This window comes from Gorilla gorilla, chromosome 14 (assembly GCF_029281585.2).
Source record: "Gorilla gorilla gorilla isolate KB3781 chromosome 14, NHGRI_mGorGor1-v2.1_pri, whole genome shotgun sequence".
NCBI classification, from domain to species: Eukaryota; Metazoa; Chordata; class Mammalia; order Primates; family Hominidae; genus Gorilla; species Gorilla gorilla.
The window spans coordinates 98,515,043-98,587,131 of NC_073238.2; the positions used below are offsets into that span (position 1 = coordinate 98,515,043).

The following is a 72,089-nucleotide window of genomic DNA, read 5'->3' on the forward strand; positions in this document are numbered from 1 at the left end:
GCTGGAGGGCTGGAAAATCAGGCAGTAGTTGATGTTCTGGTCTTGAGGCAGACTTCTTCTTATCAGGAACATCTCTGTTTTTGCTCTTAAGGCCTTTCAAATTTTTAAATAACCCTCACCCATATCATTGAGAGCTATCACCTATACTTAAAGTTAACTTATTAAAGATGTTAACCACAGGTACCTTCATGGCAACATCTAGATTAGTGTTTGATTAAATAGTTGAGAACTAACACTTGTCAATTTGACACATAAAACCAACCAACACAGAGGCCATGTATGTATGTATGTATAAGCAAGCCATAACAGCAAATATTTTAATAGACAAATTTTCTTTATTCTGTTTTTTTGTGATTTTTAGTAAAAAGTAATTTTTAAAGTATTTCTATATTTTTCATGGCATCACTACTATAAAAGGAGAAATTAAGAAATGTGAGCTGAGCTATACGAAATATTGAAATTTAATATTTATAAATATAAGTTAATCATTCTTACGACTAAGATATCTGAATTAAATTTTGTTTTGTACTCAACATATCTAATTGTCTCACTACTTGCTTTATTTGAAATACAATAATTTTGATAAATATTGTATTTCCTAAAGTTTAAAGAATTTATCTAGTAATTGACATATTCCTATAAACAGTTTCAAATTATTTTTCTCTTAATTCATATTTTAACAATTAAATCACTTAGGACTGGTATGTGTTGGCTTTCCTGATCTCTTTTTGCCTTTAAAATACTTCTGACATCTCATTTGTTCTCTATACTGGGATTATAACCAAGAACTATCTTTTGATTATTTTCTAATCAAAATTGACCTTCTTTTTATGTTAGAAAAATATTTTACTATCATTATTATTATTATTTAGATTTCTTTTTTCATTTTACAAATTCAATGATTCAGTCTATTCAAGACCTAAGTAACATTTTGGATGAATAAATATGGGGTTCATTACTTTGTTTCAGGCCATGAGAATGCTATAGCTATAATGCATAGAGGGTTTAATATAGCCACATTATTGTAATCATCTAGATAATCAGGCATTCTCTAAAATTTGCAGCATTCTTATTTTACTGTTTCAGGTCATGAAAACTATTTTTAATTTATAATAATTTTAGAAATATTTTGCATTTTAAATCTTTAGATATTTTGTTTAGGTGACTGTGCCCTTATCTCCCATTACTTTCAGGTAAAGATGCATTCATATTTAAAATTGCCAGTTCAAAATACCATGTATGTTATTTTGTTGGCATTGTAAAAGAAGGAATTTAGATTCATATATATATATATATATATATATATATATATATATATATATATGTACACATTTCAGTTTACCATTCCATAAGTGCCTAAAGAGAGTACCAGGAGACGACCTTGGAATCTTAGGCATCTAGATAGGGAACATGAAAAAGAAAATGAGTTTGAAATTGCAATGGCAAGATTGTGTGCTCTTAGCAATATTCCGAAACACAAAAAAGAAAGACACTTGTGATAAGCAATGAGGCAGATGGAGAAAGATTTCTGCTTTTATATATATCCAGAAATGGCAGCAGTTTATTAATTCTTGCTTGGGCATTTAGATGAGTAAAGAGTACTTTAAAACAATATTTTCTTTTCCTACTTACAAATTGCTGCTTATAATATAATTAAACAAATTTAAAAATCACTCAAATATAACCTAACAAAGGAGTATTTCTTTTAAATCTTACATATAGAGGGCAGAACACTCTAAATTACTTTCTGTTATATTTTAAGCACTCCATAAAGACTTAAATAATAGTTGATTGAGTGTTTTAGATATTGATGATTCATAGAAAACGTCTGCATTCTTCCCCTTAACAATTAAAATAACAGCATTAATCCTAAATTAAAACACGCTTTATTTTGGTTATTTGCCCCTAATATTTGTCCCTCTGTTTTTTTTAATTTTAAATTGCAAATTATATTTTATGATATGAAATATACAATGATGCTATAAAAATATATCAATATCTATTAAATTTCCATCAAGACACTCACTTGAATTTCTGTGGAAATACTATGAGAGTTTTTAAAATAGGATTTATCTACCATTTGGGCAGAGAAAAGATATCTAGGCACACATAAATAATGAGTAGTGAATCACCAGGGAGTTCCCAAGAAATAGAGTCAGCAATTTTTTTGTTTTGTTCTGTTTTTTGAGACAGGGTCTCACTCTGTTACTCAGGCTAGAGTGCAGTGACACAATCACCGGTCACTACAGCCTCAACCTCCCAGGCTCAAACCATCCTCCCACCTCAGACTCCTGAGTAGCTGGGACTATAGTCATATGCCACCACATACAGCTAATTTTTTTTAAGAGATGGGATTTCATTATGTGGCCCAGGATAACATGGAATCAGAAATTTTAATAATGGTTTGTATTTTCTGTTGTCACAGGCATTGCCCTAAATGAATTTGAGTTGTCCCAAGTCAATATGTTTACCTATATAAGAGGATATGTTTGCAATCATAGCTGAGGTCAAGCATTCATTGTACAGCTTCCCTGTAAATTTTTACTGCTTATTACTGCTAAAATCACTAGCTGGAAAGAGGCAAGAAAATAAAATTTTTACAAAAGTCAGGTCAATTGAGGAGCTCCACTGCTAATAGCACCAACTTCAAGCAGATTTGTATATGAGCTTGTCCTGGAGGGAACAGTTTCTAATAAAATCTGACTCTACTTTTAAGTTTTCTACATTAGGCACTTTGAATGGATCCACACAACAAATTGAACACTAGGCAGCTTCACTGTTTTCTGATACGCAGTTTTGAATATTGTATATTATCCCAATTACACATCTAGAAGGATATAAAAACATATTGTGTGCACACTTGGATTAACAATTAATTTAATGGCATATGTTTGTGAATATACTTTTCTTTCATTTAACTTTTATGCCTTAAGAGGAAACAATTCTTTGATAGTGATTTCTATACCACTTTAACATATTACCATAGTTGTTATTTTTTTCTCTTTATTTTTTTTTTTTTGGCCTAAAACAACACACAATTATTATCTAACTTCTGTAGGTCAGAAATAGGGATGAAACTCTGCTGTTTTTTTGCAATGGGTCTCAGAGAGCCAAAATCAGTGTCAGTGAAGCTTTGCTCACCCTTTCTGGAGGCTCTGGGGAATTAACCAGTTTCCAAATTCACTCTGGTTGGTTGGAAGAATTCAGTTTCTGTAACTGAGGTTTTCATTTCTTTGCTGCCTCTCAGATGTGAGGGTTAATCTTCCCTCCTAGAGGTTAGGGGTATTTCTTCTCATGCTTTGAGGTGCCTGCGACACTCTTAGTAATGGCCCTTCTCACCCGTGGTCTCCAGCAACAGCAAGTGGATTCCCTCTCAGACTTTGAATCTCTCCAATTTCCCTTTTGCTGCCTCTTTATGCCATCTTGCTCTTCAACTAGCTGTAGACAATACTCTGCTTGTTTTTTTTTTTTTTTCTTTTTTTGAGATGGAGTCTCACTCTGTTGCCCAGGCTGGGCAGTGGCGTGATCTTGGCTTACTGCAACCTCCGCCCCCCGGGTTCAAGCAATTCTCCTGCCTCAGCCTCCTGAGTGGCTGGGATTACAGGCACCTGCCACTGCACCGGGCTAATTTCTGTATTTTTATTAGAGATGGGGTTTCACCATCTTGGCCAGGCTGGTCTTGAACTCCTGACCTCATGATCCACCAGCCTCGCCTTCCCAAAATTATCTGCTTTTAGAGGCTGATTAGATTAGATTAGATTGGGTGATTAGATCAGTGGCACCTGGATAATTCAGGTCACCTTTCCCTATTTTAAGGTCCATGACATTAATTATATCAGCAAAATTCCTTTTACCACATTGGGTAACATTCACAAATTTTCAGGGCAAGAACGTTGTACCTTTTGAAGGGTCTACTATTCTGTCTACTAGAACTGCTAATCCACAGGAATTGGTTTACTTTTCCTTTACCTTAGCATCTGATTTTTTGGGGTCACATTTTTTGAAATATGAACACAACACTTAATGTTATATAATATAGTTATCGTCAATTGAAGAAATACATTGATTTTTTTCTATCTTAATTATAGAAAAAGTAGCATGATCGATGTATTAATTACTTAAAAAATATTGAATCAGAGGTTTTAAAAGTATCTGATACCTACCCAAAGTTATGTTTCTCATTTTAAGAAAATCAGTAAATTGAATATTAAAATAAGAGACAGATTTTCCAGTCCATTTTTTTTCTGCATTTCCCCCCCAAATCCCCAGAAATATACAGGATCTGAAATTCCATGATATCATGTTCATTTTACATCCCCAGCAATGAGACTTTGTATTGATGCTGGCTGAAATCGATGAATGTGTGACAGAATATTCTTTCCATCCTTAATTAATATTAAATGGGCTTTGCCTTTAAATAGTCAGTTTCTATTTCCCATTCATTTCCTCAAAGAACTTAACATTCTTAGGCAGGAAAAAAACGTGGTAATTTGTACCTTTCAATATGTTCTTTCCCCTCTATGCCTTAAACATTATCTGTAGTTCCATTACATGGTATAAGTATTGCAACAAAAAGTGTCTTGACTGTTCATCACTCCAAGCATATTCTTTAGAAATAATATATTTTCAGTCCTGAAAGTGCTTGCTTACATTTAGTTCATTAAAGTTTATTATTTCCTAAAATGCATGAAGTAAAAAATATATTTCTGTTCATGTTTTAGATTTTCTATTAATTTTACTCTGCTGTTCATTTTTTCCCATTTTCATAAACTAAGTAAACACAGTAAACTCTCCATAGTTTTTAAAGCATGAAATTCTTTCTGACATAAGCAGGAAATTACTTCAGTTTAATGATGAGGCAGAAATCCAACTGATTACAACAGTATCATTTACTGATTTTAACAGTGAGAAATTCTGTGTTGCTATTTTGGGAATTTAATTTCTTTGCAGTCTGTCCCTTCAGCACCCAGGACATTTCTGGAATGATGGATATTCTATGAGGAAGGCAATGTCAAGCCTACAGACATGCCTGAACACACTGTGGAAATTTATGGCCTGCTTTCTTGGTGCTAATGTAACGAGCTGCATCATAGTTAAGGTTCAAGAAGAGAAGCTGTCATTTCAGTATCTTGACATACATCAATTTTAGAAAAATTAACCATTTTCAAACAGATAAAAGCCATGCGTGTATTTTCCTCTATGTTGTTATATATAAATATAAGTGCAATTAGACTAATCATGGAAATGAATTATTTTCTAGGACATTTACACTTAAAATTGATGATAAAATGTTTAGGAAAATCAAGATCTAAGGGAGCATTGACATTTTTTATAACAACTGGATATGGAATTTAAATTTCAATATTTTTATGCAATAAAGTATTAGTAATATCCTAAAGTTTTACATACACACACACACACACACACACACACACACACACATACACACACATCTATTGTCAGACAGAATGAGAAGATTCTGTTTGGAATTATTTTTCTAGAACAGAATAAAGATTTAAGCCAGGAAAACATATTGACAAGTTATTTAGGGTGCTATATTTTTAAAAGAAATATAGCAAAAGTCTTTTCTATGGAGCTCTCTTTGAAAAGTCTCTCTAATGCTATAATACTTACCATGTTTAATGCTTTCTAAAGTTAAACATGTGGTGACAAATAAATGTATTCCTTTATCAGCCCAAGTACAAAACTTTTATGTATGTTTCAAGCCAATTGCCATTTTTTAAATCTCCAGTTAAAAATTTTAATTATCAGTAACGAATGTGGACATGCAATTATATTCCATAGCTGGTATGTTTAAGCAGGTCTAACTCTTTTCACCCCAAGCTAAGTATCTCAGTTGGTACATCACTGTCTTGAGTTTTTTAGTACAAAGTGGGTTTCTGTTAAAAATAACTATAGTTATAACATCAAAAAAAACTTGAGATAAATAGAAATTTTAGTTCGTGATTTTTTCAAGAGTACAAACATAATTCAAATATAATTGCTACTTTAAAATTTCACTCATGTTAGAGTATAAGCAATCACAAGTACAGAAAACAACAGTTATTTGTTGAACATATAGTGAAGACTTTGATGAACAGGATACCTTTCATGTAGTGGGCCACATGAAGAAGTTCACATTAACATGAAATTTTGACTTTGCATATAGATGCATATTTTTTCACAGCTTTTGAAGTCTACAGGGATTCCATCACTTTCTTCCCAGAATGTTCTCCATGAGATAATTGTGTGCCATTTTGAGATGGGAGAGTTCCCTGAACCCCTTTGCTTTTTTGCAACAGGGATGTGGATGGCTTACTCCACCATCATGCTCAAACACTTTGCAGGAGGGACAGCACACAGATGAGTGAGTGCCGGGGCCAGGGCAAGTGCTTTTGGGCTCTGGCCCCATGGTAGTGTCTAGGGGTGTGTTAGAACTAATGCTCTTTCAGCAATAGCCATATGCAAATGACTTAAGTGTTAACCAGCTCAGTGGTGAGCTGGGTGAAAGCGTTTTACACCCTGCCCTCTTGGTACCCTGGTCCTTGTCTGACATCCAGGAAGAATCAAATCACATGGACTTGAGGGATGATAAATGTGGAGGTTTTATTGAGTGATGAAGGTGGCTCTCAGTTGGATGAGGAGCTGGAAAGGGGATGAAGTGGGAAGATAATCGTCCCCTGAAGCCAAACCATCTCCAGTTGGCTCCTCTCCAAAGTCATGCCATCTGAAATTAAGCCAAGTCTATCCACAGTCTCTGACACTCAGTTGCCTCTTCCCTACTCGACATTCAGCCTCTTGGCCCTCTGCCAGCTGAGGTCTGGGGTTTATATGGGCACAGGATAGAGGGGCAGGGCAGGCCAAAAGCAATATTTGGGTGGGAAAACAGGGATGTGAAATTCTCATTTAGGGCCGTGGGCCCCAGCTTGAGAGCAGAGACCTCACCAGGGACCCTGCACTCTTCTACCCCACATTTCCTGGCCTCTTGTCTGTATCAATTTCAATTAAAATCTAATTTAGTTTCCTTCTACTTTCAAAAGCCACTTTAAAGTATAAGTACAATTTCTTATGTTACTAAGGGAAATCACTATGTGGATGAATACAGTTACATTCACTTAACATTCTAAATGTCCAATACATCTAATCTCCTCAGCCCCTCAGGTTTAAAATATATATATATATATACAGTTTTCAATGATGAAATTGAACAATTCACTTTGCAGATTAGGTTTTGTTTTAATCTTGTTGACTGCAACACCTTCCTGCTGGTCACTGTTATTACGTTGTCTATTTATCCCTGTTCTTCACTTCTCTGTATGCCAAACAGAAGCCTAAAGGAAAGGTCTTTTATGAGTTAACTCTCCTCTGGTAACAGAATATATCAAAAGAAAAACTGGAATCAAGGAGAAAACATTACAAAGATATTGACCATTCATCACCTTAATTGAAAATACTCCTTTCTAATAAGAAATTGAAAGCTTAGTCTCCCAACAAATTATTTTCAAAAATGCGGCCAATTTTTCAGTGACCTAATCAAAATCTTATGTAGTAAACCTTTCTGCATTGAGCCTATATATATGTGCTATCTATCCTAGACAAAGTTATGAAGAAGGCAAAAGTCATTTAATGTTAGTCTCCCAGGTTCTGCTCTTTAAAATTTAGATTCACCAAATATTTGGATTATCATGTATAGAGAGACATACGAACTCTCTAAACACAATATAGTTAACCTGTGCCCTGGTCACTTAAGCCAATGACTTGAAATTGATTGTTTCAAAAATTCTCTATTATCAGAATTTCTGCCTTAGAACATTGTATGGAAAAGCTCCCTTAGTGACTTAGCTATTATTTTTACTACCTTCTGAAAAATACCGCAGAACTCTGAAAGCTAGATGTTGGCTTTTTGTCAACTTTTAAAAATTCCATTTACAAAACTATGGTAAAGGAAAATATTTTAGCAGCATGTGACACAGTATGCTTTGCTACACATGACATTTTACTTGAAGATGCAAAGTTCCATGCATATCCTACTAAGTAACAAAAGGACCTAGGTCAATTATATATTGCCTTGATTGGTTAAATTTTAGGTAACCAGCTACAGATTTGTTTTAATATTCTCTAGCTTATTTTAGACATCTTATTTGGGGAAATACATGTAAAATAAATAAGTACGTAGACTTTCCTTTAGGATTTATTTTTTATGTTGGAAAATTAGTAAATAAAAATCTCTAAATTAAATATTTTTCAAGTGGTAAAAGGTCATTTGCTGCCTAATTGGATTTTCTCAAATATGTATATGTATACATATATTTAACATATATATGTATACAGAATTTTGAACAAATTTACTATAGAACATTTGAACCTATTTCCTACTGAAGTATTCTAGATTATGAGAAATTCTGTAGATAATTTCAAGAACATCATTTAGAATGAAATACAATGAACATTCTCTCATATGAGTGTTCTTAATCTAAGTGTCAGAATGTTATATTACTAATAGAATGTCTAACTTAAGTTTAACTTTTAATATTAAAGAAAGAAATCATAAACTTAAAATGTATCAAGACATTGGTCTTCTAATGGATAATGAAGACTATTAGTAGAATAGTTTAGGTCATAAATTTTACTTTCTCTAAACTCTAAAGACAATGGAGACATTAGTGACAATTTGCTTAAATTAACCTGGTCTTGCTTGCTTTGTTTTGTTCAAGTGAAACATACCATTTTACTGTAAAATATTTGGGTTAATTTGGTTACTTTTTAAAATTGAGCAATGCTCAACTGCCACTAAAATAAAAAATGTTTTTTGGTATGCCACTATAATCAGAAGTAATCACAGTAAAATACCATACTGAGACACACAATTTCCTCCCAAATTTGACAGGAACTTTAAAACTAAGATGAGAGAAGAAACTTTGATGAATAAAGTGCTTCAGATATCTCGCTGATAGAGCATATTTCAGAAAAGCAGACCAGGAAAGTTTGTTGTGCTTAACCTTGATGGGTCAAGGACATCATGGAACCAGACTGCTTGGATTCAAGTTCCAGCTCCATCACAGGCTTACATCAGAGCTTTAGGAAGTTGCTTAACATTTCTGTAGTTCAATTTTCTCATCAGCGAAATATAGATAAATAATAGAAATATCTGCCCCATAATCTCATTGTAGGGATTAAATGACAATAAACAGTGGTTAGAACGGTGTCTGACTAGAAGATAAAGTTCTGTAAATTGTTATATGCTTAATCTTCCCAAACATCATTTCCTAGATATGACTAAAACTCAAGTCAATTTATTTTATTTTCAGCAAATACAACTAAATATGACTCACTCAGATATCCTTACAGAAATTTCATAATGGCTCTTACCATTATTTCCATAAGATTCTGCTACTAACAATGAAATTCTTATTGAAATTGAGGAACTAGGAGAACACAAGAGGAGAAATCGGCTATTACATGTACTTAGGATCCTTTAGGCAATGAAAATTAATTAATAATAATTCTTATTAACTATAAAAACTGAAAATAATTTTTCAGCTTTAAATGTAATAATGCTAAAACTAATGGTAAAATTTATTAAAGGACATGTGTACTATACTGATAAATATAGTTTTAAAGTGGACTTTTATACATGCTTAACTTTATTTCATATTTTATTTTATCTTTTTATTCTCTTAGTCTGGAACTCTGAATTAAAAGCCTGAATTAAAGTCAAGTGTTAATAATATCAAATAACATAAAACCAACAAAAAGTTAATGCCCTATATAAATGAATATTACTGATAAGGTTGCTAAATTGAGATACCTGTGTAATAATAAAATTTTGCAATTATATTGTCCTTTCATTGTCTCATGTGTTTTACAAATTACTTAAGTGTCTACGTGGGTGTTACATTATGTCTCACTACAATGGGTTTTCCCTTAAGCAAAACAACAGTTCTGCAACAGGACAGTGACCTCATACATAGTTAAATGTAGCAAATTAAAGTTCTTTCCTTCTTTTGAAAATTTCTGGCGAACTTACATGCATAAAATACCACTATGAAAATAATATTAGACAAAAAAGAAAATAATATTACACACACACACACACACACACACACACACGCCATCTCAAAAGTCTCCTGGTTTATGTAATTGATAAAGTTAAGAAGCTGTACTTTTCAAAATCTTTTAAGTGGGATCGCTGATCACAGATAATTTGTTGTTTGTCATTACATCTGTTCAATCAATTTAGTTTGGAGGGACTCCTCTAATACTTACTGATGGTCTGCTCTAACAGTTTCTATGAATTTTTCAGGTACTGCAGGGACTTGAGTTCACCAGCAAGTCTCTGCTCTCCTTAGCATGTGCTGTCAAGAGCCACTGTCAGATTATAAGGGTGACTGTAATTAAGTTGTCAACATGTATCTGTAACTCTGGCATTTTCCTAACCTTTCAACATATACATGATGCCATAATCTGGTTTAAAATTCATTGTTTTTATGTAGAATTAGTCGTGTACTGCTATGTCTTCTGAAGTGTAATCATATCCCTGACTTCAAAAAGTTTACCATTTTTCGGGGGGGGAAGCGAAATATTTTCCTTTGATTCCTCTTTTACCTTATATTTCCAGCCCTGTAATCTACTCAAATCTACTTATATAGACTATTTTATTTTATTGTATGCAGTGTTACAATTATTATTAAAGCTCCCCAAATAATGCTATGAATAAACCAGCATTCTCATACCCTGCTGATAGAATATAGTAAATATTCTATGGCAAGTTTTTAGAAATCTTTATCAACATTATAAAATTATAAATGCCATTCTCTTGGACCCAGCAATTTCATGTCTAAATAAATTTATATAGACATACCCACACACACAAACACACACATATATATATACACATACATACACACATGTATATATATTTTCTCACATGAAAAATGCATAAAATTGTTCACTGTATTATTTTCTTATAAAAATGTAGAAAAGATTAAGAATTTTTAAATAAATTACCCTGTGTGTGTGTGTAAATGGATATTTGCTTAAATATGTGTAGTTCTACAAAGGATACACAAGAAACTATTACGTTGTTTGCCTTCTGGGATGTGAATTGGCTACCAAATAGGCAGGAATGGAGGTTTTCTAAACCTTTTGAAATTCAAATTATAGGAATGGTTTGCCTTAAAAACAATAGGGGAAGGGGTCTTGAAAATTAAATTCTTAACCTTCCTCTTAGTGTCACTACTAATTTTCTCATTCAATTAATACTTGTTTAGCCCTTAACAGATACAGCGGCAAATCAAACACTAATACATTTGCTTAAAATGCAGCACTAAGGCCCCAAATTTATATGCATCACATCTTTATTATTTAAGATTCAATATATTTAAAACTGAAGACATTGATTATACGTCTGTGTAGCTCCTCATCATGATTTTTATATTTGTACTACTATTTTGGAACTAAATAAACAATAAATTTTGACAATTAAATAAAATTTAAATAACACCTAGTTATAAAAACATTTTTAAAATTGAGGCCAGTTTTATTTTCTTGGAGCCAGCAAAAAGAACACAAAATAAAAGACTGGGCTTCTTTTGGGTGTGAGTAGAACATTGTTTTATAAATTACTTTATTTTCTCCAAATATTTATTTTCAGTTTTTAATATTTTGATTATGGTTCTGGCTAGAACTTGCATTTTAAACTGATTTTAGGAACCACTGGAAGTCACTGAATGACATTTTAAGAACAGGAATCCAACTTACAAAAATAAGAATATTAAAATTCTACAACTGGAAAATTTTAAATAATTTAAATTAGGTAGGAAACTATATCAATAATTATTGACCACACACAAATGGAAATTGCTCTGATCTGAATGTGTCTCCCCAAAATCTGCATGTTCAAATCTAGTTACCAATGTGATGAAGTTGGAGATGGGGCCTGTGGAAACTGAATTGGTCATAAGAGCACAGCACTCCTCAATGAGATTAGTGCCCTTATAAGAGAGGATCCAGAGAGCTGCCTGGCTCCTTTCACCATGTAAGGATACAGCTAGGAGACTTCATCTCTTAACCACGGGACAGGCCCTTACTAGACACCAAATCTGCTGGTGCCATGGTTTTGGACTTCCCAGCCTCTGCAACTGTCAGAAATAAATTTCCCTTGTTTATAAGCTACCTAGTTAATGGTATTCTGCTATAGCCAACCAAGAGAACTAAGAAATTATTGTTTACCTGCAGTAGAATAATTACAGAAGGCATTACAGTGTTCCTTTCCTCCATAGAGATTAAAACATACTGCATTTTATGGCCCTTAATAAGTGTGGATGTACCTTTTGACAGATATTGTATCTTAATTTTTCATATATTCTGTCCCTTGTTATTCATAAAAATTCCTCCCTAAAATTTCAGTTAATATATGCATATGATTTAGTATTGTTTCAGTCTTCTTTTTATGCCCAAAGTCACTTACTGTAGAAAACAAGTGGTACAGTTCATTTGTAGCTATGAAAAATGTGCCCCTAACAATGCCAATTTAAAGTACTTGACAAATTTACTAAAATTGCAACCAAAACAATCAGCTGGCCAATTTTTTAAAATATGTAATAGTTAAATATAACTCACCTCCTTTAGTAAGCAAAAGATATTGGTGCTAGTGGAAGGGGGCAAAATAGCTGGATATCCTACATGTATGAGGAAGAACAAACATAATTAAACTTAGATTGTAGATGATTTTGTTGTATAACTTAGCTACTATTAGACAGATAGCAATTTTTAAAAATTTCCCCATGTTCTAACTTTCTATGGGCCTTGTGATTTTGGAAATTTAATGAAAAAATAGGGAAAGTGATGACATTTGTTACATATATATTTTTATATATATACATATATATGTGTATATATATATATATATAGTATATACCAGTCACTGGGCCCAAAAGTTATGTATTGCCATATATGTTTTATTACTTAATTTTAGGAAGTAACTGATCTCATTCTTTTATTCATTCAGTCAACAACTATTTCAGAATACCTGCTCCTATGTATGAAGAGTGTAGAGGTAAACAGAACAAATGAACAAGGAAATCCATGTCTCCACACAACTTACCATCTGGTAGTAAAATAATGGTAATAAATGTTTTCAATAAATCAATGAATCATATATACAGTATTTTATCAGGTAAACATATCTATGAAAAATATAGCAGGGTAAGGATATAAGTAAGCCTAACTAAGGGTGTCAATTTTTAATAACATGGTCAGAGTTGACCTCACTAGAAGAACCATTTAAAGCAGCAGGAGAGGAAGCCTTGCAGCTATGTGGGGGAAGAGAGTTTCAGTCAGAGAGTTGGAAAGCCAAGCTCTGTCGACCTAATGGACGGCATGCTGACCATAGTTAATAATAATGTACTCTATAGTTGAAATTTGCTAACAGAGTAGATAGATCTCATGTGTTCTCACCACAAATTTTAAAAAAAGATAGCAATATAAAAATAAATGTCAGGACAAAGATGAAGAAACAACAAAGGAGTAAGGAGAAAATGAAGAAACAATGAAGTAGGAAGAAATCAACACAAATTAGTGTCCGCAAAGGTAAAGGAAGAAAATTGTTCAAAGAGGAAGAATGATTACCAGGTACAAGTGGTTGTGAAATGCTAAGTATATAGTGGATTAAGAATTGACAAAGGAACTTCACAATATGGATGTCATTAATGACCTTGACAGAAGCAGTATCATTAATTAAAAAAAAAAAATAAAAGTAAGGCCAGGAGCAGTGGCTCACATCTATAATCCCAGTGTTTTGGGAGGCAGAGGTGGGAGGGTCACTTGTAGCCATGAGTTTGAGGCCAACCTGGACATCATAGCAAGTCTCTACAAAAAAAAAAACATAAAAATTAAAAATTAGGCTAGTGTCTGTGGCTCATGCTTCTAAGTCCAGCACTTTGGAAGGCCAAGGTAAGAGGATCACTTGAGTCCAGGAGATCAAGACCATCTTGGGCAACATAGTAAGACCCCATCTCTACAAAACATTTAAAAAATTAGCTGAGTGTGGTGGTGGCTGGCTGTAGTCCCAGCTACTGAGGAGACTGGGGTGGGAGGATTGCTTGCCTGTAGCAAGCAGGTCTTGCTCTGTCACCCAGGTGGGAATGTAGTGGTGCAATCAGGGCTCACTGCAGCATCAACCCCAACGCCTGAGCGAGCCCCAATTGCAGCAGAACATTCCTGCCTGGGTGACAGAGAAAGACATTATCTCTAAAAAATACAAAAATAAAAAAATGAGAAAATAAACAATGAAAAATTATCTGGGTGAGGTGACACATGCCTATGGTCCCACGTACTTGGAAGTCTAACGCAGGAGAATGGCTTGAGCCCTGGGGTCAGAGGCTGCAGTGAGTTACGCTTGTGCCACTGCACTCCAGCCTGGTAGACAGAGCAAGATCCTGTTTCTGGAAAAATAAAATGGAGGTAAAAATCTGACTGAGGTAGAATTCAGAAATGGAGATGGGGTATGTCAAAAGGAATGGGTAAGAGAAAATTCTTTCACAATGTTGCTCTGGCAGTGGAATAAGGAACCAATGTAGTAGTTAGTGAGATGAGTGGGACATGAGAAGGTTTTCTAAGATGGAAGGAATAACAGCCTATATTTATGCTAGTGGAATTATCTAGTAGAGAGAAAAAATAGATGATACAATACAGAGAGAAGTGCTGCTGTCTATATGTAGGCTAGAAGAGATGGGATATAATGCAGAGTTGCATGTGTCTGCTTGTGTGGGTTAGGGATCAGCCTGAAGTATGAGGGCAGACCATCTGTAGCAGCAGGAGAGAATGAAAGTATATATTGTTAAGAGTTAATATGGGATATATTTGCATTCTCAGTGAAATACTTACAGTCATTAACTGAGACTGAGAATTGGAGAAAAGGGTTATAAATAATGGCCTAGGACAAAGAGAAAGCACATGAAATAGAGTATAACTGCTGCTCTGTACTCAGAGACAATATGAGGTTCATTTATAAGAATTTAAATTAAGACTTGTCAGCAGTCCTGTGATTTTTTTTTTTCCTCCAGCCACTGTCAGCAAGTATAGCCTAGATAGAGAATTAGGTTAAGTCCAAGTCATGACTTCACCACACAAACAAGCTGAGGGGCATTGAGGAAGAATAAAGGGGTGGGGGAGTGGGGGGTAATTAATTATAAACCCTGACCAGAGAATTTAACTGTGATAAGAAGAAAAAGAATGTATAAGTGGGAATGAAGGACAGTGAAATACTGGTAGAATTAGTGAAGTTTAATCCTAGTCGGGTAAAAGATTTGTTGGAATATTTAAACTTGCCACACTTCTCTCTTCATGTAACAAAGACCAAGAAGAGGCAAATTCAATGAAATACGGGTTGTAATAAATACAAGTTTAATTTATCACATACTATCTTGAGTTTTCCAATATTAACTCATCAATCGGCAATCATCCCAGTAGAATCTTACTACTTCTTCGAGGGTGATTGGGAGGAAGGTGGGGATGGATAATAGATACAAAAAACAGAAAGAATAAATAAGACCTATTTGATACCACAACAGAGGTGACTATCGTCAATAACAATTTAATTGTACATTTTAGATTGACAAAAAGTATATAATTGGACTGTTTGTAACACAAAGGATAAATGTTTGAGAATGGATACCCCATTCTCCATCATATGATTATTACACATTGTATGCCTGTATTAAAACATCTCATGTACCCTATAAGTATATGTAAAAATACATCTACTGTGTAAACATACACCTATGTCCCCACAAAAAAATAAAAATTAAAAAAGTATACAAACACTTGGAAACTAAAAATCTCACACTTTTCCTTGCCACAGGCAAAGTATTCACAAATTATATATTCATGAATATCATTTTCTTGCTCATATATTTTTTGTTTACTTTTTTATAATCAGAAGAAATTCAATGGTTCAAGCTCCCTCACCCCAATACTGTATTTCCATTGATTTCAAACGGGCCATAAAAAGGACAATATTACAAGTTGCTGGGAACTTTCTCATTCTTCCCAACATCACCATCAATTTTTCCTGCTCAAAATCTGTTATTCACTTTTAAAATAGTTCAGTTGAATATTCTCATAAGATTATAATTTTATAGTTAAGTATATAGAAAATGATGTACAGAAAATTTTTTTTAACAAGTAAATGGCTGATCTGAGATTCAAAGCTAAGTCTGGAAATTGTTTGCACCACACTCTACTGAAAATAAACAATCATAGTTTTTTAGAATATTTTATATTTCATATTGTTTAAAAAAGAATACAGACTAAATTGTTTTCATTTGTGGCTTAAAATTAAAATGGAAAAATTTTGACCCACTTCTATTTATATCTATTTAGGATGTTATTTTTATTTGCTTTGATTTTGATAAGCCCTGAATGTTTCCAGGAGTTTTCAAAGTGAACCTGATGTCCTGACAATGATTAATCTTGGGATTGGAAAATTCTCATTACCAGCCAGCTCATTCTGTTACCTAGATATTTCAGTCTGAAAAAAAAAGTAGGCCAGTTGTTCGTTTCTGTGTCTTAGCCTTTCCTACTTTTTTCCTCTGTGTTTGTGTGTTTGTTCGTGACAGTGTGTGCGTCCTCACATTATCGTGTGTGCGTCCTCACATTATCATGTGTGTTGATCTCAGTATTTGAATCGAAAAACGATGAAACAGGAAAATGTTTAGAATCTACAGCCTGCCAGTAGGCCAAGCAGAATTGAAGCAATGTGTTAAAGGATGTCAGCTGTAGTCTCAGTTTGGTGATAGTTATGTCCAGTCCAGTTCATATGATTAATTCTTTTCTCTTGCTATGCCTACTAAACACTTTAGAGAAGCAAAATGTCATTTTTTCTTCAAGAATAAAATGTAATCTCAAGTACATTGTATTCTAATGAGTTAAATTGTAAATTTAATATTTTGCAAAGCATTACAATAGAATAATGCCTGTTTTAAAACTTCGGAGATATATACTAATAAAAGAAAATATATCTAATGTATTAAAATGGTTGCTTTTGAGGTAAGGTAAGTAGGAGTAAGGAAGGGGATGCTGTGAGATGATTATTTGTATGTATATATGTATTTATATACATATAAATGAAGATGAAAATAAAAGCTTGACTAGGATTAGGAATAACGGTGAATCCTGAAAAGAAGCATGTAAGTAAATAAAATTTCTGCATATAGGATGAAAATAAAACCTTATGATAGTATTAATTTGTGGTATAATTGTATTAATGATAATCGTCAAACTATAAGAAATTGTTGTATTTCTAGGTTTAAAAAGTAACATATTGGCAACTCCATGTTGTTCAAACTTATACTAATATGAGTAACTCATATTTACCTGTGACATCACTCATAGGACATTTCATGCCACCCTTACAAAAACATTATTACATAATCAGGAATTACCTATGATACAGATAATTAAATTGTCACTCAGAGAATTTAATTATGTTGCTCAAGGTTAGAGAGGTATTACACATCAAAGCTAGATTTCTGGAGTCTTAAACTAATCTGTTTTCTAGTATAAACCATATAAAAGGTGGTCATGGGCTTTTAGTCTCATCCTGGTTCTGCTGGTAATAAGGAAAATTCTCTAGATTATAATATCTTTATCTACAAAATGAAAAGGTTGGATATATAATATGATTTATAACTCATCAAATATGTCAAAGATCTCTAATTTTATTTTTGTCTTTTTAATAAAGGCCTCATGATTATTATTATTGCATTTACACTGAAGTATGAATATAGTTCCTCACTCATTACATTACTATTAAACAGACTGGGTCACTGAGATCTTGGCTAAACCTTAATCTCTCATACTGTTCAATATAACTTTTTAGTAAAGATTTGCTTATGATGAAAAAGTCAGGGGACCACCCAACAGTGACCTCTGATGTTACTACCATTTCCTTTATTGAATGGTCTTGGTCATTAACCTATAGCAGTGGCATTCACATATGTATTGGTAGTAAAGCCTTGATTTCTTTCCAATAAAATTTTATGCAGAATCTAATGTAAAACAGACTTGCATAAGGATGAGGTCTTATTGCAGTAGTTGCAAATGAACCTGAGAAATTGCTCTTGTTTAACTCCATATAAAATTTCCAGAAATCCTGAGGCTCCAGAAAATGTCAATCAAAAACATTGTCCGATATTTGTATATTCTATTGCCATCTATGTGTAATACTAACTGAATTCTCCATTGTATTTTCCTTCTGTATATATGGAAGACTTTTTTCTTAAATTTTAGGATGCAACATTAAGTTAACTGGCTAACAGAAAATGGAGATTATTTCCAAAATAGTTCTATGCTTCTTCACCTATAATAAACAATTTTTTAAATCATAAGACCTTATACATGAATATTTTGATTCTGTGAGTTGAATAAAATTAGACAAATGTCAAACAAATATTTACTGCATCTGATCGTCACTCAGTATATTTAATTCTCTAAAAATGTATCATAAAATATCTGCTTCAGACAAAGTATCTGTTGATTTAATTGACATTTCATATATAGACATCAAAGAGTTTGAAATTCTTGGCCGGGTGCGGTGGCTTACGCCTGTGATCCCAGCACTTTGGGAGGCCAAGGTGGGTGGATCACCTGAGGTCAGGAGTTTGAGACCAGCCTGACCAACATGGAGAAACTCCGTCTCCACTAAAAATACAAAAAATTAGTCGGGTGTAGTGGCGCATGCCTGTAATCCCAGCTACTCGGGAAGCTAAGGTAGGAGCCCGAGGCAGAGGTTGCCATGAGCCGAGATCGCGCCATTTCACTCCAGTCTGAGCAACAAGAGTGAAACTCCAACTCAAAAAAAAAAAAAAGGAATTCTTATATGATATTTGTTACTGTCCCACATATGGTGGACACTTCTTGCAGTGAACGCTGACACCAACATAGAAACATAAGGAAGACATCCTATACTTACTATCCATTATTGCAGCAATGCCCTAAGGGAAGCAAAAAACTTTCAGCATTGAATATAAAAAGAAACATTTTCACAAAGCACAAATGTTTGTCGTATACTCAAAGAATGCAGAGATTCAAGGTTAATTATGTTTTCAATAAACTGTTTTATTTTGTTAGGAAACGTTTCTTCTTATTCTAAAAGTGTTTTTCCTAGCATCTTTCAACATGTTGGAACACATAAGTCGTTTTAACGCTTCTGTATCATCTAATGAACCAATTTGGAAATAGAATTAAATTATAAAAGAAGATACTACTAAAATAAGCATTTTTAAATACAATTATTATCCAATGAAAACCACTCTAGACCACCCACTTTCTCTCATCTTAAACTTTTATTTTTGTAGTAGCTGAATTATCATATGCATCTGGGACTATTCTGTCTCATTCAATTTCACTAACATGCTTGCCTTATTTATTAGCAAATAGTTCTTACATGTCAATTTAGAGCAGGAAACTTTTATTCTGTAAATGGCCACACAGTAAATATGTTTAAAAACAAACAGGCAATAGACTGGATTTTGTTCACAGAACATAGTCTACTGACTGCTACTTACAGAGAATCCTTTAAAATTTATTTTATATTAATATTTTATTAATTTATCTATTTATTCAGAGATGCAGAAAGTTAAAGGAAAAAATATGATAAGGAAAAGTCAAATGGTACAGTCTAAATTGTGTATTATAGTAAGGACTCGATTCATCAGGGATCTGTAAACTATAAGAAATTGAATACAATACATTTATTAAAATAAATTTACCTATTTCATTCTTATATACATAGTAATGAGTTGAAAAGTCTCTAAAATCAGTCTTTAATTCACAACTCTCTCCAGATAGCATTGCTGGAGGGAAACGGCTCATTTCTGAACGAATGAAAATCTATAGGGGAAGCGAAGGCAATGTTCTTTGTAGCGAGTGCCAGGTGGCAAGCCACAGTGGTATAATATATTTACTCCCTGTTCTCTATTGGCACTTGCTCTAGAAGCTGGGCAATCACTTCATTTCCCTGGGCTGCAATTTTCTCACCTATGAAAGGGATAGATGAGTTTAGATGCTATCTAAAATCCCTTCGAGTTTTAGGTTTCTGTTAAATGGCAGCCCATTTCTCACTTTATATTATCTGAAATCACAATGGAAATTCTCTGTATCTTGCCTTTGCAATAGCAAATTTCATATTATGTTTTGCCTCATATCTAATGCTACCATTTCACCAATTCTAGCTGCCTACTCATTTCTATTCTTATAATGTTTGTGTTTAAGTGCCTTTTTCTTTCTGTTGCCAATGAAAAGCCATAATGGATTAACCTTCACTTCTCAACTAATTAAAATAAGTTTTTAAATAACACAACTAGAAAATGTTTCCTCTTTGTTAAAAAATACCCAATGAATAAAAATTACATATTTTTTTAAGTTTTCTTCTTTGTTGAACTACTTTTTGGATCTGTGGAAGAACATCAACAAAGGAGGCAGTCCTTGAAGCAAAACAATTAACAAATAGCTCCTCTAAGCAGCTGACAAAGACCCTGTTGTGTCGCTGCACAGCAGTTAGAAAGTTTAATGAAAAAAAGAAGGGCCAAAAAATTGACTTTGAAGAAACTAATCCCTTGAAAATGACGAGGAGCTGTGGCATCATATGTATCACACAAAATTGGTTAATGTTATCAACTTATTAATGACTAAAACCAACTCCTTAATATGCAGAACTTAAAGTTTCAGGCTCTTGAGTATAGGTAAGATACTAGCCAAACCTCACAAGGGCAAATTCAAAATGGGATAAAAATAAAAAGGGAGAAGATTAAAGAATTAAATGTGCATTCATAAGAGCACTTTTTTTTATCATGTCATCAATTATAGAATTTCTAATTGTGAAAACTAAATATTGCAACTTTTTGCAATATTTATTTTATAAATCCATTTATGCTTATATTTATTTTATAAATACAATTATATACACAATATTTATTTTATAAGTACAATTATATAAATAAATTTTTGTATATTATTAACTTTCTTTTAAAAACGATTAACATTTTATTGACTCTAGTTATTTTATGGTTAAAAACTATGTTATATTCATATATTTCAAGTAGAAGAAAAGCTATTATCTCCAGAATGCACTCAAATAAGCACATACATAGTAGAAAAATTCCAGTCTTTTCCACTTTCAAACACTGAGATGAAAGATGTGAGTCAAGTGATATAAAAGCTTACTTTTCAGATGTTGTTGGTGATGCTGAAAAAGTACCCAAATTGGCTTTGGAAAACCTTGATTCAAATTCTGGCTCTGTGCTTTACTAAACACTCAACTTTGTAAAAGTTATTTCACTTTATATTAGCTATAAAGTTGAACTCACCATCTGCCCTTCATACCTACCATGTGCTGTGGAATTCAAAGGTGACTGCATATATGGAAGAGTTTTTTAAGGGGTAAAATGCCGTAAAATTGTTAATCAAGCTCTTCTGGAAGGATACAGAAAGAGAAACAAATTAACTGAAAATCTGCAGAATTGTACTCATTTATAATCTTTGTCCTGCCTCTAATTAACCATTAATTAGATGAGTTTGAATGAAATATTTCATCTGGATTTTAGATTTTATTTTTGGGAAATGAGGAAGTTGTTAATTTGGAAGATCTCCATGCAGTCTTTGGTTCTAACTTCTATGATTTATAGCTGAAAAGTTTTTCCAGGGTCTGTCTTTTTTCTTTCAGCATTATCTTCTCCATGAGTGAATTCATCTACTTCAGAATCACCGTAACTATTTATGTTACAAATTATTTTAAATTATAATTATTGACTACTATTTTCAGGCAATTAATCCCTTGTTCATAGCTTCAGTTCTTTCAACCATCAGAAATCTTCCCCTGCATATGCTAGAGATACATCAAGTATTAAATGCAAAAAAAAAAAAATCACCATTTCTCTCTTCTCTAAAAATCAAGCAAAAATATATTTTTTTGCTTGTTCGAATTGTGGCACTAAAAGCTACCTTGGACTAAAACAAGAGAAAGAAAGAAAGAAAGACAAAATCCTGACTCTTCCTTCTTCATTATTCCCTAAGTTAATTAATTGAGAGTCCTACAAAATTGTAGTCTGTAAATATTTATTTTTTCTACATATCCTAAATTTTCTAAAAGATAACATTAAAACCAGCAACTTTAAAAAAACTCATATAAAGCAGAAATAGATTACCTAAAAAGAAAATATACCTATAATCCTATAGGGACTATATGTCAAAGATGAACATAAAGTTTTAAGCACATTTTTATTTTGTACACATTTATAAATAGTAATTACTACTAAATTTTATAAAACTAAATTTCTTATAAAACTATCTTATAAATTATATAAAATTATAAAATATAAAATTAAAATATTTCTAATGCTTAAAAAATTTTATATATTAAAAATAAAAACATTCTGTGACATGTGTATGTACCTATTATCTTTAACTCATTTTTTTCGGAAGCTATATAGTCATTAATTCTATGAGTACACATTTAATTTTTTTACTATTTTTATCATTCGAAAATCATTAGAGTTAATATTTACCTTTGTGTATTGAGAAAACAAAGATTACGTGTGTATATATATAAATGAATGCACAAAAATGTATGCATTGAGTTTACTCACATGTATGTGTCACATGTGATTTTTAGAAAGCAAAAATTTCACTTTTCAAAAATCATCTTTTCCTTCTCATTTACTACTGTCCTAATTCAGCAGTTTATAGTATCTTTCCTGAGTCACCACAATAGCTCCTTCACTTTTCCTAATGCCTGCAGGCTGTTGGTCTTTAATCTGTTTTTGTCAACACCAGTCAAATGTTTTATTTGAAATGGAAATGAAAATGTGCTGTTGCTCTCCTTAAATGCATTAATTGCTTCCGGACACCCACAGGATAAAACCACCTTCCCAGATTGCCATGCAAATCCTCCATGATCTTGTTGTCACTTAGTACACTCCTGAATGTATGTCTAAAATGCCTCCCTTATTTTTTTTGACTACCTCACTCTCACATATCTTCTGAGGCTTAATTCAGATATTACATTCATCCAGTGGCTTTGTAGACATCCTCAGATTGGTTTATGTGCTCGTTTTATACATCCTTCACTTTCAAAGTCTGTCACTACGTTACTCTTTTATTTTAATCTCCAAAGGGTAGGGACTATACATCATGGCCAATCCCTAACATTCTGTAAAACAGCAGTAATAAAACTTTGAACTTCATGGAATTTGGTTGTTCAAGATTAATAAAACCTTAAGTAAGTTACCCTAGACCTTAGTTACTTGCCTGTTGTCTGAAGAAAAGCCCAAACAATGAATTGTCCTAAGTTTAGAATGAATGTCTGTGAGTGGTATCTGGTGGCCTTCTAAGCCCTCTCTATTGTTTCTTAAACTCCAAAACCAAGCCCCTTCACTACCAACAGTGTCCATCTCAGACTGGCCCTATAGAAGCTAGAACCAAGATCAAGCTTACTGGTGAAGAATCTAAATTTCTTAAAGGCAAAGCACTACATCTTCATGTTTGTGTTGATTTCACACTTAACATAGTATCTTGTTTTACTTTTACTGATGAGACACCCACAAGGGCAATGAGGGAAATAAAACTAACCTCTTGAGATTTAACTGTAGAATCTTTATTAAATAGGCCAGAGCAAAGGGTTTATCTGATAGTAGAGAAATCCAATTAAATGATATCCAATTAAATGATAGTAGAGAAATAAGTTATTAGTAAGTAGAGGGAAAATATGATACATTTAAAATATTAAAAATAAAGTCTTAACAGAAAAATTCAGCATTGCCCTTCATGTGCTAAGAAGGAGGATTCTTAGTTGTAGACTTCCATATTTATGCATGATTACACTTTTCAACAATTTCATTTTCTTATTCTGATCCCATGTTCACAAAATGAGATATCTTCAAAAAAACTTATAATAAGTATAGCTTGAGCATCAACCAATGTAAGCTACAGTCTGTCTGAATGAAATCGGTTCTAAAATATGACTATGATCTCATCAGTGGATACTGGCTGGACATTAGTTTTTTATTTTACTACTTTCCTAGGGCTGCTTTAACAAAGTAGCATTAACTGGATTGTATAAAACAACAGACATTTTTTTCTATCCCAGTTTTGGAGGCTAGAAGTCTGAAATCAAGATGTAGGAACTATGCAGGACATAGTTCCTTTGGGACTCTGGGTAGAACCCATCTTTGTCTCTCACTTGCTTCCATTGTTGGTAGTCAATCCCTGCTTTTTGACTTGAAGTTATATCACTTCAGTGTTTGCTTTGGTGGCCACCCGTTCTCCCTGTGCTTGTCTCTCACTTCGTCTTATAGGGACCGCTGTCTTATTTTTTAAGGGCCCATACTCCAGTATGAGCTCAAATTAATGACATCTACAAACACCCTATGTCCAAAGAAGGCCACATGCAGAGATGCCAGGGGTTAAAATTGTGACATATCTTTTGGGATGTGAAATTCAACCCATAAGAACAGTTACCAAGCAACTATCTTTTTCCAGTGCCATCTCAGATATAACTCACTCCTGGGATAGAATGTATTACCACACGGAACTCCAGATTTGTTATTACTGATGTCCATGACTGTGAGTTACGTAAAAATCAATTTTCTAAGAAAGTTATCCATACATGTAGCCTTGTGTATTATGTGGCACCACGAGCAAATTCCTTAGACAACAAGTTTCCAGGACAGAACTTGGGTCTTAGAATGTTCTCTCAGGTACTAAATGTCCTGTTGAGAGGCCCTTCAGAAGATTGGAAATGCTTGTTAAAATTCTAGCTATAATCTTAGTAGGGTGCAATTATTTAATATACGGGTAATGTACATTTGTTGAGTACAGCAAATAAGAAAAGTTATCGGTAAAAAAAAAAAAAAATCTTGTCATTAAAATGGGAAACTTGTCAAAGTCAAAATGAAGCTGATTGTATCAAGCTCGGACAAAATGGAGTCAGGGAACGCCATGAAGAGAGAGTTTTCACGCGTAATTTCCTGATAACAAAAGACTCTGCCAACAGGAGGCGGAGCTTGCAGTGAGCCGAGATCGCGCCACTGCACTCCAGCCTGGGCGACAGAGCAAGGCTCTGCTTCCAAAAAAAAAAGACTCTGCCAAAATCGCAACCTTGCACAGAGGCCAGAGTACATTACACGTTATACTTCTACAATGACATCCTCCCAGCAACTACCCGTTTAATCTTGGACTGATACCATCCTTGTTATTGATTCTGGTAGCTAAGGATAATTGCTTAAAAATAACTTATGTAACCCTCTTCATTTTACCTTTAAAAACTTGTGTCTTGGGAGGCTGAGGCAGGAGGATCACCAGGTCAGGAGTTCGAGACCAGCCTGATCAACATGGTGAAACCCCATCTCTACTAAAAATACAAAAATTAGCCAGGCGTGGTGGTGTGCGCCTGTAATCCCAGCTACTCAGGAGGCTGAGGCAGGAGAATTGCTTGAACCCGGGAGGCGGAGGTTGCAGTGAGCCAAGATGGTGCCACCGCACTCCAGCCTGGGCAACAAGAGCAAAACTCCATCTCAACCAAAAAAAAAAAAAAAAGAAAAGAAAAGAAAAGAAAAGAAAAGAAAAGAAAAAGAAAACAAAAACAAAAATAAAAACAAAAAAAACCTTTGTCTTCCCCTTCCTTCTTAAATATGCCTATAGTTTATTACGGCACCGTATTTCCCATTGCAGTACTGACTCCCAGAGAAGCTCATTACCTTTGAATACTCTCTCTGTTGTCATTTTAAGTTGACATAAATTGGTGTCAAGAAATGTGACCTAAAGTGAGCTCACCTTGAAAGGATGGGTGACCCCTGCAATTACATGCATTACCCACTAGAACCTTTCTGAGCTCTTGGTTTCCATGTCTCATCTTTTCTTACCTGGTGAGTAGTCTTCTCTCAGGCTGAACTCCCTCCTTACGGTGAGTTCTTTTGACTTTATTCGGGATCTGGTTGGGATAAAATCTGCCTTAACAAAGGACACTGCATCCCTCTTGGACCACAAAAGACTTTTTGTCTTTTCTGGCAAGCCCTTTCTGGTATAAGGACAATGATCTTCTGGATAATACTCTGGTTTTTACAGAGTTTTTGTTCTGTCTATGATGACCTCCTGTGTTCTCTGATAAATTCACATTTGCTTTTTTTTCTATGCACCTGGCTTAATATTTTGTTTGCTCTACATGCCTGGTTTAAAATTTTTGTGAGTACTCTTTTTTGGGGTATCATTTTGGTTTGCTTATGTGCATCTAGAAATAATTTGGCTCTTACATTTTTTTCCTTGCTTGTTTCTGAACATCTTTCTGGAGCAAAATTATTTTTTAAATGGTGAATATTGGATGGCCACTAGAGTGATCACCACCATCTATGAGGAACTTCTGTTTTTGAGGGTAAACTATTCTGTGTTGGAAAACATTGGTTATGGACAGGCAAAGTTACTACTAGGGCACTTGCCAGTCTCCAGAAAAATGCAGTGCAAATAGGAAAAACCTGGTCACAGGTCAAACAACTAGAGCAAAGGTTACTTACGATTAAAAAAAAAAAAAAAAGTCCTGTGTCAGGTACACTTGTCAAAGCAAAATGCTTTGCCCAAACCCTGAAAATCTAGATATAAATTATAGGATTTTTTTTCTTGAAATATTAATGAGAAACAGAATGGAGTCTTCAAATTCTAAGGCATGCTAAGTTGTCTAAGGACAAGCTTCTTTCAGAGACCTCAGCTTAATATGCATACAAAATGTATAGCTTTTCTTCACACACATTTTTAAACCAATGGACAGGTTACACTAAAGATAATTTATGGCCATTATGGGCACCATTTGAGCTCCCCAAGCTTATTTCCCTTAGCATTAATGAAAAACAAACAAAAACAAAAAAATGCAACTATAGGGTTAAACAGTCTGAATGGTGCAGCAATATCTCTATTTCTCATTTTTTAAATTTCCTCTGAATCTGCTGACTTTTTTGCTTGTATTAAGACAAATCTGTGATTAAATTCATGGCAACTTAGAGGTTTATTTTCCAGGCAGTTTTAACTGAAATATAACATTTAAGACTCATTTGAGACCGAACAGCCAAAAAGAGTAAAGAGGGTTATTTTAAACTGCTATGAAAACCGCTTTACTTCAAATTAGGTCCACGGCCTTTATAAGATTACATAACAGGACAAATAAAAATCTTGAGGTTTAGCCACATGAACAGGTGACGTTAACTTGTGCCATTTCGTTGGAAATATAATTTGGATCAAACTGTCTTTTATAAATTAGAGTGAGTTTATATTACTGTATTTTACTGTCTCATCACAAAAATTCTAAAATGAAAGGTATAAGATCTTTGTGTATATACATGTTTATGTGTGTTTATACATGTATTTTCTGTCTGCAATGGTAAAATCTCTTAAAGAATTCTATTCAAATTGGCTCAGTGATAAATGAGGACTTAGGTTAATTATACTTAAAACTTTAAAAATATACAGTAAGCCAGATGTCTTTTAGTTCACATGACTCAAGTAAATTTTTGGTAAATAAACTGTTTTTACATTTGTTGGTAAAAATAAAGATGAAGGTGTCTTCAGAGTTGTGAGCACACATGTTTTGTCTGGGTTTGCTGATCAGACAAGGTTATATATGTCTCTCCTAGAGAATTTAAGGTCATAAATCTGTACATTCAGCCTAAGAGCAAAATTATCTTTGTGTAACTTCTGATAAATTAGACTAATATTGTTGGTTTCATGTAAACAGCTGTATCTTCTGAGTTATTGCAAAAATGCTCATATATTTTACTTTACCCTTACTTGGATCATTAACATCTGATATTCACAAGCTATAAAAATGGTTAAGAGAACAATAATTTAAAATGATGACTAGCTTTGCCTGGTATCCCAGTTTTCATAAATAATTTATGAATAATTGTTAAAAAATAATAGGTGTAAATGGAATAGATATTTATAAATGAACTTCTTATTCAATTTTTTATGTAATTTGAGATCTTAAATTTATGTTATTCTAAATTAAATAATACATATTTATAGAGTGCCTAGGTCATTTCCAAGTAAGTTAAAATACTCAAATGCTGATTGCAGAACATAGATTCAAGTTTATTTACTTTTGGATTCTTAAATTTTATTAAAAAAATGGAAAACACTTTGGTCTGTTGGTAAATATCTTCTATTCCCCATTGAAAATTTATTCTGTGAGAAGCACATATTTTTAGAAATTATAAAATATGTTTTCATAAAATGTTGAAATGTGACAGGTTACAATTTGCTTACTTATGTTTTTGCTGGAAATTAAATATACTGACAGCTACAATTTGTAATTAATATATATAATTATATATACAAAGTATACCAGCAAAGTAAAATGTGCTATTGGGTAAAAAATATGTGTGTATGTATGTGGTATGTATGTATATATATACATACATATATGTGTATGTATATATATACATACACACATACATATACAAATATATGCACACACATATACAAATATGTATATATGACATGAGAACATATATGACATATAAATGTGTATATATGACATGAAAATATATATACATATGACAAATATTTATGACATTAAAATATGTTTTCTATTTAAAAGGAATGGTTTTGTCTACAGTTAGAGGTTATTTAAAGGTTATCTTAGAATATGAATTTAAGAATAAATTAAAAACAAGGCTAAAAGGAGCCAATAAGTAGGAGACAGATGCAAAGAAAGTTGTAAGTATGAAAATGTATTTCTGTTCAGGAAAGCTAAAAGAAAAAAGGGGGTGGGTGACTTTTGTCTGATAAAGAATTTTGAGTAGTCTCAATAATAAGGAAAAAGATAAAATACATTTTTGTCCAAGGTAGAGTGGTTGGTTTTTCTAATTTTTAAAAAGCACAGGGCAAAACTGATGTCTTAAGCAAGTCATAGAATGTTTGAACAAGGTGTAGAAGATTTGAGCAAGTTATAAAAGGTCTGAGAAAGTTGTAAAAGGTTTATAAAATATGAATCTTATAAGAGGAATTTTATGTGTGATCAAGTTGGCTGTAATTATTTGAAAGTTTTTCTAAGAATTATTAATAACAAAGTACAATAATGCAAAACCAGAATCTAGTCCCCTACGTTTAAACAAGATTTTCTTGGAAAATTGATCTGCTCTTAATTTTAAAAAAATTTGCAAGAGGTTTTAAATTTTTAATTCTGAAATTTGTTTAAAATTTCACCCATCTCCTGAACTTCTGAACTACAGCTATTTAATATTTTACATTTTCCATTTAATTCCATTTTAGTTTTCATTTAATTACCCTGATCAGGTTACGATTGCTATCTTCACTCAAAATAATAATTGTATTTCTCAAAATAAAATTTTCCTTTTAAAGCTTTTGATATTTATATCTCACAACTTCAACTTTTGCTGTATCTCATTGCACTTGATTTGCAGGTCATGTGTCATTGCCTTCTGCTCTTCATCCTTCTCTCCTTGAAAAGATACCTTTTTGTGGGGCGGCTTGGCTGGAATAATGACTCTTTTGCTTAGCTTTTTTATTAGTTTCAGTAGCTTTTTCTTTCCCCAGTTCCGACTGTGCTATTGTGGCGTGATGCTAAAAATATTTGTGTCGATGGTCTAAGACAGTACTGTCTTCCTCCAGTATAACTTGATTCTGTCCTACTGGCTTTTTTTGGTATGTTTGAATTGTTCTTCATGACCAGGAAATTTCACATGCCTTTACTATTTCTAAGATTCATGTACTCTCTTGCTCATGGTACTAGTTTTCTTAGTTATTTCTTCTACAATATGGTGTACATTTAAAACTTAGGGCATACATACTTCCAGTGTTTGATTGAATTAAAGTACATTTTCATCAGGTTTGACTTCCAGGATATCTAAATGGGCTTCCCACAAACAGAAGCAATCACACTGCAGGACATTTTTCTTTATCATTTAAAAATTGGCCTACAAAAACAAAGATTTGTTTCATCAAGATTATTTTCTGTGCTTCTTGTCTTTAGTAAGTCTGTTTGACTGCTTAGACAAAAATGAGTCATCTCTGTTAGAGGTCTGAGATTCTTTTTAAATATATGTAACTTTCTGTATTGGTTTTTGAAGTCTTTAAATTATCGTTCTGGTTAAACAGCTGGTTATTACTTCACAGTGACCTGTGATGCTATTTTAATCAAGTGTCTTAAAATTTTGACATCTTTGGCAAGCTTCCTAAGAATCAAAGTTCTAAATTAAGTCTTTCTAACTGCAAACTAACTTTTGGAATCGAATTGGGCCCCTAGAACTCTGAAGGTGTGTTTCTCACCTAAATATTAACTAACATGGCCCATTTACCATGTTAGATTGCATGGGAAGCATCGCCAAATGATAGAGTGATGCTAAATTTTCTTTAAGTTCTATTTATATAAATATGCTATTGACGTAAATGTTCTAAGGATTATGTAAAATGTATAGAAGTCTGATGGTCCTGGAGTGATGCTATCAGTCATGATGCTCATTGTTACCTTAAAATAATGTATGAAATAAAAATAATTGGAGTTCATTGTCAATCGCATCATTACAATAAACTCTTACCAGATTTTTAAGCATGGCTATTCTATCTCTTTTTCATCCACAGTTATTGTTTTAAGTCTTCTCTAAAGACATCAATAGTCAGATTCATGAAAAAATGTTTCTAATCATTACTCTTAAATACAGGTTTATAATAACTTTAAGATCAGTGGATTAACTAAGAACTTCCAGATCACTATTTTAAAAATTGATAAATTTGTGACACTGCTGAGAGAATAAATGAACTGATTTTTTTAATTATGAGTTTTACAGGCTATTTATTTAAAACATTACTGGTTCTTTACTTAAATGGTTCCCCCCCCCCCCCCCCCCCGGATTTAAGGTATCTATAGTTAACAGGAATTTGGTAAGTATCCTTTTCTGAACAAAATAAAAAATATTTACTTTTTCTCCCTATTTGATCTTTCCAAAATTCTGAAACTATTTCTAAGTATTCTTATATTTATGTGAATAGGGTTACCTACATAAGTTCAATGGGAATCTGTTTCTTCTTGTACTAGAGTCTAATTGAAAATCTTGATTATGTTACCAAGGTATTGACTGGGATGTTATATTTAAATTGTTTCAGGTACTGCAGACAAAATCTGAAGTCTGCTTGGTTTGGCTTTCCACCTTGAGAGGCTTTCTGGAGTCCAATTTGAGATTACTTATGTAGTCAATCATTACTCTTGCTGCACTTAGGTAATTAATCAGGTCAAACTGGATAAAATTAAACTTTTACAAACAAATTTGTCTTACCAATTATCTTTGGCAAAAATCAGGTAGAGAAACATATTATTTTCTAAAGAAAACTATAATATACCTGTTATAAGATTGTAGCCCTGTGCATTGATTTTTGCATTTCTATTTTCTACTTGTAGACCAGACTAAATCTTGAGTTCTAGTTTCCTTCCATATGCTTGTTTTCTATGTAATTACCAAGAACAAAATTGCTTTTTTCTAAAGCACCTTAAGCTGAAGCTGGACAATTTAATATAAATTTCAAGGAATAAGCTTCATACAGATGCCATAACCAGAGACATTCAAACTGAAAACCACAACGAGAAATTGATGGCTTCATGTTGTGGAAAACTGTCCCCAAAACAATGGAACAAGATTTCCATTTTAATGAGGTTCTTGCCCTATTAAATTTTCCTTGTGTATACCTACCATTTTTACTTGGCAGAATAATGGTGTAGTTAAAATTTCACAATCAGTAGGTTCTGTAGGCTAAACACTGGTTAAATAAGGAAATTTATGTACTATTGCTAATGCTACATGATATATCTGGATAAATTTGTCTGAAGACATTGAGATCCCAAAACATAAGATAAGAAAACAAGACACATACTTACAGCAGGTCTCATCTAGCTCACCACGGTCATTTAATACATTCAGTTGGTGGCCTTTAAGCCAAAATTCATGGCTCAAAACTATTATACATGGCTTGTGCCTATAATCCCAGCACTTTGGGAGGCCAAGATGGGCAGATCATGAGGTCAGGAGATCAAGACCCTCCTTGCTAACACGGTGAAACCCCATCTCTACTAAAAATACAAACATTAGCCAGGCTGATGGTGGGCACCTGTAGTCCCAGCTACTTGGGAGGCTGAGGCAGGAGAATCACTTGAGCATGGGAGGTGGAGGTTGCAGTGAGCTGAGATCGTGCTATTGCACTCCAGCCTGGGCGACAGAGCGAGACTCCGTCTCAACAACAACAACAACAACTATTATACAAGCTCCATTATTATATTACTATTAATTTTACTTTGTATTTTCCTTTCTAAATATTGTAAGTATTTCTGCAGAACTACAACTCATAACAGAATAATGGTGTGCTAGGACTTTGAGATGATAGTCAATGCCTATGGAAGAGACAAAATTGAACTTAACAATGGATTCCAACTAGTCTCAGCCTAAGACTTACTCCCTTTAAATCCCCTTTATTGCTGAAATCTGGCCAAAAAGCTCTTAACACTGACTCCTAGTTGCCAATCACTTTCCTCCAATGTGGTACCAGACCAACAACCAGGACAGGTCCATCCCTGCACCAAAAGACAATCGAAACCTAAACATAAGATGTTTGATCAGCAGTGCTTCCAGTGAAAGGTCTTGCTCAAAAGTGGGAAATGTGAAATATGTCAAAATTAAAACAAAGTCATTTGTGTCAAACTCTGACAAAATGGAGCCAGGGAAGGCCATAAAGGGAGGGTATCATACATGATTGCCTGGTAACAAGAACTATCACAAAAGACTGGCAAAACTACAACCTTGCACAAAGGCCACCACAACTTTACACAAAAAATACTTCTGTGATGACATCCACCCAGCAACCGCCTCTTCAACCTTGTATGGACACAACCCTTGTTATTGATTCTTGTAGCTAATGATAATTGTTTCAAAATAATTTATGTAACTTAAATATTTTATGCAAAATACAAAATTACACAAAATAATTTATGTAATTTTAAAATCTTCATTTTCCTCTGTCTCCCTGAATATGCCTGTAGTTGACTGTGGCACTATATTCCACATTGCAGGGTTCACTCTCAAATTAACTCATTATCTCTGATGATCATTTTTCTGTTATTATTTTACATTGACAAGAAATACTATCCAAATAATAAGTCAGAAATGCATATGCCGTTATGTACAGCTTTGAGGTATATGACTCATTCCCAAAAATATGGCCTTAACTTTCCTACTAAGTGTACCTCAGACTTGTCACAGAAACAGAATAATGATAAAATCACTTTATTCAGAATGTATGAGTGTTTTATTTTTGTTACATAGTATATCAAAAACACTCAGTTAAGCAGTGACTAGGAAGTCATAAGAAAAGAGAGAGTCCCAGTCACCTCCAGTGATTTTTAAACTGTATTGCATTTGGGATTCTAAGAGTCCCACTACTGTGGCCCCATGACTCTCACGAGAGTCACAGCTTGGGGAGACCCTATTACTGATATTAGTTGGAGGTATTCCCAGTTATTTAAAAAAGAAAAGAAAAGTTAAAAACTCCTAATCTCAAGAATAATGACTGTGTACTAGAGTAAAAACAGAAGATTCTCCTAAGGCATCTATCATGCTCATATATTTGATGGCAGCGGTGGCCCATCTGGAGTGGCCACTGCGAAGACACTGGCTGCAGCAGGGGAGTGCAGCTGGGGCTGCAAGTGAGCTGGCAGGAGCCAGGGAGGTGGGAGCCCCACCCCCTTCCAAGTTGCCTGGGCAGGAGCTCTGACTTTCCCAGCACAGCTGCAGCTACCCAGCCATTGTGGACCTGGGCATCCCTCCACTCTCGGGGGCCTGGAAAGCCTCCCCCACCCCCACCCCCACAAACTCAGAAGTGCTTGCTCTTGCTGCCTGGCCTCTCCCTTCTCTCAGGGCCCTCTCTAATTTTGGAACAAAGTTGTGGCCAAGCCCAGGCACTGTCACGACCTGGCCGGGTGTGGGCACACTCATGGTGGTGCTGACACAGCAGACCCCTGCTGCCTCGGCCCACTCCAGACTTTGGACACTGACAAGCACAGGAGTGGGGCTGAGGGGGTGCCGAGGGCCGCTTGGTATGGGCCTGCAAGCACCCCTAGGCACAAACAGCCTAGATGCTGCGGATGAAATGTAGATGGCAGCAGGAGGGAGACAGCCTCCTGGGTGGAAAAGGGTGTGTCCCCAGTGAAGCCCCACCTTCAAGCCAGGGACAACCTGAAGCCTAGTGGCCGAACTGTCAGTTCCAGGTGGAGTCTGTGCCCGGAGTGAGAACTTATGGTGCTTTTTCCTGGCCTGCGCATGGCCACCCATGAACCCATCAGCACATACATTCTGAGCTCATAAAAACCCTGGACTCAGCCAGACTCAGGCAGATGTCAGGATGACATGGCTGCAGATAGGAGCTACCCACTGTGGATCTCATCTCTGCTGAGAGTTGTAGTCATCAGGATGACCTGCTTGCAGAAAGGAGCTGCCCACTTCAGCTCTCCTGAGAGCTGTAGTGTGGCTCAATAAGGCACTTCTTCATCTTGCTCACTCTCCAGTTGTCCATGTACCTCATTCTTCCTAGATGTGGGACAAGAACTCAAGACCCACAGAATGGTGGGATTGAAAGAGCTGGTAACACAAATGGCTCAAACATGCCCCCTCTCTCCACATTGTGGGAAACAAGAAGGAGAGAAGAAAGGAGAGAAGAGCTGCAGCCCTTCAGGGAGCCTAGACCTAGGACTTCCCCAAGCCAGTGCTGTGACACCCACTTTAGGGCTCTGCAGTTCCGGCATCTCCAAGCTTCCAGGCACCACTGTGTTCCCCGGTGCCTGCAGTGGAAGCCACTTGCGGGACACTTGGTCCAGCTGCAGCCTTGCAGGAAGCCAACGCCCATGCCAGTGCCTGGAGCTGCCTGCCCCACCACAGCTGCTTGCCTGGTTGTGTGCAGTGGCCAGACTCTGCGCTCGCTCTCTTACACACCCCTTGTCACTTTGCCCCAGGCTCACCTTTGGCAGCATGAGATCCAGGCCAGTAGCACAAGCTGAGCACAGCCTGCTAGGCTGAGCGGGCAGAACGAGGCCAGTGAGCAAAACTTGGGCAAAGATGCCACTGGCCACAGAGGTTCCCAACTGTAAAAGCAACACCTGAAGGATCCTGTGACATATTTTCTTTTGTGTCTGGAGGGAACTGGCTTTTTTAGACATTGAAATTGGCAAAGAAATACATTTTAAGAATAAATATGTGCAAAATTATGAATAACAAAACAAATCAAACAAACAAAAAGACAAAGAACTACTAAGTGTGCTAAGGAATTCCACATGGTGAAGTATAAAGCTCTGGGTTTAATAAGATTTGGCTCTAAGCATGTCTTTTTTATGTTGTCCCAGCTTTGCTTTCGCTGAAACCATCTTAATTAAGTCATTAGAGAGAAGTAACTCTTTGTGGTAACTGAATATTTACAAGCTTTTACATTTGTAAGAAGCTTCCAACACTGAACAAATAGTTAAGAAAAGTTAAGAGATTTACAAGATTTTTGTCCTACAGGAACTGAAAACCTAAGGCCTTACTATATTATTGGGGGAAAGCACTGCTTTGAAAGCTGAGCTATTTGCAGCAATAGAAAGCCATGTTACAAACATTAGGTAAATTAATAGGAATCTTTTCTGAAAATATTTGAGGAAATAGCTTCTGGCATCCAATGTTGCTTTAAAACAAAAAAATAAAATCATTCTAGGCATTATTTATACAACAAGTTTTGTAGAAAAAATAACCTGTCTAGGATTTAGCAGCATTAGTGATACAAAATAACTGTTAAAATGTATGTAAAGTGTTCCAACAATATTAATGAGAAAATCATTACAGTAAGTAAAATATCTTGATTCCAAATAGTTAAAAGTGTTGCTGTGTTAAAAATAATGTTAAAAGCTTTTTGCATTCCAAGTGCAAAAAGCTATACCTTGTATTAATTAACCTAAATATTCTTTGTCAGGCTTAGTATCATAGCACTGAGGGCTGCCAGACCCATAACTGTGTGAAAGTCCTGAATTTTTGCCAGTTCTGGATGCAGTCTCATTAGCATATTCATAAGTCACAGCCTTGTGCAGGTGCCAGAAAGCTGCAAAATGTTTTGTGACTATTTGTTGCAGCAATAGAGGGAAATAGTAAATTAGTCTTAAAAAAAAAAAAACCTTTTATATAAAACATAACATTTAATGCTGTAGAATAACTGCAAAGGCTTTTTAGTAATTACTCCATACCAAATGAAGCAATACATTTTTCATGACTAATGTAAATAATAGGAATCCAGAGCAAAGGAAATATAACAGTGCTTTTCTTATAGTAGATGAATTAGAAATAAATTTGAGTTTTGTTAAGTGATCAACTAACATTTTCTAGATAGACTATTTCATGTTCAAGAGACAGAGTTGAAAATTTATATTCTTCATTAACATTGAATTCTTAATATTTTATTTTTTAAATACCTTGAGTCCACTAAATAAAATGCTAGAAAATACTTTTTAAAAAATATAAGTACTACTCAATATTCAATCCCTTTTCAAATGAGTATGTGCACACACACAACTCCCATACACTTTTTAATCAGATGATTGATTAGAAAATTGTCTTACTTCCTTTCTCCATTTACTTCAGAAAAGATGCTGTCACAATAAAATAAAATCATTGTACCATAAGTGGCCTGAGAGGTTTTAGAACCGTTCCATGTTTCTGGAGTTTAAAAGAAAAGGCTACATACACTCATACATTTTCTGTTCTGTTGCATTTATAGAATCAGTGTCTTACATACTCTGACTAAAACCTAAATAAAAAGATTTGTTTTATTTTGGTTTTTATTTTTACAGAATAAAGATGTAAGGAATGAAATCTGTCATTTTAGTTAACTCTAATATTTCAATCCCAAAATATAGCATTGTTACAATATTGCTGTAATAAACATATATAATAAAAGTTTGCATCTTTAACATCTTGTGTATGTCTGCTTGTCTTTATGAGATATATATGCCTCAAACACATGGACATGTGTATACATACACACACACACACACACACACACACCTATGTGATACCATTTTCATTTTTGTATTGTAAGAAATAAGTTTCCAGCTTGAAGGCGCATGTAAAAAACTTATATTTGTATGAATATAAGTATATGAATAGAATGAAATGAAAGATATATTAGGATCATAATTGAAAATATTATGATTTCTGTTTAGATTTCAGTTAAATTTAGTACACATTTTAGTTTGTAATAGACATTTGTATAATCTGCAAAGATTTCAGAAATTAAAAGGAAAAACATCAAGGGTGAGATCGATAGGCCTCATTTTTCTTTTTGTTATAGGCATATTGCAGCTTTATTCTTTGTGTTTTACTTAGTTCAGTTTATTTCAGCAAATACCTATTAGAGACTTTCCTATGTGCAAAACACTATTAAATTCTGTGGAAATAAAATTACAAAACCCATTCTCTAAAGGAGCTTTACAGTGTAGTGAGGGAGACAAATAATTAGCAAATTTTAAAATAATACAGAACACACTGTGATATAGTTATGCCAGGGGAGCAATTACCTTTATTCTCACCTTTCCCAGTTATAAAATAGCTTCTGAATTTGAAATGTTATGCCAGAAGATTAAGACTTCAGGAAGACAAAAACCAGCAAGGTAATTTGATCTTTCCACCTTCAAGTTTGAGTCATGGACTGCAGAAGACTACAATCAGACAGGGCAACATTTTAAAATAAATGTCAGTAACAGCTGTGGATTTTCTACTGGCAATAAGCCAAGTAGGTGTGAAAGGCAGAAAAATTTGTGCACCTCAAGGTGCATGATCTTCAGAGTTATAATTTGTTATGCTCAGATAACTGAGGCACTAATGGAAAAGGATTCATTTTTATAACAGTACTTGGAAATTTTTCAAATTGATGGAATATTTCCCTTTCTAATCTAATTCTATTTTGCTGTCCATTGTTTGCTGCATTTTTGAAATGAAAGCAAAATAGAAACACATTAGCAATATTCTCTGACTCTTTTAATAGTCTCTTTCCGTCTGTTTCTGGTCTCAGAAATAGCCATCATAAAATTCATACCTCACACTCTAGTCAATTTCATATTAGTTTTCCGATGAGAAAAGTAAATAATTTCTTATACTGTAACTGCTTTGTGTTCTTTTTAATTGGACAAAGTATATGGGGATCTTCTGATTTGTCTCTTTTGTGTGTTTCTCTGACACACATACACACACATGTACATACACAGCTTTGACAGAAAAATATTAAAAGCAAGAGGTCACTAATTGTGTAATCAACATGACATATTTGATCAGTCAAGAGGTACTACACAGAACTTAAATGCCCAATCTGGTATTTGGATTTTGGTTATAATCACAGATTACTTATTTTCTTGATTTTGTATATGTCTGTTGTCAGGACTTAAGAAATGAGACCCAGCCACAAGCTACAAGACGTATATCTGAAGAATTTTGTCTACTTAAATTACAGGCATTCTTCCTTGAAAAAAAATTCTGATGGACAGAATAATACGTTTATGATCAGAATTTAGATAAAAAGTAAATGTTCCACTTTAATACTGAGTTATCTCTTTGGATGAATATAATTTTATTCCTTGTCTCAGTGGTCATTGTAATAGGCAGTATCAAGACAAGTCTACTGAATGGGCTATCATTTATGCATTATAATGTAGTTTGGATATAAGATGCTAACATTCATTTTGGTTTAAAAGCTGTCTATAGCACATAAACGAATTTTTTCCTCAATTAATTATGTCTTGACCTTTTAAACAGACTCAAAATTGCATAACCATATTTCAAGGCCATCTTTTTTTAAATATACACTTCCTGCTTATAAAAATTCAAGTTTAAATTGTTAATTTATCATTATCTATTCTCTTTGTGTTTTGGAGAAAACAACTTTTTAATTTTCCTTTAGAAAACAGCACACTAATTCAGGAGTCTCCATATGAAATATCTTATCATAGTCTAAACTTCTTTATGAGTAATATAAATGCAAAACACGAACCTGCTACATCTCATTGATTCTCTTTCTTATTTCTCTTGACCTCTCTGTGCTTCAGTATGTGCTGCCACAAATCAAAAATTCCTAGAGCAAAACTTTTCTGCAAGAGTAAAATAAAATGAACAAAAAGGAGGAAGCCCATTTTTAGGTCGTATCTTAGGTATACTGTTTTTCTCTACAGAAAATACACACATATTTTTTTCTCTGATTGTATATTAGTGTTATCAAAAATTGCCCCTAAAATCAGAGCTAAACTACTATAGATGTCTTTTAAATCTTTTTCTGAATTGTGTGCTATGCTTCAGTGACAAATCAGTCATTTTGTTGACTCTGGTTTGACAAGCTTTGGAGAAACTAGAGCATTCTTTTAGGATTCAGAGTGAAGATAGTGACTGACTAAGTTATTTGCCCTTCAGAGATCTGCACTGAAGATACCTTTTACTTAAAGTAGATTGTTTTGTTGTTTTGCCTTTATGATCAAGGCAAGCCCTAGAATAGACAGTCACTTCGGTTTTTCCTAAATAGCATAATTTTTTATCTAAAACATCAATTCACATGTCCTTATAATAAATATTGAAAGCCACTGGAAATTAGATTCTTATTAAAAGCAAAAATAAATATTGAGCATTGATGAGAAGTAAATGCGTCCCTTCCACTACTACCTCCAAGAAAGTATTTCTTCATGCATTCATCAAACATATACTGAGCATCTATTTGTTCCTATCCCAGCACAATACCCAGGAATTAAACGATAATAGAGCAGACTGTTAAGACGGTAGAAGGTAAATCAATAATTCAATTATAATTATTAGAAAAAAAGTATAATAAAATATTATAAATGAGAGCAGAAATTATATACTATTATACTAGCTACTTTCTATGCACCAAGAACTACACAGACCGCATTGTAATCTGCACATATTTCATTGAATCATCAATACATCTCGGTAATATCAATATGATTATTTCGATGATTTAGAAGAAACAATTGAGGATGAGAGAACTTTAGAAAATTGAAATATGGTTCTTGACTATCAGGTGATAGAATCCAAATTGAGTTACTCCAAACCTCATATGTTTTTTTCATTATACTTGAAAGCTAAGTAAGCCTGGAATGTTCACAAAGGACTTGGCAGAAAAGACGACGTGTGATCCAAGACTTGAGGATAACCAGGATTTTCCTATATGGTTAAGGTGTTAAAGGACATTCCAGGCCATGGGAACAGCTTATGCAACAAAAGCAAGTGCTATATTTAAGGATCTGTGAGTTGTGTGTAGTTCTGGCTGTGTTTGAAGTGAATTTCTGAAGGGAACTGTAGTGTAAGAAGTTGGCAGGAAATGTCAGAGATGGTTGAGGTTGTTGTTTTGTTATAAGAATGACAGTGGAGAACATATTTTTATTAGGAACTTACAAAGAAATACAGATCAAGATTGGGGGAGGGGGGCAAGAAGCATACTGTAAGTTATTTGACCATTAAAGTTGGCTGGAATTAGGGCAGCAACAGAAAGGAAGGCATGGTACAGAAAAATAAAAACATGTTTTTATTTTTGTTTTTGTTTGTTTGAGAGTTTGAGAAGCACTGATTGGGCTGATTTAGTTCCTGATTTTGTATGAGTGTTGAAGGAAAGGAGAGAATCAAGATACTCAGGCTCCTACGTTTGGGACTGCATAAATCTTGCCGCCATATCATAATGTGAATTTTTTTTTTCTTTTTTTGAGATGGAGCCTGGCTCTGTCACCCAGGCTGGAGTACAGTGGCGCAATCTCGGCTCACTGCAAGCTACGCCCCCCGGGTTCAAGCGATTCTCCTGCCTCAGCCTGACCAGTAGTGGGGATTACAGGCGCCCATCACGCCCGGCTAATTTTTTTTTGTTTTGTTTTGTTTTTGTATTTTTTTTAGTAGAGATGGAGTTTCACCATGTTGGCCAGGATGGTCTCTATCTCCTGACCTCGTGATCTGCCCGCCTTGGCCTCCCAAAGTGCTGGGATTACAGGTGCAATCCCATGCCTGGCCACCACGCCTGGCCACACAATATGAATTTTTAAAAGAGGTAAAAGGAGGTTAAAATTATTAAATCATTTTGCGCCATGCTTTATGTTTGATTACATAAAGCACCTGTAAAGTGAAACAACAACAACAAAAGAAACTAGACCCTGAAGAGCAAAATGTTTAAGCTATGAGTAGGGGAGGAGAAACTATCAAAAGAATAATAAAAAAAAGGCAGGGAGAGACAAGAAGAAATTTCTTAGAAGTGAAGCATAAAAATATTTTCCAATAGGAATGGTCAACAACATCACATACTATTAGAGTGTCAAAAGAATGAGAAGCAACATAGGCCATCTGATTTAGCAAAATATGGTAAATGCTTCCGTAAGATTATGGAAAAGTCTTAAATGTGGTGAACATGGTTAAGAAGTAGGATGAAACCAGTACCTTCATAATACATGCTGGAAAGTACATCAGATTTGTGAAAATAAAGGCAGATAAGGTGGTCTATTATATTAAATAATTTGCATAGCAAAAGGAAAAAGCAAATGGGGAGAAGGCTTAGGGGAAAGTGCAATAACATAGAAAGATTTTCATTGTTTGTGGTCTTTTATGCTGAGAAAGATTTAAATAATTTTGTACTCTGTAGAGAAGAAACCAGAGGATGAGATAGAGTAGAAAGTAAGGAGGAGGAAAGGAAATGAGAGAGAAAGGGAAGGAGATAAGGGAAGAAAAGGAGGAGGAAGGGAGAGCGAGAGAGAGAGAGAGAGAGAGAGAGAGAGAGAGAGAGAGAGAGAGAGAGAGAGAGAGAGAGACTGATGCTATGTGAGAGACATTAAGCTAAGAATTAAACTCTCAGATAAGGCATTGTGGGATGGCATCCAGAGGCAAATGGAGATGATCCTGGAAAGAAAAGTAAAGGAGGGAAATTTCTTGTTCTAAACCCAGAGGAAAGAAACATAAATATTGTAGCTTTATTTTCTCTCTTGTTTGAAAGATGGTCATCTGCAGAGGTAAAATGACCTGCAGACCGAGTAGGAGTTTGTGAAACTGTGAATGGCATATGCAGTCATTGGGATGAGTGAAAGAGGAGGAACCAGGGACAAATATGGCATTCCCTTATAAACAATTCAGGTGAAATTAGAGAGTATAAGTTCCTTTGGTATTCACCCTTGGACACAGATCAAATGGTTTGTCTTTGTTGGCTCAGGGATAGTTACCTTGAACATGAAATATGAGTTGAACAGGAACCAGACTAAGCTGCTGAAGGAAAAGTTAACATTTTTCTCCCTACTCAATTAGTAATCAAAATGAATCCGCATAATATAAGTAGTTTACCTCCACATGGTTTTCAAGATGTCCTTCGATGTATTCATGAAGAATTTAGCATCTATCAATTTCATTTTAGATGGGAGATTATCTCTTAATTTTAACTCCTGAATATTTTTTACCTCATCTATGTGCACATTCCCCCTTCCTTTTGAGCCACATCAGGCTTCTTGATTTTTTACTTTCCGTTTTTAGGACTTTGTCTAAAATCCTCTTCACACACATTCTGCTCCTTCTCTTCACCTTTTACTTTTCTGCTCATCTGTCACTTCTACCAAGTAGCTTTCCTGAAGCATCCAAGTTGAAGCTGTTCAACATTCTTGAATATGCTCACACCTCACCTGTGTCACATTCTAGCTTCTTACCCAATTTTATTTTCTTTATATTATTCTCTGAAATCATGTTATTATATACTAAACAAAGTTCATTATTTTGCTTTTTTATTGGCATGAAAGTTAACTTCATAAATGGAAGGATTTTGGACAACTTATTCACCAATATCTGTAGTCCCTAAAATAGTGCCTGACAAATAATATGGCTCAAAATATTGTTAATGAAAAACTGAATGGATTGGAGAAACAGAAATTGCCTGAGAATGTACTTCTGGCCTGACTGTGCAATCAGCTGCATCACAAAGAAACAAAGAAGAAGAAAGAGGAACAGGAGCTAGAGCAGGAGGAGGAACAATGATTAATTACAGATTGCTGTTTCAGGCATGTCCTTTGGGCAAATTTTATGCATACACAGAGAAAAACAATCTCCAATACTATTCTGTAAAAGTATTAGAAAGAAGACAAGTAGGTTAAAAACAGTTATACTGGAGTGATAGATCAATTTGCATCTTATGAACTTCAGTATTTTTGTAGATTATTTTTTAAAATTTAGTAAAACAAATATATTATCAAAAGGTCAATAAAAACTTTATGAGGTTTTACTTTGATGTTGAGTAAATATCTGACTTTATTGACTTCTAACTTCCCAAGATATTCAAATTTAATTAATTATAAGACATTTAAATTTAATGAAATATCACCATTAACTTTTTAGAGGAGATGCTATAGAAATTCCAAATTATATTCATAAAATAAGTTGTTATCTGTTCATTGTAGAAAATTGTTTTCTAAATATTATTAATTTATTCAATTGAAAATAAGCTATGTTAAGAATAGATCGAAAATTTGGCTTAGTAGACTACAACAAAATATAAAAGCTACTTTGCTATAATAATTTAATAAAATTTACTTTCTTATCCCTTTTGATACTGTCAGGCCTCTGAGCCCAAGCCAAGCCATCGCATCCCCCGTGACTTGTAGGCATATGCCCAGATGGCCTGAAGTAACTGAAGAATCACAAAAGAAGTGAATATGCCCTGCCCCACCTTAACTGATGACATTCCACCACAAAAGAAGTGTAAATGGCTGGTCCTTGCCTTAAGTGATGACATTACCTTGTGAAAGTCGTTTCCCTGGCTCATCCTGGCTCAAAAAGCACCCCCACTGAGCAACTTGTGACCCCCACTCCTGCCCGCCGGAGAACAAACCCCCTTTGACTGTAATTTTCCTTTACCTACCCAAATCCTATAAAACGGCCCCACCCTTATCTCCCTTTGCTGACTCTCTTTTGGGACTCAGCCCGTCTGCACCCAGGTGAAATAAACAGCCATGTTGCTCACACAAAGCCTGTTTGGTGGTCTCTTCACACGGACGCGCATGAAATTTTGTGCCGTGACTCGGATCTGGGGACCTCCCTTGGGAGATAAGTCCCCTGTCCTCCTGCTCTTTGCTCCATGAGAAAGATCCACCTATGACCTCAGGTCCTCAGACCAACCAGCCCAAGAAACATCTCACCAATTTCAAATCCGGTAAGCGGCCTCTTTTTACTCTCTTCTCCAACCTCCCTCACTATCCCTCAACGTCTTTCTCCTTTCCACTCTTCAATCTCTCCCTTCTCTTAATTTCAATTCCTTTCATTTTCTGGTAGAGACAAAAGAGACATGTTTTATCCGTGAACCCAAAACTCCGGCGCCGGTCACGGACTAGGAAGGCAGGCTTCCCTTGGTGTTTAATCATTGCAGGGACACCTCTCTGATTATACACTCACGTTTCAAGGGTGTCAGACCATGCAGGGATGCCTGCCTTGGTCCTTCACCCTTAGCGGCAAGTCCCACTTTCCTGGGGCAGGGGCAAGTACCCCTCAACCCCTTCCCCTTCACCCTTAGCGGCAAGTCCCGCTTTCCTGGGGCAGGGGCAAGTACCCCTCAACCCCTTCTCCTTCACCCTTAGCGGCAAGTCCCGCTTTCCTGGGGCAGGGGCAAGTACCCCTCAACCCCTTCTCCTTCACCTTAGCGGCAAGTCCCACTTTCCTAGGGGGCAAGAACCCCCCAATCGCTTATTTCCGCACCCCAACCTCTTATCTCTGCACCCCAATCCCTTATTTCTGCACCCTGACCTCTTATCTCTGTGCCCCAATCCCTTGTTTCCGTGTCCCAACTCTTTCTCTGCTTTTCTGGAGGGGAAGACCCCCACCCCTTCTCCGTGTCGCTACTCTTTTCTCTGGGCTTGCCTCCTTCACTATGGGCAAGCTTCCACCTTCCATTCCTCTTTCTTCACCCTTAGCCTGTATTCTTAAGAACTTAAAACCTCTTCAATTCTCAACTGACCTAAAATCTAAGTGTCTTATTTTCTTCTGCAATGCCGCTTGACCCCAATACAAACTCAACAGTAGTTCCAAATAGCCAGAAAACAGCACTTTCAATTTTTCCATCCTACAAGATCTAAATAATTCTTGTCATAAAATGGGCAAATGGTCTGAGGTGCCTGACGTCCAGGCATTCTTTTACACATCAGTCCCTTCCTAGTCTCTGTGCCCAGTGCAACTCGTCCCAAATCTACCTTCTTTCCCTCCCGCCTGTCCCCTCAGTACCAACCCCAAGCGTCGCTGAGTCTTTCTAATCTTCCTTTTCTACAGACCCATCTGACCTCTCCCCTCCTCGACAGGCCAAGCTAGGTCCCAATTCTTCCTCAGCCTCCACTCCTCCACCCTATAATCTTTTTATCACTTCCTCTCCTCACACCTGCTCCAGCTTACAGTTTCATTCCGTGACTAGCCCTCCCCCACCTGCCCAGCAATTTATTCTTAAAAAGGTGGCTGGAGCTAAAGGCATAGTCAAGCTTAATGCTCCTTTTTCTTTATCCCAAATCAAATAGCGTTTAGGCTCTTTTTCATCAAATATAAAAATCCAGCCCAGTTCATGGCTCATTTGGCAGCAACCCTGAGACACTTTACAGCCCTAGCCCCTAAAAGGTCAAAAGGCCATCTTATTCTCAATATACATTTTATTACCCAATCTGCTCCTGACATTAAATAAAGCTCCAAAAACTGGAATCTGGCCCTCAAACCCCACAACAGGACTTAATTAACCTCACCTTCAAGGTGTACCATAATAGAAAAAAGTTGCAATTCCTTGCCTCCACTGTGAGACAAACCCCAGCCACATCTCCAGCACACAAGAACTTCCAAATGCCTGAACCGCAGCGGCCAGGCGTTCCTCCAGAACCTCCTCCCACAGGAGCTTGCTACATGTGCCAGAAATCTGGCCACCGGGCCAAGGAATGCCCGCAGCCTAGGATTCCTCCTAAGCCGTGTCCCATCTGTGTAGGACCCCACTGAAAATCGGACTGTTCAACTCACCTTGCAGCCACTCTCAGAGCCCCTGGAACTCTGGGTCAAGGCTCTCTGACTGACTCCTTCCCAGATCTTCTCGACTTAGTGGCTGAAGACTGACACTGCCCGATCGCCTCGGAAGCCCCCTAGACCATCACGGACGCCGAGCTTCGGGTAACTCTCACAGTGGAAGGTAAGCCCGTCCCCTTCTTAATCAATGTGGAGGCTACTCACTCCACATTACCCTCTTTTCAAGGACCTGTTTCCCTTGCCTCCATAACTGTTGTGGGTATTGACAGCCAGGCTTCTAAACCTCTTAAAACTCCCCAACTCTGGTGCCAACTTAGACAACACTCTTTTAAGCACTCCTTTTTAGTTATCCCCACCTGCCCAGTTCCCTTATTAGGCTGAGACACTTTAAGTAAATTATCTGCTTCCCTGACTATTCCTAGACTACAGCTATGTCTCATTGCCTCCCGTCTTCCCAATCCAAAGCCTCCTTTGCGTCCTCCTCTTCTATCCCTCCACCTTAACCCACAAGTATAAGATACCTCTACTCCCTCCTTGGCGACCGATCATGCACCCCTTACTATCTCATTAAAACCTAATCACCCTTACCCCACTGAATGCCAATATCCCATCCCGCAGCATGCTTTAAAAAGATTAAAGGCTGTTATCACTTGCCTGCTACAGTATGGCCTTTTAAAGCCTATAAACTCTCCTTACAATTCCCCCATTTTACCTGTCCTAAAACCAGACAAGCCTTACAAATTAGTTCAGGATCTGCGCCTTATCAACCAAATTGTTTTGCCTATCCACCCCGTGGTGCCAAACCCATATACCCCATATACTCTCCTATCCTCAATACCTGCCTCTATAACCCATTATTCTGTTCTAGATCTCAAACATGCTTTCTTTACTATTCCTTTGCACCCTTCATCCCAGCCTCTCTTCCCTTTCACTTGGACTGACCCTTACACCCATCAAGCTCAGCAAATTACCTAGGCTATACTGCCGCAAAGCTTCACAGACAGCCCCCATTACTTCAATCAATCCCAAATTTCTTCCTCATCTGTTACCTACCTCCACATAATTCTCATAAAAACACACGTGCTCTCCCTGCCAATCATGTCCTACTGATCTCTCAAACCCCAGCACCTTCTACAAAACAACAACTCCTTTCCTTCCTAGGCATGGTTAGCGTGGTCAGAATTCTTACACAAGAGCCAGGACCACACCTTATAGCCTTTCTGTCCAAACAACTTGACCTTACTGTTTTAGCCTAGCCCTCATGTCTGCGTGCAGTGGCTGCCGCTGCATTAATACTTTTAGAGGCCCTCCAAATCACAAACTATGCTCAACTCTCTACAGCTCTCATAATTTCCAAAATCTATTTTCTTCGTCACACCTGACACATATACTTTCTGTTCCCCGGCTCCTTAGCTATACTCACTCTTTGTTGAGTCTCCCACAATTACCATTGTTCCTGGCCTGGACTTCAATCCGGCCTCCCACATTATTACGGATACCACACCTGACCCTCATGACTGCATCTCTCTGATCCACCTGACATTCACCCCATTTCGCCACATTTCCTTCTTCCCTGTTTCTCACCCTGATCACACCTGGTTTATTGATGGCAGTTCCACCAGGCCTAATCGCCACACACAAGCAAAGGCAGGTTATGCTATAGTATAAGCCACTAGCCCGCCTCTTAGAACCTCTCATTTCCTTTCCATCGTGGAAATCTATCCTCAAGGAAATAATTTCTCAGTGTTCCATCTGCTATTCTACTATTCCTCAGGGATTATTCAGGCCCCCTCCCTTCCCTACACATCAAGCTCCAGGATTTGCCCCCACCCAGGACTGGCAAATTAGCTTTACTCAACATGTCTCGAGTCAGGAAACTAAAATCTTAATCTCTCCCACTCTAGGTTCCCATGCTGCCCCTAATCCTGCTTGAAGCAGCCCTGAGAAACATCGCCCATTCTCTCTCCATATCACCCCCCAAAAATTTTTGCCGCCCCAACACTTCGACACTATTTTGTTTTATTTTTCTTATTAATATAAGAAGGCAGGAATGTCAGGCCTCTGAGCCCAAGCCAAGCCATCGCATCCCCTGTGACTTGCACCTATATATGCCCAGATGGCCTGAAGTAACTGAAGAATCACAAAAGAAGTGAATATGCCCTGCCCCACCTTAACTGATGACATTCCACCACAAAAGAAGTGTAAATGGCCGGTCCTTGCCTTCAGTGATGACATTACCTTGTGAAAGTCCTTTCCCTGGCTCATCCTGGCTCAAAAATCACCCCCACTGAGCACCTTGTGACCCCCACTCCTGCCCGCCAGAGAACAAACCCCCTTTGATTGTAATTTTCCTTTACCTACCCAAATCCTATAAAACAGCCCCACCCTTATCTCCCTTTGCTGACTCTCTTTTCGGACTCAGCCCGCCTGCACCCAGTGAAATAAACAGCCATGTTGCTCACACAAAGCCTGTTTGGTGGTCTCTTCACAGGGACGCACATGAAAGATACCCCCCATAATACAAACATTCTACATAAAAATATGAATACAGCTTTGTTTTGTCCTTTAACAAACTTGAATCATTCTGCATGGAATTGCAGAAGTACAGCATATAAATTCTGGCAAGTTCTTGAAATTTGGAAATAACATGAAACCATAAAAATTTTCCTAATGTGAAAAGAACACTTCAGCCAAAATAAGATCACGTTTGGCAGTCACTTTACAGAAGAAAAGAGCTCTTGAAAAAGGCCTGCAATGCACTTTCTATGAAACAGGTAGGTATTTGTTTCAATATTAGTTCTGCGTATACTGCATATTGCATATCATTCTCTAGCTGTTTGAAGTTAAAAGTAAAATCTCTTTTATCCCATATTTTGAACTGAATTTAGCTGGGACCAGCTAACACGTCCATCTTAAATATACTGTATTTTCTAATTTTCTTGTACCACAAGTCTTTTTGTTTGGTTTGTTTCCTGTAAATCTCACTGTTTTTCTAAAAATACATCCAAAAATACAGGTTTTTTAATATAAATACATTATAAAACAAAACATAAACAACAAATACAGAATTTACTTAGGTCACAGTACTAAGAAATGTTGTTAACTCAGGACAATGGGTACTGCATTTAGTCTTAAATTTAATTAATTCAAATCATGGGAATACTCATTGCTACTACCTAATTCAAATCTATGAGAAAGGAGGCAAATAGATTAAACACATAGATTTATAATTTAATTAATGGATCAATTTTAACTTTAAAAACCTATAATTTATATCATAGAAATATGGAGAAAGAAGTTAAAGGGAAAACACAAAATGTTTCAAAGCAAAACCACAAACAAACTGCATAAAACAATATAGAAATGTTAAAATAAAATATGCCTATGAAAATGTTTCTTTCAGAGATTATAGTATAAACATTTCCAATTGTTAGCATTTGATGTAAAATTACGGAACTGAAAAAATTTAAAGAATTTACAGTGCATTTTCAATATAACCTGAAATGTATATAGAACAAAAACACATGCATTGTCTTTTCAGTTTATCCTCTCAAGAGCACTGTTAGTTGAGGCATACTTTTAGATCGTGAAGGAGAGTGTTCTGGGAAGTCACTTCTTCAAGCATGGAAAGAGGTTACAGTTAGAACATAGGCCAGCCAGCTTTTTAATTCATACATTTGTATAATCAATCATTCATGTATCAAAGGTTATATATGAATACCCGTTATATGTCAAATATACTACATTGAACATGAGAGAGTCTACAAATAATTCTTGCTGTTATGCAAATTAAAGCACATTTTAAAATTAATATTGTGATAGTATTCCGTAAAGAAAAAGAGGAAGCTGAGTATTTATAGTGAGAAAAATCTAGTGTAGCTTAGGTCAGCAAAGACTACCTAGAGAAAACAAGTGTTTATTCTATGCATGATGTATTGGATTTTCCACAGCTTTTCTAATTTCATGTATTGTGTTTCATTGTATGCCAAGGTTTTCAAGGCATGAGTCCTAATTTTGACTTAAGAAAATGATGACAGTCTTGTCACTTTACTATTAAAACAAAATGTGTGCAGAAATGTCTCAGGACACATTTTATTTGTACATACAACCCCTACCTTTGACTAAATAAATGCTTCTTCAAATAAATATTTCAACTTTTAAATCTGATAAATTAATTCAGGAAAGTTTCAGGATAAAATATTAATGTACAAAAATTAGTATCATTTCTATATACCAATAATGATCAAGCTGAGAATCAAATTAAGAAGGCAATCTGATTCACAATAACAATAAAAAAATACCTAGGTATATATCTAACTAAGGATTTATTTAACTGAAAAATCTTTGCAAGGAAAACTAAAAAACACAGATGAAAGAAATTGTAGATGACATCAACAAACAGAAAAACATCCCATGCTCATAGATTGAAAAAAATTAATATTATTAAAATGACCATAAAGCCCAAAGCAATCTCCAAATTCAATGCAATTCCTATCAAGATACTAACATTATCACAGAATTAGAAAAAACAATCCTAAAACTCATATGAAACCAGAAAAGAGCCTGACTAGCCAAAGCAATCCTAAGTAAAAAGAAAAAAGCTAGAGGCATCACATTACCTAACTTCAAATTACACAAGCCTATAGTGACAAAAAGAGCATGGTAGTGATATAAAAATAGACACATAGATTAATGAAACAGAACAAAGAACCCAGAAAGAGAGCCACATATTTATAGCCAACTGATCTTTGACAAAGTTGACAAAATCATGTACTGGGGAAAGGACAGCCTTTTCAATAAATGGTGCTGGTAAAATTGGATTGCCAAATGCAGAAAAATAAAACTGGACTCCTATTGTTCATGATATGCAAAAGTCAATTCAAGATGGATTAAAGAGTTAAACATTAGACCCGAAACTATAAAATACTAAAAGAAAACCTGGTGAAAACTCTTCTGGACATTGGCTTAGGCAAAGAATTCATGACTAAGACCTCAAGAGTATAAGCAACTAAAACAAAAATAGGCAAATAGGACTTAATTAAACTAAAAAGCTTCTGCATGGCCAAAGAAATATCAATAAATTGAACAGACAAGCTGCGAAATGGGAGAAAATATTTGCAAAACTATGCATCCAACAGGGGACTAATATTCAGAATTTACAACGTTCTCAAGTAACTCAACATCAAAGTTAAACCACATAGCCCTATTAAAAAGTGGGCAAGGGATGTGAATAGACATTTTTCAAAAAAAAAAAAAACTAACTAAAAATAGCCAACAAACATATGAAAAAATGCTCAACATCACTAGTCTTCAGAGAAATGCAAATTAAAAGCACAATGAGATATCATACCAATCAGAATGGCTTTTATGAAAAAGTTAAAAAATAACAGATGTTGGTGAAGACACAGAGAAATGGAATTCTTATGCACTGTTCCTGGGAATCTAAATTAGTATAACCTCTATGGAAAAGAGTAGGAGTATTTCTCAAGAAACTAAAAACAGAACTATGATTCGATCCAGCAATCCTACTACTGAACATCTACCCATAAGAAAATAAATCATTACATTAAAAAGATATCTGCACCAGTATGTTTGTTGCAGCACTGTTCACAATAACAAAGGTGTAGAAGCAACATAAGTGTCTATCAATGGATGACTGGATAACACATACATACATACATACATACATACATACATACATACACACATAAAGATAGCAAAGATGTGGAAGTAATGTAAGTGTCTATCAATGGATGATTGGATACACATACATACACAATGGAATACTATTCAGCCACAAAAATGAAAAAAATCATGTCTTTTGCTGCAACATGGATGGAACTTGAGTTCATTCATTTGAATGAAACAACTCAGAAACAGAAAGTCAAATACCACATGTTCTCACTTTTAGTGGGAGCTTTAAAAAAATTTGTGCACATGGACATAATGTGTAGAAAAATTGACATCAAAGACACAAAAAATGGGAAGGTGGGAGTGGGGTAAGGGATGAGAAATTAATTAATGGGTACAATGTAAATATTCCACTGATGGTTACCCTAAAACTCACACTTCACCACTATGCAATATATCAATGTAACAAAACTTCACTTTTACCTCTTAAATTTATACAAATATTAAACATCAAGATTTCAAAATAGGGTTAAATTACAAAATACCTGCTGTTGTTGTAGTGAGATAAAGTTATTTCCAGAAGAATACAGCTTAAGCTGTTTCTTTATTACTGAAAACTAAGATGAGGATGATAGAAAAGTGGAAGTTTGGAATGGAACAGTAGGAAGGAGGGCAAATTGTACGTATTTCAATAATAGGCACAAGTTCAAAATGCATTGCAGAGTTCTCGAGGGTTCTCTACACGTGAACTAACCAAGGCTGATCTAATTAAAACCAACTGTGTACTTAATGCACGGAAAAGGAAAGGACAACAAGGTGTGGAAAGTTTGGGTTCTAATCTTAGCTCTACCATTTACTAATTAAGTGATTTAATTTCTCTAAGCCTCAGCTCCTATCTTATAGAATGGAGAAAATAGCATATAACATTTCTGGGAAAATTTCATGACATAAAATGTATGACTGCATTTTGAATATAAGGTGTAAAATGATTCTAAAGCATTAATAGAAATAGTATTAAAAACGATGGCTTAGATCAAGATTATAATATACTTTTTTGAAGACTTGAAATTGCAAATTATAGTAGTCCTTCATTTCTCTAAACAATTTTTTTTTCATGACTAAGACTTAAAAATAATTTAGTCCTAATTAAATTACTGGGTAAATTTCCATCAACTTGAGAATTGCATCTTAGTCACATCTTACCTAAAGGACTGCAAGCTACTTGCTTTTCTAAATTCTTGACCATTAATGTGGACTACTGCCATGTGATGCTATATTCCAAAGTTCTTAAAACACCTCTATCCCCATGCAACTTTCCAACTATGTAGGTCGTATTATCATAATGTACAACACTACAAGAATCATAATTTTGTCTCAACTGTTCAGTATGAAAATCACGCTTGTGGCAACCACGTAGAACCAAATTAAAATGACTATAAGAATTGCAGACAGGTGCACTGGCAGAGGACGATTCCTCACTTTCAACATTTAAGAAAAATTTCCTTGCCAGCCTCTTCTCCCTAATGAGCCATATTGATGATGACGGATTTTAAAAGAACGAGACTACTACAAAAATCAATGTATTAGTGAGATGAACATATGTTAACTTCCGAAAACGACTGATAAAAAAAGAAAAGATAAAATATATTATATTGGTCCCTAGCCTATTACACCATATGTCCTAACTCAAGAACCAGGCGAAATACTGTAATGTGTACATAAAAAATGGAAAGAACTTCTATATGCTTATATTCCAATTGGAGGGGGGAATGCAGATAAAGAGAGCAGCAATGTAAATAATATCAAGAGAATGGGAACTATTCTCTTTACATTTTTGCTGTTTCCTCCAAAGTGTTCTTCCATGTTTTGTTCAACAAATTTTAAGTGATTGTAATAATGTACTTTACTCACTTCCTTTAGGCGATGATTCTATGGGCTGGTAGATTTTACTGCTTAGAAAATAACACTGAAACATACTCAATTTGTTCTCTCTATAATTCTAAGTACTTGTTGCAAGTTTGTTAGTTTGCCCTATGCCATGTATCTGAGCAAGAACTGTGTATTATATCTGGACTTAGTGCTCAGTAAAATGTTGTTCTTTATTATTTCTTTAAATTGGATGAGGTATGATTGACATCATTTAAGAAAATTTTTTAAAATCAAAAACAACATGCAAACATGCAAAGAGGTTTCTCTGGATTCCAGCAGCAACTGCTCTTGCAGAACCTGTTGCTATATCCTTTCCAATTATACAGAAAGCAACCTATCTCCTTTCTGCCTCAGATTCATGAATCGGCTTTAGGAATTTTCAGGCACCATAAAACTCTGCTAAATCACTTAGCATTCTGCTTCAGTTTCTCCTAACAGCATTTACTTTGTTTACTTTGCAGTCTTTGAATGCTTCAGTGGCTTTGATGCCCTTATGTCACTATCCAGCCCCAAGACAAACCCTGCCCAGGGCAGAGCCTTTGCAGAGTATCATTTAAATGCAGATGAAATAGCCGCTTTCTGGGATCCATTGTTGATGACTCCACTTTGTTCATGATGCAGAATATTGCTTCTAGGAAATGATGATGAACTGTTTAAGAACCTTATCGAGTATCTATTTTGACTATATTTCATAAAACAATCTTTCATAGATATAAAATTTGTAATTCACTAACACTCTTCTGAAAAACATGAATCTGATTCTGTTTTTCTGTACCTGTATTGAAGTACAATTATAGGATCAACTGTCTACATAGCTGAGTCTTAAAATAAATGTTAACTTTCCACTTTACTTTGCCAATCGTAACTTGGCTGCTTATAATTAAATGTTAGACCATTTTTACCCCCAGGGAACTAAGATTTGAAAAACTCATATTCCACTACCTGGAAACAAAATAATGGTCTTAGATTTTCTTTTCTCACAAAAAGGCACTATTGAAGGTGACTAAGCCAAAGATGATTCAGGACATGTTATGTTGTCTGAAGTATGCAGTTCTGAAAAAGAAAACATGCTGGATGGTTGAGAACAGTTTGAGATGATCCAGATACCCAATTTTTAGTTGGTCCCATCCAGAAAGAGTCCTAAGTGCCTGTACTGAAACAGTTCAGTTTACTGAATTAATTGGGTTTTAGAACTTGAATCCCTAGAATCATGGTGGTGGTACAACTAATGAGATATTCTCCTGGTAGAATAAGGACTGGCATTTACCACAAAGCAGGGCTGCAAAATTACCTCCCCTGGGCAATGTTAACGTGCATCTATTCAAGTCTCTCAGAGAACTGAAATTTAGAAAGATTTAGTCATGGCTGGCTTCCCAATATTGATCAATTTTAAGAATTTCTCATTTTCCTAAAATGTCCTCTTTCTTTCTCATCTATTTTGGAATGCATACGCACCTCATTAAATTATTATTTTTTGTCTTTTGTGGGTGTGGTTGGTAGTAAAGTATTAAATTCTTTCCTCAGCTTTAGCTTTGAATTCCTTTATGGTGCATCATATGTAAAGCATGGTTACCCAAGCTTCTTTATTTCTCTGCATCAACAAACTATGCATCCACGTCAATAATATGTGATAAATTCAAATCTCTATTAGCTTTTTAAAGATTTATAAAGTTTCTATCATTTTAAATAGATTTCTTAATTTTGACTTGCTTATACTCTTACATTTTTCCTATTTCTCTAAAGTTCACCCACGTTCAGTATTTATAATTTACACTAGTTCCTTAACATGTAGTGTTTTAATGATTTTATAACAATATTAATTTTATAACACAATATTAATAATATAGTGGACATTTTGAAATGCCACTCCTCTTATTCCTCAATATATCATTTTAGAAATTGTGATACATTCTACTATAATATATATAATTTTTGGTCATTGAATCAAATATTTCAGAACATCAAGAGACTTCACAAGTGTTTCCTCATAGGACTTGGTTTTGTTAATTTTGCAACAAAAATTAAAGATTATATGTGAAAATCAGTTTTGCAAGCTGTATCAATAGTTGGAAAAATACTCTTATTTTTATCAAGCATAGTCCAATACTTCATTTTCCTAAGAAAATAATGACAGATACAGTTAAAGATCTATACACAAACTGAGTTAAAAAGAGCCTGACCCACAGACAGAAATGTGTAACCTATTAATTCATAAGATAGAGTATTTTTTATAACTGATAAAAATATTTTCAAATAATTTTATATTATTTTAAAAGGGACAAAATTGTAAGTACAGAATGTCAACAATATGAATATGTACATGTATAAATATATACATATATGAATATAGGTATGTATTATACACATACACACATATGAATCAAAGAGCCTCAGAAAGAAGAGTACCAAAATGTTAAAATTGGACCTATCTAGGTGGTAAGATTTAGAGGTTTTTGTTCTGTCTGTTTATATTTCTCTATATTTGCTATGGGCATATATTATGCAACAAAGTAAAAAACCCATTTTTAGCCGGGTGCAGTGGCCCACACCTGTAATCCCAGCACTTTGGGAGGCCAAGGAAGGTGGATCACCTGAGGTCAGGAGAACCCCCGGCTCTACTAAAAATACAAAAATTAGCTGGGCATGATGGCCCACACCTGTAATCTCAGCTACTCAGGAGGCTGAGGCAAGAGAATCACTTGAACCTGGGAGGCAGAGGTTGCCGTGAGCCAAGATTGTGCCATTGCACTCCAGCCTGGGCAACAAGAACGAAACACCATCTCAAAAAAAAAAAAAAAAAAAAAAATCCATTTTTAGAGACAGAAAAAATTCTATTTTTCTTTAAAGAATAAAAATATAACAGTCCAGCCTTCTCAGTATCTCTTCTCATGTAAAAGATAATATTTTTTAAAATGTCTGTCTATTTGCACAAGTAAAGTAACTACACCAGAAGTATAAACTCTAGTCTCCCCTATTCCAAAGTCACTCCCTGGGAATGAATCAAACAACAAAGATGTTTCCTGAACCCTTACAAAGAGTCAGGCACCATTTAATCACCATCAAAGCACCAAATAAATCCCAGAGGCCCCAGATCGAGGCAGTATGTGGGCCATCAACTCCGCAGGCACCTGCTAAGTAGCATCTCTGTGCACACTTAAAGCACGCCTAGGAAACTTTTCTGGCAGTAAGTGATTAGGCTACATATGTGACCGACAAGCAATTCCCCTCACTTCAATAGCAGAATAAAGGGGGAAATAAACGAAGTTACTTCCCTTTTGTACTCAGTTGATAAAACAAGTCTCAAATTGAACAATTGGCCCATTTTACCTCTAATAATGCCTTAGTTCACACTATGTTTTTTTTTTTACAGGTATTGATCTTAAAATTATAAAATCTTAGACTTTCAAGAGGGTTTATAAATCACCTCGACATCTGAGTCTCCACAGTTAAAGTCCATACAAATGATCTGGAGATATTGTTAAAATGAATTTCCTGGGCTCCACCTTCAGAAATTCTGATTTGACGGGCTAGAAATTTATACTGGAAAAACATCTCCAGTGTAACTAGGATTCGGGTGGCCTGTGGATAACTTTTTTTGCACTTGAACTATGGTTCTCATACCTATAAAATCCTTTGAAAACACAATTAACAAATACATTCATTTCCTAAAAAGGGAGAAAAGAATAATCGTTAGCAAGTTTAAGATTACCTATACATCTTTAAGTTATATTTATTTGACACAACCAGGTGACTTCCACATCCTCATTTATGTTCACAGCACTCCAGTTTGGTAAAATAAAATTTAGAAAACACAATAAAACAAACTAAAAACAAAATTACCCTAGTAGATCAAAGAAATAGAACTAACATTGGCTTCAGTAGACCCTCAATACTTTACTAAAAAGTCAGTAGTGTTATAGAATTCTTTTCTTTTTCTTTCTTCTTCCTTTCTTTCTTTCTTTTTTTTATTTTTTATTTTTTTTTATTTTGAGACAGAGTGTCTCTCTGTAGTCCAGGCTGGAGTACAGTGGAGTGATTATAGCTCACTGCAGCCTGGCACTTCTGGTCTCAAGCGATCCCCTAGTCTCAGCCTTCTGAGTAGCTGGGACTACAGGCACATGTCGCCACACCCGGCTATTTTTTTATTTTATAGGGATGGGAACTCGCTATGTTGACCAGTCCAGTGTTAAACTCCTGGCCTCAAGCGATCCTCTGACATTGGCCTCCCAAAGTGTTTGTATTACAGGCATGAGCCACCATGCTCAGATATTTTATAATTTTGAAGAGGGAATCTCCAAGAAGTTCAACTGGTTTATAACAATTTCTAAATCAGAGGAAACTTTTCCCCTAGGCACAGTAAGCACAATAGCAAGGGTCCACACTATTTTTAACATTCAATAAACTGTTTTACCTTCTTTTATGGTTAGAAAAACAATTGAACTCTAAGAAGAAAATGTTTTAATACATATTATCAAGATATTTGTCTTTATATCAACACAAATATAACATATAATTTTTAATGAGAAAAAGGAACCATGATGGCAAAGTTGCTTAGGGACCATGAAAGTTAAATTCTTGCCCACTCCTTTAAATAACTAGGCTTGCTCTTATTTGTTAATCTCACTACCCTGACAGACATTCAATTCTGCCCTTGCCAACCGTGGGTCCTCAAAAGCCTCCTCACCATATATCTTTGTTTGTGCTTCCAAACTGTCAGGCTCAGTTGACTGACATCACTAAAAACATGTGTGAAATAGCTTACTTGGGCTTCAAATGGCCTGTCCTGAATTTTCAATGCTCTGTGTCAATCACTACCTCTAGCAGCAACGCTTAATCTTATGAGCTTTCAAGCTCCCAATCTTTTCCTGGTCGCTTATTCTCTGCAGACAAATTTCCTTTATTAAGGTATTTAAGGACTCCGGGAAATTTTTTCCTTTATATTTGGGCTCCTTCTTATGCATAATCTTTATAGCATTACCACTCCTTTTCTTTCCCTCTTTTCTTCCTTGCTCCTTCCCTTACTGTCTCTCTTCCTCCCTTCCGTCTTCTCTCTTCCTTTCTTCCTACGTCTGAAAAAAGAAAGTCACTGTTCTGGTTGAATACACCCTTCTATTTTTAAATTTGTTTCTGCATAGTTACTAATAACTTTTGTTGCCATTTCTCTATTTTTTTTTTTTTTTTGAGGTAAGGTCTCACTCTGTCACCCACACTGGAGTGCAGTGGTACAATTCCATATTCTTCTTGATAATTCTATACATGTATTTACTATCAGCAATTCTCACTCATTGTTTAAAAGCTCTCCTTTCTTATCTCCCAGTACACCCCCAAAGATGTGTTTTGCCTCTAACTTTCCTTCTCTGCCTACATGAAAGAACAGACTATTGTGCCTGTTAAATTCATTATATTTATAGTTTCATTTAAATTATATTCATCATGTCTTCTCACCATTTACCCCACAGCTAGCTCATTATCTTCTCTGTCTTTGTTGATATCTCTGCCGAGGATCAAAGCCCTGGGTCATTTCTGACTTCTAGTTTTTCTTCTCCATACATGTATAATCATTTTCTGAGTCCCTAAGATTCTACATCCACCATATATCTCTTATATATTAATTTTTTTATTTTGACCACTTGAAATCAGATTTAATACTCTTGTGAAATATTAGTATATTCCTTCTTCTAGTTCTTCATTTTTGATGATATATACAACTAGAAATAATTTTAATTGATTCCCTGTTCAAAATATTTCAATGACTCTCAGTATTGTTACTTTTTAGCTTGTCTATATGACTCCAACCTTGAAATTTTATGCTTACATTGGCCATTATCATTACCATTAGAGACATGAATGCTATGAACAAGGATCCTTCTTTTTTTTTTTTTTTTTTTTTTGAGATGGAGTTTCGCTGTTGTTGCCCAGGCTGGAGTGCAGTGGGGCTTGCAGTGCAGTGCAGTGCAGTGCAGTCTTGGCTCACTGCAGCCTCCACCTCCTGGGTTCAAGTGATTCTCCTGCCTCAGCCGCCCCAGTAGCTGGGTTTACAGGCATCCACCACCACCCCAGACTAATTTTTGTATCTTTTTTTTTTTTTAAGTAGAGACGGGGTTTCACCATGTCAGCCAGGCTGGTCTCAAACTCCTGACCTCAGGTAATCTACCTGCCTTGACTTCCCAAAGTGCTGGGATTACAAGTGTGAGCCACTGCACCTGGCCTGCATTTTATTCTCTTTTGCCACCATGCCTGACAAAAAGCTTGGCACATAAAACATATGTTAAAAAATGTTTTTTGAATGAATTGATGTATTTTTTTTTACTAACAACTTAAATCTTTAAAGACTTGGAGAAATTATAGGCCTGTAAAAATACACACATACAAATTAGTATAGCCATTATGGACAACAGTATGAAGGTTCCTACAAAACTAAAAATAGAATTACCATATGATTCAACAATCCCACTACTGGGCAGATATCCCAAGGAAAGGAAGTCAGTATGTTGAAGAGTTATCTGCATTCCAATGTTTATTATAGCACTATTCGAAATAGCCAAGATGGAAATCAACCTAAGTATCCGTCACAACAAGAATAAAGAAAATGTGGTATAGTATACACAATGGAATGCTATTCAGCCACAAAAAGAATGAAATTCTATCATTTGTGGTGACATGGATGAGGTTGGAGGACATTGTGAAGTGAAATCAGCCCAGGTACAGAGAGATAAATACTGCATGATCTAACTTATATGTGGAAGCTAAAACAGTTGTTTTTTTAGAAGTAGAGAGTAGAAGACTGGTTACTAGAGACCAGGAAAGTAGGAGGAAGGGAGACTAGCTAGAGGTTGGTTATCATTTACAAAAGTAGAGTTACATAAAAATAATAAGTTCCAATGTTTTATAGTACTATAGGGTAACTATAATTAACAATTTATTGTATATTCTCAAATAGCTAGAAGAAAGGATTTTGATGTTCCCAAGGCAAAAAAGTAATAGGTGTTTGAAGTGCCGGATATGCTAATAACTCTGATTTGATAGTTACACATTGTACACATGTATTGAAATATCCCACTGTTCCCCATAATACGTACAATTATTTTGTGCCAATTAAAAATAATAATAAAACCAAAAAATAAAAAAGAGAACTTTTATTCTAGTAATATGATTTAAAACATAATAATGAGGTCCAAGATCATAGAGATAATAATGAGCATAATTGGTTTTTGTTCTAGTGTTTCTGTTGTTTTTCTTCATTTTCTAACACAATTTTAGCACAACTTTAAAAGTTTTTGAACAAATTTTGAGTAATTGTGAAACTGATTTAGGAGAGGTGCAGAGGAACCCTCATTCATAGGGAAGTGGAAGCATAACACAAATATTTTAAAGCTATGCATCCAAAACTTAGGTGTTTATTATTATTATGCTATAAATTCTGTGAGTACAGAGATCTTGTGTTTTTTATATTCACCACTTTCCATGCCTTGTTGAAAAACAAACAAGTTATATAAACTTTAAATATGCACACATTTAATAATTATTTAGTAAGTGCTGACTACATGCCCAGCACTATTCTAGACACTTTAGATACATCAATGAACAAAGCAGAAAAAAAAAAATCCTTCAGAAAGTTTATATCTGGTAGAAATATTCTATCAAAAACAAACACATAAAATCTAAAATGTTCAGATGGTGATAAATGCTACGGTATAAAATTAATTAGGGCAGGGAATGAGACAGGGTATGTGGGAGTTGAATACTAGGATTTTAGATGGAGAAGTCATGGCAGACATCCCTAAAAACGTATAATTTTTGCAAAGACTTCGAAGATGTCAAAGAGCCAGACATGTAGATATCTAATGATAGATAATTGTAGGAAGGAATAAAAGGAAGTGCAGAAGTCCTGTGGCAAAATAAGGTATATATACCTCACACTTCTGAGGAACAGCAGGAAGGCCAGCATCACAGTAACTGAGCGAGACATAGATTCAGGAGTGGAAAATGAAATCAGAGAGGGTTAGGGTACAGATTATGTAACGTCTTGTGAGCCTTCGCCTTTTTTCAATGTATGATGGGCAACAATTAATAGCTTCAAGCAGAGTTGTGGCATCATCTAAATTGCACCCCAAAAGATGTCCCGGGCTGCTAGATACATGTGTGGAGACTAGGGGAACAAGAATGGTGGAATAGAGAGGACGGATAGAAACTTTGGGGAGGGTGCCAAGCCATTCATGAGGGGCCCGTATTCATGACCCAAACACCTCCCAGTAGGCCCCACCTCCAACACTGGGGATCACATTTCAACATGAGATTTGGAGGGGACAATCATCCAAACTATATCATTTGCTAAGGTATTCAACCCAAATTGTGAGAGAAAGAAAGGAATGGGAAGTGATATAAATGACTTCAGCCTAAGTAACTCAAATTGTCAATTTTTATGATGCCGAAGGCTATAAGAAAAGTAGATTCGAGAAGTACCAAGAAGTCAGTTTTGTACATGGTACATTGGGATGTCTACTAGCTATCTAAGTGTAAATGTCAACTCTACAGACAAATGTATGAGTCTGGTGTTCAGGAAAAAGGTCCAGGCTGCATAGATAAATTTTTGTCATCGTTGTATAGATAGTATTTAGTTTCATCAGCACTGTTGAAAATATCAACATGGTGAGTATAGACAGAAAAGAGAAGAAGGGCAAGAAGCAATTTTAGAAGCAAGAAGCAAGCTCCCGGGCTCACACAGAGAGGAAGTAGTCAGTGGGGCAGGAAGGAAACTAGGAGATACTGAAGTTTTGGAAGACAAGTGAAACCAATATTTGAAAAAGACAAAAATGATTATCTGTTTCAAATGCTAAATTCAAGTAAGATAGGTCTGAGAAATAGCAAGTAAATTTTACAGAGTGTTGGATATCGGTAACTTTCAAAAGAGCAGTTTCAGAGGAGTGGTAAAGACAAAAAAGACTGATGAAGGAGTTTAGAGATAAAATGAAGAGAAATTGAAGACAGTAGGCAGCAAAACTCACAAGGAGTTTTATTTTCAAGGGGAACAGAGAAAACGAGTAAAATTAAGGATATGGGGTAAAGAGAGAAAGAGATGGGGTTGTACTATTTTTAAAGTAATATGGAGGAATTGCAAAAACAATTATCTCCTGATTTTCAGATCTCCCATGCATGTTATATGTAAGTTTTTAAATAGAAATAACCCGGTCAAGGCCTGGCTCGGTGACTCATGCCTGTAATCCCAGCACTTTGGGAGGCCGAGGCAGGTGGATCACGAGTTCAGGAGTTCAAGACTAACTTGGCCAACCTGGTGAAACCCTATCTCTACCAAAAACTACAAAAATTAGCCAGGCATGGTGGCACACACCTGTAATCCTAGCTACTTGGGAGACTGAGGCAGGAGAATCACTTGAACCTGGGTGGCAGAGGTTGTAGTGAGCCAAGATCGCACCACTGCACTCCAGCCTGGGAGACAGAGCAAAACTCTGTCTCAAAAAAAAAAAAAAAAAAAAAAAAAAGAATAGAAAAGAAAAAAAAGAAATAACCCGGTCAAGATATACATTACAAAATAATATTTTTTTCAGGATAATGCAAATGTTCTCTTGAGAAAAATTAATCACCTTACTAAAAGGGTACAGAACTAGTAAAACTTGTATATATGTATCTTAGGAAGTATTTTTAAATATTGCTCAAGAAATATTTATTAATCAAAAAATAAACCATAGTCTAGATATCTAGGTAGGCAATGAATTTACTAAAAAATCTAAAATATGATTTTTAGGATATATGATGATAATTCAATAGTAAGCAACCAAGATGTAGGATTGAGTGTGTTATACCGATAGATGAAAAAGTGTTACAGTCTCTCACATTCTGATAAACTCTAATTTGAATTACAAAGAAAAGCATTTAAAATTTTCCAAGAAATAAATTCTAATAGGAGGAGAATTTATAGTATTTTGTTTATATTGTAACTGATTAGTTAAGATTACAAAACTATATATCACACTTAATAAATATTTTAAAATAAAAGTTTTAATGCAGAAAACAACATTATATAGGGTTTATTTCACTACCTGTAAAACTCAGTTATCATTTTAGTAGTAAAAAGTAAAATTTGAGGGAAAATACTTATCTTTCTAAACACTGGTTTCTAGAATACTAGATTGGGTGCTTTACAAGTTAATAAGCCTTATTGCACACGTTGAACTTATTAGTATCCAGTTACTCTGTCACTTGTGAAAATTAAATAGGGTAAAGAAACAAAAATATTGATATCACATCTATACATTAAATATATATCAATCACTTAATGATAAAGCAAAAAGGAATGACTACATAAGAATGAAACCTTACTATTTTGTGTGACTCTCTCTTACCTCTGTGTTCTATCCTCCATGCTAAGTCTTGGAAGAAGTGCTATCATGAAGATGTTGAGAAAGAAGCTAATGTTATTTTTTCAGATGATCTCTTCAAATGGGGCCCTGAAGGAAAGATTCAAGCTAAAAGACTCCATTAGATATTCCCTTGGAAAATAATATAGTTATTCTTGAAATGCTGCAAAGGAAATAACTAGAGTAAATCTGATTTAGAGAGGAAAATTAAGTTAGAATTACTCAGTTCCAAGAAGTGGCTAAGGAAATATAGTCTATAAATGTAAAAGCTTGTTACTAACAAATCACTCCTTTATCTCACAAGTGTATGACATAGAAACTTATAGCTTCAGTAAACTTAGGAACCTGTGTATTTACTGCTATTTCTTCCTTAACTCTGTGATTGAGACTGAGCACCAGAGTAATTGCCAAGAAGAGGATGTATGTCAAATTACTATACAGATTAAACTAGTCAACTTGTGGGAAGCATAAAATAAGAATTATGCAATTCTATTAACTGAATGAATAATAAAACCTTAGGAAATATTTTAAGTAAATTGTCACATCATATTTATTCTAAGTGCTGGGAGAAATATGCCTTAAACATTTATTGGCTTATGATAATGTATCACACATATTATTTATGAAATTAACTGATTTACACTTCGATTTCTGTTTGATAACTTCAAATCCTAAACATGCAGTTCTTTGCAATTATGCAGTAATAGATGTAAATTTATTGAGGACATTTCTAATGTCAATTATGATGCTATATTGCCATACTAATGAGGACTAAACTATATGTTTTGGATTTTTATTTGGAAAACATTTCCACCATATTACTAAATTCCTTCAAATAGACAAGAGAATTGAAGTAGTTATTTTAGGCCTGGTTCCGGTGGCTCATGCCTATTTTCCCAACACTTTGGGAGGCCCAGATGGGAGTATCTCTTGGGCCTGGAGAGTCAAGGCTGCAGTGAACCTTGATTGCATAACTGCACTCCAGCCCAGGCAACAGAGTGAGACCCTATCTCAATAAATAAAGTAGTTATTTTAGGATAAAGGTTCTTAGCTATATATGAAACTAAAAGCAAGAGAAAGAGAGAGTCAGATGAGTCTGTATAGACAGATTATATATGCAATTTGATTTTTTAAAGAAAAACCATTAACATTTCAACAAAAGAATTGTGTACAGTCAGCCCTCCATATAGACGGGTTTTGCATCCATGAATTTAACCAATGGCAGAGCAAAAGTATTCAAGAAAAAAAAAAAGATGGTTGCATCTGTACTAAACAGGTGTAGACTTTTCTTTTTTTTCCATTATTCCCTAAACAATACAGTGTAATAACTGTTTACTTAGCATTTACATTGTATTAGATATTGTAAGTAATCTAGAGATAATTGAATGCACATACTACATCATTTTTATATAAGGGACTTGAGAATCTGTGTGTTTTGTTATTCCTGGGGGTCCTGAAATCAACCTTCCACAGATACCAAGGGAGGACTGTACTTCTTGGAGATCTGATTCTCCACAATGTTAAGCAAACACAGAACTCATTTATTCCCAAAATCAATTCAAATATTAGTACTCTTTAAAGCATGAGTATATACTTTAGAGAGAAATTCATCCCAGTTTCTGCACTGAAAGTCCCAGGTCTCTGGAAACCCTTAGGTCCAGGACAAATTAGAAATCTTGGTATGTGTTGGTGACCTCAAAAGAAAACTTTTCATTTAATTAACTAGTGGTTCTAAAGTAGGATTGAAATTGAGAATCACGATTTAAAACAATAAAAACACGCATGCTTTATCCTTTGATATACTAAATAGTAGGTCAAAACATATTGAATCACATGGGTAAAATACAGTAAGGCCACTTTCAGAATGCTTATTAATTTAATATTCTTCCTTAGACATATTCTTTTTTTTTTTGCTAAAGTCCCAATAGAAATATAGTTCAAAAGTAAGTCACTTTTATCTTGCATTTCTATAAGAGCTTTCTTACTTTGCCCTTTTTCAATTTATTCCATTAGGTATTTTCAAAAATTTTGACTTCGTTACGTATTCTACTTATACAAACAATATAGTGATTGCATGTTACCACCCAACAAAATTTGTAATACCTTCTAATACTTAATTGCCTTTTGCTCAATTTGCTTCAACTCCAATTATGCTACAAAGAGCACTGTGACTAGCGACGTCTAGGTAACCACTAGGCAAGCATACTTTTTGCACTTATCCTCATTGTTACTAGTATTTTTTACCAGTAATATTATAGTAATGTTATTTCTATGGCCTGAAATCAATACCTTCAACATATATTATCTGGCTCAAAATGCTTTAAAGTTCAAGACTCATATTAAGATTGTCTGCACTATCCATAACCATCCTCCCATAAGTACCAGCACATCCTTTATCAATCATTTTAAAATAACAAAGTGTTTTTTAAAGAAAAGTTATTTTTAACATTTTCTGAAACTTTGTGATAATTTGGAGGGAGTAGATAATGAATAAAACAATTATAGTAAGGTGGAAGTAATGGTAAAATATGTCAATAAGAAAAGTTTTATGGGTATCTTGATGATAAAATTGTCTCTCCAACCGGAAGTTTTATCTAATACATATTCAAGATATGATTTACCTAATTGGTTACTCATTTAGATATCTTTACAAGTCTATAGTAAATTACAAAAACTCTGATTTCTGAACTATTAAATTTTTAGATGTACATTTGACTTAATATATGTGTATTTTCCTCTTTAGTAGTGACACTGAAATATGAAAACTCATTTCTTACTTTTCTTTGTATTTGAAATATATAAAATATTCTTATTTCTCTGTACAGTGTGTTTTATGTCTAATGTGGAATAATTAAAATTAAGTATTTAGAAATATAATATCATAAAGTACTAATAAGTTCACATAACCATAAAACCTAAGCTCATTTTATATACATGAGTTCCTTTAAAGCATCACCCAGAAAAATAATTTGACTTTATCCAAGTTACATTTTTTAATGTTTAAATATACCCTCATAAACACTAATAAACACTGATAAAAAAAGTAGTTTCTTTCTTATTTACAAAACATTTTGGTAACTATACCACAGAAAGAAAGGCTTAAATATGGAAATTTTTTTAAAAAATATAGAAAATTATACAGTAGTCAATATCAAATAAAAATTACCTACAACTGCAAAATTTCTGGAACATATCTATACATACGTGTGTATGTATTTTTCTTATTTCTTGGAAACTAAGTGACTCTTACAAGAAATGCTTGAAAACAGCATCACAATATTCTATACATAATAATTATGTTGGAAAATGTATTGTTATTAAAGAAATCTGTATGACTGAAGCTTATGTTTTTGAAATTGGTTTCAGTCACCATCATAGCTATTATTTATAAAAGAGTGCTGAATAAAATTATTTGGTTTCTAGTTTAATGTAGCAAACAATTGTTATATCATGAAGATTGGAAGATGCCTGTGAGAAGAGAACCACATGTTATGATACATATGTCCTTATTTAGGAAGGTATATTATAAGATATATTGATATTTAGAATATCAATTTTGGTTTCCAGTTTTTCGTTAGCAATCTCAAAATTCACTGTTGTGTAGAATAATTTGGGCTGTTCAGTAAAATGAGTAACAATGTATTTGGAATGTTTTAAATATTTGCTTATGTAGGTCTGAGATAAAGGGTAACAATTTCATAAAATACAGAATCAGCAAAGTAATTTTTTCCAGGTAGGGACAATTCTGACAATTTCCAATTCTAGTGGCAAATTTTCTGAATGCCACAATTCTTCTATCACTTCTCCACCTAACATATTCCAAGTAAAGTGAAAGTAGGTCAGGTTATTTTACAATATATGAACTCCATTATATCTTCTCTGTGGTAACCTTAGTTAGCCATTCTGTCTTTGTGACTATTACAAACTGTTACTGCATATGTCATTTTGGTTTTTGAGTTCAATAAAATTTTAAGACTAGTTGATTTGTATGTAAAACATGTGCTAAGTTAACATTATTAGCAAATAAATTAAACTGAAGTTTTCAAATTTTCCTCTTAACAGATTTAGAGAAAATAAAAACGTAGCTTGTAATAGTAAAAATAAGTTTTATTATATTCACATTTACTAACATTTTGCCATCACATAATGTGTGTCATTGAGCAGTGTTTAAAAAGTCACTATCTGTAAAATCATGCATAGCACCATTGAAAATGTATTAGCTTCTATTTTGTTACTATAGGGGCAATAATTAATTTAATAAAATAATTTGAGAAGGGCAAATGCAAATTAACCTTAGAACATCAGAAATTAACCTGAAATACTATTTTTTTTTTAAAAAGGGCACCACCAAGAAGAAAGTCAATCACCATTGACTGTTTGAAAGTAATTCAATTGCTCTATGAAAGAGAAATATAAGAGGCAGATATTGGTTTTTAAAGAAGGGCACACCTTGCTAACATACTTTATTAGGAAAAAAGCCCTCAAAAAAGGAGAGCTAAACCTTCCCAACCATGACACAGATCATCATTTTAGAACAAATATTGAAGTTTGGTATTCTAAAGAAAGAATATAGAGAACGATACCTGGCTATCTTTGAAGTAAAAATTTATGACTCAAGCATTACCTTGAGATATTTACAAATTTACCATTATTTCTTGGTAATATAATTACCACTAAAATATAAATATTTTTATTATTTATCAATTTATATTTACTAGAAAACACAAAGGTAGTTTGGAAAGAGTTACTCCCATCAAGTAGAGGAAAACATAACATGTTGGACTAGAGTAATCCTAGAAGAAAGCGGTGGCTGACAGCTGCTTGTATGTGCTTGTCCAGGTATGGAATGACTTCAGTTCTGGAAACCTGTTCTTTTACTTCCTATGGAAATATCACTTATTTTTCCCCTATTCCGTTAGCTTGAAAACAGGAACTATCTGATAATTTCACGTTTTCAAGCAAATAATTCCATACAAACTTACACACAGATATGTCTTGTGCCAATCATACCTTAGGCTTTCAGTAAATATTGGATGATTTAATGAAACTCCAAAAACATGCCAACTAATACTACTTTAAAAAGAAAGTCACACCACCATCCCCACTACCCTCTCCAACTTTAACCAAGTTACATATAAGAAAATTAACTGTTTGGCTTGGGAAAATATATTTAGAAATTATACAATTATGTTCAATGATGTTTGCATATATACGATTATATGTAATAAACAATGGAGAAAATATGAGTAAGACGATTACTGATCTGTAAGCTCCTTAACCATAGGACCATATATGTCCAGTTTCTAGAATAATCTATGTTGAATAAATAAATGAATTTTAAACCTCTAACTTGCATATGAGCATTGTTTAAAAAAAACCTACTTATAAATCTATATTGTTTAGTACACACGACACATTTTCCCAGATAAATAATGTTTATAAATGATAAGGATTTAGGTCCTTTCACACAATTTCACAAAAGCCCTTTATATAACTTATCTACAGGTCTGTACAAGTAATTCATTACTCACTGATCAACATGTATAGTTCTATATAAGTTCTATGTATCTTTATATCTCATCATTAATATGTCTTGCTTGCTGTCAAAAGTAGTATGATACCTTAAAATAATTGGCACACTTGAAATATATCAATCAATTATTGCTGGGAAAATTAAATAAGGTCGTAACATTTCAAATGAATGTTTCTGCCACTTGAGTAAGACTGGGGCTTTCTCTACTCCTGACTTCTTCCACCTGTCACACAATGAAATCACAGATTCTCTGCTTAAAAACCACCAATATTGAATTCAGCGTCCTGCAAAATGTGGAACAGAGGGTGAAAATAAGGACTGTAAACTACAGGAGCAAAAGGCCATATAAACCATGGCCATCTACCAATGCAACACTCTTCTCCCAATAATTGAAACCATGATTTCTGTCACCCACCCTTTTTCTTCCATCTGAGAAGAAAACTGAGAATTGTGCCTACTGTAACTTCCATTTTTAATACCAATTAAATGTGACTGAAGTCTTCTCCTTATTCTACTAAGAAGAAAAATGTCACCTCACAACCTTGTTAGCCACATGTGAATTGCATATAAAGTATTTTTAGGTAAACTGATGAATTAACCAAACTGTAAATAACAATTTGGAAACAGATAGAGATTGAACATTATTATTTGTTTACTCCTCTACCCCCCTTATTCTTTTTTCATCCACATTTTGGAGAGCCAGGCTCTGGCAATAAGAGAATTTCAAACTAGAAGGTACGAAAGAATCAAATGTTTTGAGCAGTTTACAAACAATTTCTCAGTTTAAAATCTAAAAATGAGGACGTTGATTTCGACCAGTCTCTAAGGTATCTTACAAATCTGTAATTATAATTGAATCTTACAAAACAATAGAATGATTATTAGACAAATTTCCATGTGGTATAATTTGTGGTCTACAAGGAAATACAAATACCACAAAATGCTGAACAACTCAAAGAAATACCCAAGTTAATTTAGAAGTATAATTGTTAGTAAAGGGAAAAATGAAAACTAGTTGATCTTGTTATATTTTTCAGGGGCAAAATATTGTCTTTGAAAAATAATCTAAAAGTCTGTAAGAGGATATAAGTATACATAGTTTTTTCTTGTTTAGATATTTATTCTTTATAAAACATTTGGATTTAAAATTATGACCATATTTTTTGGCTGGGCATGGTGGCTCACGCCTGTAATCCCAGCACTTTGGGAGGCCGAGGCGGGTGGATCACCTGAGGTCAGGAGTTCAGGACCAGCCTGGCCAACATGGTGAAAATCCATCTCTACTAAAAATACAAAAATTAGCCAGGTGTGGTGGCAGTTGCCTATAATCCCAGCTACTTGGGAGGCTAAGGCAGGAGAATCGCTTGAACCTGGGAGGCGCAGGTTACGGTGAGCTGAGATTACACCATTGCACTCCAGCCTGGGAGACAGAATGAGACTCTGTCTCAAAAATAAATAAGTAAATAAAAATAAATAAAATTATGACCATATTTTTAAGTATGTGATTGGCAGCCAAATCTTCAGGTGATGGTCTACTTGGTGTATTCATTGTTTTTGCTTTTTTAGACACACTCCATGGCCTAAAATTTCTGACATCACTGGTGGTTTAGTTTTTCACATCTTTATCAAAACCAACTCAGGATAGAAATAAATCCCTACCATTGGCTGATACACACTGTTTATTTAAAATACTCCTTTAGGGTAAGAAATTTACTTCCATTCATATGCTTTGGGAAGATTCCTGGATTCTGCTTCTATGATATTCATTTCTTGTTCAGAATTATAATAAATTAGGCTCTCTTCCTCTTGATATGGATACAGGTGTTCTTTAAATGTGTAAACAATATACTAACTCTTCAGAGAACTATTTTGAGAAATGCTATCAATGTACTTATTATCTTTAGCGTAGAAACAACTTCTTTGAAAACAATTTAAGAAATCATATTTTTTCTTTGTTCCGGGATTTCTCAATTGCTGTTGAGGAAATGTACATAATTTCTCTCACATTTTCTTCAGATTTTACTTAATGAGAAACTTCAGAAGATCATTACGACCTCTAAGTAAAACCAGTGTCAACATCTACAACTACATCTGTGTGTCTTAGTGATTTTCCACTGTTCTGCATATCAAGCTATGGAAGCAAAATGGAGGTATAAGGCAATTTATTTTTATTCGATAATCTATAATTGAGCAGAAAAAATAGCAATAGGTTTATTTCTTTCTCTTGCTACTTATAACATTGTTTCTGAATTGCCACAGCTTTCTCATAAGAAAATATAATTTTTTTCATTAATCATTAATACATCTTTAAAAGATAAACTTTGTCATTTTAATTATACCATCTGGTAATTAAAATTGAGAAATATTAGGTGACCCTTCAGTAATTAGCAATCAAATAATTGAAAGAAACAGAAAATACATTCAAACTCCCAGGCCTATCTGTGTAATGTGCATAGTTTTCTATAAAGTGATGGAACATCTCCAGAAAACAACTAACACAGTACATTTGAA

The 72,089-nt window shown here is 34.7% G+C and overlaps 1 long non-coding RNA gene across 3 annotated transcripts; it reads left to right on the forward strand.

Moving 5' to 3' along the window:
- The first annotated feature begins 44,034 nt into the window (after positions 1-44,034).
- LOC129526200 (uncharacterized) lies at positions 44,035-56,446 on the forward strand. Of its 3 annotated transcripts, XR_008670817.2 has the most exons (4): positions 44,040-44,277; positions 46,075-46,272; positions 48,014-48,883; positions 54,131-56,446. It is a non-coding gene; the product is annotated as an uncharacterized lncRNA (long non-coding RNA). The 3 variants fall into 3 exon arrangements; XR_010130612.1 differs by lacking the exon at positions 54,131-56,446 and having other exon boundaries at positions 44,035-44,062; positions 48,014-49,025; XR_008670818.2 differs by lacking the exon at positions 54,131-56,446 and having other exon boundaries at positions 48,014-49,025.
- Positions 56,447-72,089: the final 15,643 nt, after the last annotated feature.